At 34.4% G+C, this 72,089-nt stretch overlaps 3 protein-coding genes and 3 long non-coding RNA genes across 6 annotated transcripts; 3 read left to right on the forward strand and 3 right to left on the reverse strand.

Annotated features, from left to right (window-relative positions):
* Positions 1-1,914: 1,914 nt before the first annotated feature.
* LOC121431931 lies at positions 1,915-6,526 on the forward strand. Its single transcript, XR_005972172.1, has 2 exons — positions 1,915-4,585; positions 5,549-6,526. It is a non-coding gene; the product is annotated as an uncharacterized LOC121431931 (long non-coding RNA).
* A 1,502-nt stretch (positions 6,527-8,028) lies between these two features.
* LOC121431929 (E3 ubiquitin-protein ligase TRIM71-like) lies at positions 8,029-12,563 on the reverse strand. The gene is made up of 2 exons (XM_041629706.1): positions 11,767-12,563; positions 8,029-9,536 (listed from the first exon to the last, which is right to left on the reverse strand). The coding sequence occupies exons 1-2, from the start codon at positions 12,394-12,396 to the stop codon at positions 8,172-8,174; spliced, it is 1,995 nt and encodes a 664-aa protein (XP_041485640.1). The 5' UTR covers positions 12,397-12,563; the 3' UTR covers positions 8,029-8,171.
* Positions 12,564-21,097: 8,534 nt separating this feature from the next.
* On the reverse strand, positions 21,098-25,350 carry LOC121432270 (E3 ubiquitin-protein ligase TRIM71-like). The gene is made up of 2 exons (XM_041630131.1): positions 24,554-25,350; positions 21,098-22,847 (listed from the first exon to the last, which is right to left on the reverse strand). The coding sequence occupies exons 1-2, from the start codon at positions 25,181-25,183 to the stop codon at positions 21,489-21,491; spliced, it is 1,989 nt and encodes a 662-aa protein (XP_041486065.1). The 5' UTR covers positions 25,184-25,350; the 3' UTR covers positions 21,098-21,488.
* Positions 25,351-32,776: 7,426 nt separating this feature from the next.
* LOC121405591 lies at positions 32,777-37,141 on the forward strand. The gene is made up of 4 exons (XR_005968655.1): positions 32,777-33,240; positions 34,360-34,426; positions 34,732-34,822; positions 35,358-37,141. It is a non-coding gene; the product is annotated as an uncharacterized LOC121405591 (long non-coding RNA).
* An 11,442-nt stretch (positions 37,142-48,583) lies between these two features.
* Positions 48,584-52,841, reverse strand: LOC121405558 (E3 ubiquitin-protein ligase TRIM71-like). The gene is made up of 2 exons (XM_041596485.1): positions 52,045-52,841; positions 48,584-50,333 (listed from the first exon to the last, which is right to left on the reverse strand). Exons 1-2 carry the CDS (start codon positions 52,672-52,674, stop codon positions 48,975-48,977), a joined length of 1,989 nt encoding a protein of 662 aa, XP_041452419.1. The 5' UTR covers positions 52,675-52,841; the 3' UTR covers positions 48,584-48,974.
* Positions 52,842-63,766: 10,925 nt separating this feature from the next.
* On the forward strand, positions 63,767-67,078 carry LOC121431901. The gene is made up of 3 exons (XR_005972167.1): positions 63,767-63,807; positions 66,408-66,527; positions 67,064-67,078. It is a non-coding gene; the product is annotated as an uncharacterized LOC121431901 (long non-coding RNA).
* The last annotated feature ends 5,011 nt before the right edge of the window (positions 67,079-72,089 follow it).

Raw genomic sequence — 72,089 nt, forward strand, 5'->3', positions numbered from 1 at the left:
GATCAACCTAAACTGTATTGTAATCCATATTATGTCATTTTCTACAGTTAAGTTTCACAATGTCCTTTTGTAAAGAAAGAGAAGGCACTGAATTTTTAAGAAAACGAAGAATGTATATGAATCATATCTACCATTCAAACTCAAAAAGTTCATCTATACTAGTGATTACTCAGTTACCTCAATCAATCGCTTTTAGGATTCTCAAAAAAAAAACACCTTTTCCCTCCTGAAAAAAAAAAATCCTCGTTGAAAATTTGTGTCTGCCCTCCCCCCCCAAAAAAAACAATGACAACACCCCCCATCCAGACTTCCATTTCGCCCGTTTGTATCATTCCTTTCAGTCATTTTCTAGGTCTTTCTTTGTATTTCATTCCTATATCTCTATTTCTCGAAATGATGATAACATTTCTCTTCCTTTCTTCATGTCATGTGCCTTCGAATACAAAAAGATATTTCGGTATTCCTTGCACAAGGCTGAACAATGCTGGGCGTTGTGGCGTTGTGGCGTGCGCCTGTAATCCAAGCTGTGGGGAAGTTACAAATTGATGCAGAGGTTCGAGGTTCGAGCCCTGGTCACGTCTTTCGGATGGTGACGTTAAAGGTCGGTCCCAGACGTAAATAATCATATCTGATTGATACACGTCTGACAAAACTCAAACACACACACACACACAGGTTACTAAAATATTTTGAACAATAAGTGCTTATTACATTTTTCACGCCATCTCATCAGTTCCCATGGATATGGTCTTCATCCTTTTTCATTGATCTTCTCATTCTTCCCCGTCCCTAAGTCCCTAATTTCAGGCGTCAGTTCTTGAAGACCCCATTTCATGTTAAATTCCCCTTACCAAGCACCCCCATTTGCAGAGTGCATTATTTAGCACCTCATTTCATAAGCATGATAAGAAACTTCAGAGACCCGTCTTACAAAGAGTTACGATTGATCCGATCAACCTAAACTGTATTGTAATCCATATTATGTCATTTTCTACAGTTAAGTTTCACATTGTCCTTTTGTAAAGAAAGAGAAGGCACTGAATTTTTAAGAAAACGAAGAATGTATATGAATCTTATCTAGAAAACATTTTGAAGAAACGTTTCTGGGTTTCTAGAGTTTTGTTAATCGGATCAGTCACGCGATTCTTTGTAAGAAGGGTCAACATCGAATCCAGATACCTCTGTACGTTATTTTTTAATGATATTATCATCAGTCGGTTTGGGATTTGTTTCGTTGGTGAGACTGGAGCATTGATTTTGTAATTTTGTCATGCTACAGTCACATCGATGAAACCGACCTAAAACCGATCAGGGCTATCACGGTTTGTATTTGATTTTCAATTGGCATATCAGTCGGTTTGGAGCGCTTCGTAGGCGTGACTGGATAGCGCAACAAAGAAAACCGATCAAGGCTACCACGAAACCGACATCAAACCGATCAGGGCTATTTTTTTTTTTTTGGGGGGGGGGTTGAGTGGCATACCAGTCGGTTTTGTTGGTGACATTACAACTGATATCAAACCAATCAGGGCTATGACGTTTTTTTTTTCGAATAGCATTAGTCGGTCGATTAGGCCTTTATCCGGAATAATAAAATTGTTATCTTTTGTCTTGTAATTCTTTCAAACAGCATGAGTTTCCTGTGATTCCCCCTTTCTCTCTCGCTCTCTCTCTTCCTCTCTCTCTCTCTCTTCTTCCTCGCTCTCACATTTTCTATCTCACACTTTCCCTCTCTAGATTTACCTATTCATTATTATACTTCCATTTTACATCTTGCCCTTTTTCGCATCTCTTTTAGTTCCCATTCTCTACCCCTTCTGCCCCCTCCCTTTTTCAATCTTCATTTTTCTTACCCTTCCTGCAACAAATGGTATGAACATTTTGCCTATATTTATCGAGAAAATGGTAGGGGCTACCACTCCCTATACGATTTTGTACGTAGTGACAAAGGAGGAGAAAAATAAGGAAGGAAAGGAGAGAATTCAAGAAAAAGAATTAAAATGGAGAGGTCTGGACCATGAACCTATAAAACATCCCTATAATTCAATCTTTCGGTGCCCCCCATCAAAATAATATGGCGCCGCCCTTGATTATTATTATCATTAAAATTGAAATCCATTAAAAAATAATTAATGGAAATAATCAGTTGGTTTAGAAATCTTATCATGATAATAAAATTATTCGCTTCTATTATGATTTGAATATTTGCAGCGTTAGTTTTTATTGGCTCCACCGTAATAGGCTATAACAATGGTTGAAATAATTCTATCTATTTCATAGAATGAAAATCAGTCAGCGTATTATGGAGAGATTACATAAACTCGATAGATATGTCGTTAAAAACATAAAATGATAAACTATATTATGTTATTTGTAGGGCCAACACTCCATCTGTCAATTCCCCCCCCCCCTCACTCAGTATATTCGCTTCTATTATGATTTGAATATTTACAGCGTTAGTTTTTATTGGCTACACCATAAATAATTCTGTGTATTTCATAGAATGAAAATCAGTCAGCGTATTATGAAGAGATTATATAAACTCGATGGATATGTCGTTAAAAACATGAAATGATTATGTAATGTGAAACATGTAAAATAATTATGATTGTGCAAAATAATCTATACTCTCAGAGTAAAGCCATTTTTGTTGACGCAAAAAATATCCGATTTCTCAAACTGAATTGATAACATTCATTAAGTCAAAATTAAAACAAACACTTAATTGGCGCAAAATGTTGGTATTATATTCATCTCAAATTAAAGAACGTTGGGTAAAAAAAGCAATCTGGTTTGATAGAACGTTCTCTCTTTCTTTAAATAGACGGGTTTACTAGAAATGAAATTCGTCTGTGAGAAGGTATTTTAGTGAGATTTGAGATATTTTATGTTTATTGATTCTTATAGTTCTAAATATGCAATGAAGAACATTCATATTAAAAATACATTGTAAAAAATTCCACAACGAGTTCGATGCCAATAATATACATACTATAAAAAACTCGGATGAAAGGATATTAAGGTGAATAAAAGTGACTTTGTGTAAAAACAAATGAAATAGAGCAGACGGGCTTGCCAAGAAAAAGCCCATGCTTGTATGATAAACAAACCCCCGTGTCTTACTTTCGATAATTATATGTATTTTACAAAATCAGTAATACAATAACGGATAGAGACGGAAGAAGATACCACCAAAAAATAACAATATATGATATATCAAAAGTTAAAACGAATGAAGTACAAACATTCATTATAAAAATATAATATACGCTTGAGAGAAACATTATGCCAGTGCAGGCAGCAAATAGTTTAACCAACCTATTTAGAAACCAAATGATAAAGCTATACAATTTTTATTCATTCACTTAAAATCCCCCTTCGTCATCATACCAATATGGTATAAGCAATAAATGTCAAACTAAAATATTTCGCGTGACACAGAACAAAATATCGAATATAACTTATAGACTAACTTGCCAGAAATCCATTTCCAAACGACAAAAACCTTAGTATTCACGAAGAGAACAAATTACTTTATTTACCAAACAGAAGACTTCAATGACATTTATATGGGGACAGTTATCATGGTTATTGTTTTTCTATCAATGAAATATTTACAAAGTATCCTTTTCAGTCTCAATAGTTCTACAAGGTTGAACTTCAAAATTCATGTGTACGAAGTTTTCTTTTAGTGCTATAAATACACTGTAATTGTTACTTTATTCAGCATTTCGACAAAAAAGCAATTTACTTGAGAAAAAATGTACATACACAAAAAGGACAAGGATGTTTACTATATCTCAAGGGGCCCGTGACACAGAGCTTAGCAATGATCGTAGAACGTTTTTTACGACTGATTCCAGTGACTTTACAATGTACAATCAATCGTAAAAATCAAGTATACGATTGATCGCTAACCTGTGTGTTACTTTGAATTAATATTCTCAGCCCACAGGCTTTCCGCCCCAACCTGGACTTGTAAGGCAACATCCACAAGAATAAAACACATTCATATACATTTTGTTATACATTAATAATTCAGATATAGAAATCGCATTTTAAAATTGAATTAATATGTATGAGATCAAGAAAATGTAATGGAATTAGAAACAAAACATGGGTCAACTTTAAGCTTATCAAAAAGGTTTGAAATTTATATTTCATGGTAAAATTTTTATTTTTTCAGGTAAATAAATTATTCAATTCATGTATTTGAAGATGTCTTAGCATTAAAATGAAGAATTAAAAAAAAAAAATCTTGCAATTCAAATGGTTTCGAATAAGTAACCAAAGTGTTTCGCCGGCGAAAAGTTTGTTTGAATTTATATAATATCAATATTGAAAGCGTTTAATTATTTGAATTTATTTCCCTTCATTTATTTAGGACACCGTATAGAATGACATGCGATATTTTGTTATGCAAATTAAGTCCGCTTAGTGGAGTTTGGTGCATAGGTGCGTTGACGTGTCACTCCATTTTTGAAAGGTTCAGGAGTCAGACGCCAGTATCGGCCTCCGCAGTTTGGGGGAAACTTTCTGTTGTTTAATGTGATTTAAACGTGGTTTTATGTCCCGCCAGAAAAGAGTAAGTGTTTTTGAATTCATTAGATCCTTTATGTTTTCCATATATGTCAGATAAATTAAATAAAGTCAATCTGTAGTGCCTCGATTTGCCCTGTTTAGGAATGAGAGCAGGGCGTGTAGGTTTTTGACCCGGTTTTCGGCCCGGTTCCCGGTTCTGGTTTCGGATTTCCGGTTTTCAGTTTTTTTGTCTAGATTCATTATAAATTATGCTAATTGAAAGAGTTGATCCACGAAAGTAAAAATTGTATGTTTATATTAAGAACTTATTTGGGAAATTAATGAAAAGGAAAATAATGATATTATGATTTTGGTATAACAGAGAAGAATATTATTCACATAAACAGATAAACATAATGGATACTAAATCAAAACAAGCTTTGATCTGAAATCAAATCATTTCAGAATCAAGTGAATGTTTAACTTCATTGATGTATACTAAAAAAAGTATTTGGCTATTGCTCTAAAAGTACGTGTCGTATTTTAATTGCTGGCAAAAGAATTATTTAATGTAGTAGCCACTTGTTACTGTTTGTGAAAAGAATTAGAAACAAATGCATATAAGCCTTGACGAGTTATGATTTAAGTTGAATTATGTACTAGTATATGCAAGATAAGCAAAGTTATTTTAAATCAACGTGTGCATAGCTAAAAGAAATTGACAAAGTTAAAGAAAGTTGTGATTATTCAAAGCTACAAGAATTTTACAGATATTGCTTCTGTTCTTTCGACATGTTTGATCAAACAGACAGTAAATAATTTCGATAACAATTCGGTTTGATAATCATGATTATACTGTTTTAAAAGACAACAGACAATGAGTGTTCGTGTATAAAAACAATGAAATAATTACACGTGAAACAAGATGCAGTGTGATAAAACAATCTTATTTATTAACATGCTATTAACTGAACATCAGTTATGTAAACAAAGACTTATTATTGTTTCATACATTTTGTTCAAACAGATCGAATAAAATATACGTTTAACGACGTTATATATCGGTACGGCGGGATGTGACTGTTTGTGTTCCTTCTTTCGACTATCCACAAAGAAATTAAAAGGTCATTATGGAATTGTGCATGTGCGCGCGCATCTAAAATCAGAGTTTATCAGGTTTATATACATACAGTGTTCAAATTACGCAACATAGAGAGAATATAATTATGTACATTCCAATATATTCATATACATGCAAGACATGTCAATAACAACATTTAGAAAGTAATCAATTTAGAAAAGCGAATATCAAATTAGTGCATTGATTCATTTTAACTACTATTCAATGCTTCATTATCAGAGTACATCATGCTATCATTATACCTTTGAACAGAGAAAGACCTTATAGTATGTCAGATACATCATCTTATATTACATAATTTACAATATAATATATTTATATTAAGTCAATATATTTCAATAACCATTCAATGTTTCATAATCGGAGTATTATGTTACCCTTACACTATATTTAAATGAAGACCTTCTAGTATATCACAACACATCATCTTCTATTACAAAACATACAGTACTTATCATCATCATTCTATTGCGTCTTAAGTAAATATAACAAAGAGAGAAATCGCTCTCTCATTTTATTTTCTTATTATTTATTCTTCGTTTTGTTTGCTGGACAACTATGTGCTTTTGTGTTTGTTTTCTTTTCATAATCTATTCTAAAGCAAAAAAAAAATATGATTAGTTTTCTCCAGAAAAATATCTTATGTATAATGTTTGGATAGAATCAGTTTTCAAGAGATACATTCTCATCAGGGAGGTGGGAAAAAACTTATTTTTATCCATCTCTATGATTCTAATGTTGTTCGTAGAGCATGTCCGGATTCTCTCGAAAGAGGGCGTTATGAAACAAACGGCAATTTAGGGACGTTTTAGGATAATAACCTTCCTCTAATTAACGTCTAAAATAATTTTTTTGTACAATTAATATGTGCAAAAGAAATCAATTATATTCTATTCAGGGAAAAAAAGTCATCTTTTACAAAGTATTTTTTTTATTTTGTCGATTGATATGGGTTTTCCCCTCTGCTTTCACATTGTTATAGAAGAGACATTTGGCAGTTTAACTTCAATTGTAATCATTCTAAAAATATTTGTAATCTCATTGATATTGATATATTTATTTGTTGTTTATATATTGCATACATGCAAAGAATCTTTATTTATATAAATTGTGACTGTAAACTTATTGATTAGAAATAGGAAGAAAATTAAATATTATTCAAAACAAAATATACACACTACCGATATTCATTTTGATAAATTTTAATAAGATACACCGTGACATATTGGCATGATGTAACCCATTCACATTTCTTATGTTTTTTAAGAAAATCTTTATTCAAACTATCTTGATTTATATTGATTTCAATAGTGGCCAAAATATTCTTTTTTTATGATTCGTTGATTAAATTATTTGATTTTATGAAAATTATAATCTTCTTCTTCTGGAAACAGTACATCTAACATATAAAAAAAAGAAATATCATAATGTGCAATGTGTGAAAATATTAAGTTCTTAAGTACTTATACCTTGTTATATTATAATGTATTGAATTCTGAATAAAGGCAAAACAACAACAAATATAGGTTATTTGATAAAAATATTGATGCCCTCGTAAAATTGGAATATGTTAATATCGTAGAATTTGTTGCTGCTGTTTATATCACACATTCATTCAGTAAGGCGTTTTATTATAAAATAAATATAATAATGTTCCTGTAAGTCATATTTCATAAAAACAAAATAATTATGTAGGAATCGGTTTGTGAGGACTATACATCCCACACAAATAGCAATATAGGCCTATTCATATTAATGGGTTTATGGTCGAATAGGACAGAATTCGCTGATATCCGTAATTATTATGCCTTTTCTTCACCGGCATCATAACACTGGACAGAAAAAATCTAAGATTTCGAGATCATTTACGTACATCCACAACGAATATAGACTGGCTTGCAACAAAACAGCATATCGATTGTACACGATTTCCAAAAGACATATCTTGACGTTCACAAAATATAAAGTTTGGTTAATATATCAGTCTTTCATCGAATTCTCTATAACAGAGACCCCAAGATATTAAATGTCAATTACACGAGTTGAATGACAACATCACTGTAAAAACACTGTTTAAAATTTCAACCACGTTGTTTAAGCCAGTCACTCTAAAACTACAGTTTAAGCTCATCAAGCATCTGTTTATTTTTAAAACAACTTAAAAACTAGTTGTTTAAAATGTTTAAACAATTACAAAGAAAGAGACACAATTTGTTATTAGAGTAACAGGCTTAAACAACGCATTTTTTACCGTGTGGTTAATTCAGATTCACGAAATAGTTAAAAATGATGGTCTTTTGATACTTAAGTTTCATTGATGGGATTGTTTTATGTGTATGAACTTTTTTTTCGAGTCGTTTTTCAAAGTTTTGTGTATATACACACCACAAAAGGTAAACAAATTAAGAAAGGTGTTTACAAACATATTTGATTCTCATTTCAGATACACTATAAATAATCGCATAAAAAACAATAGTTCATGTTATACACACTAGTGAGATACTCTTCATTACAGCGATACCTTGATGAAATATAACTTCTTGTTACAAGCAAAGGCGAGTAGGTCCGGAGAGAGGGAAACCAAGTAACACCAATCCCAACCCAATGTCATATCAAGTGCTTTGAACTCAACTCTCTCCTTCAGGTTCAGACCATCAAGATCATAGAGCCTGATCACCACCTTCCTATTCTTACAATCAACACTCGCTACATACACCCTGTCCTGCTCATCCACGGTAGCATACAGGTAGACATCCTTTGGAGCTTGTAGAGACTCACCAGCATTCCCATCCCTGTCATAGACCGTCACCACGCTTGGATTGATGTAATCACATGAACTGGTGACGATCAAACCCGACCTGGTGGATGATACCTGCCACGTCATGTGCTTTGTTGGAACAGTGTGTTTGAGAGTGGATCCTGGCGAGTCATAGATGGAGACTTTGTTGGCACCGTTAGCTATGAGGATCTCATTTGATGGACTTGTGTTCAGTGTGAGAATATAATAACCAGTCCAACCCACGTTGATTGTTGCTTTCCTGGAGCCATTGGGAGAATACACGTGTGCTTCTGTAGAACCAGTTGAGACACATAATGCACTGTCTCGTTGAAACACAATATCTTTATAACCCACGTCATGTGGTATGTTTGTATACCGCTTCGTTCCACCAGCTGTATCAATGATATCAATACCTGGTGTATAAATCCCATATACGATGGCCACACTGGTATGAGAGTAAGATGCCATTCCAGCCATTCCTCCCCGTAGATCTATACACTTCATGATTTCTAACTTGGGATCCGATCCAGAGATGCTCCCAAGGTCAAGAAAAGATTTATCTGCAGGATTCAATCTCTTCTGTGTTTTCTCCGTGGTGGCAACAGTAGAAGTGTGATCGATAGGTTCTGAGATTTTTCCAAGGTCAAGACAAGTAGCATCTGCAGGATTGAACCTCTTCTCCTGTGCTTTCTTTGTAATAACTTCCGCAGTAGTGCGATCGGTAACCTCTTTCAGCATGGTATCTAGCTCATCACAGAGCAAATTATGAGCAGACAGACTATCTGTCTCAAGATGACCCAGTCTGTCATTATCTACCAATGTAATCGAACTACAAATGCTCTTGATCCTCTGTCGATCCTTGGACTTTAAGATGTTGAGATCATCCTCGAAACTTCGCTTCAATTCATTTATTTGCTCGATGAGATCTTGGAGATTTCCTTCCAGCTCTTTGACCTTGATGCTGTAAGCCTGCCTGACATCATCTAGTAGTTTCTGCATGGCAGCGTGTACCTCATGACGTTGTTCTTCTATATTCTGAATGTTCTTTTCCAGCTCAGCTTTCTTAGCTGCACATTGCTGGCCAAGGGCTGTCACCTAACAGAGAGAGAGAGAAAATAGTTACCGTTTGCTGTAAAATAAGCATTCAGGTAAACATGGTAAATGTAGTTTCTATATTTAGAAAAAAAATCAATTAATATGCCTATTATAACGTCTGACTTGTATAAACAACCGGAAAGTTTTCATAACAATATTTCTGATCTCTATTCTAGACGAGGGGGGATAGGGGAGGCAACACAGGATATGATTGACAGTTATTATCATATGAGTGGTCGTATTGCTATTGGTAAATTATCTTTACACTGTGAAAAAATTGGGCAATATTTTACCCAATATTTTGCCCAACGTTGGGCCGATAGTCAACCCTACCAACTACTGGGCAATATTTTACCCAACGTTGTTGGGGCATTAATGTGCCCAACTGTTGGGTAATATTTTGAACTACATTTTGGGGACATTAATTTGCCCAACTTTTTAATAAAGTTATTAACCCAACATCTGGGCAAGGCCTACACTCACTTCGTGTACCTGGTCCGTGTCGATCCGGAGACCTTATCCGAAAGTGCTTTGCATGCACAATAACGCTGCATACAAGTGCAAGTGCATATCTCAAGTGAGTGAAGCAAAAACAAAACAGCGTCAGATATATGTCATGTATGTAGGCCTATTCTGACAAATTCCTTACAAATTATGCTTAACGTAAAGTCCAAAATAAAAAAATTAAAAAAACGTTTAAGCAACTCATCTATGAAAAATTCAGCGAGGCTCCCCAGCCCCCAGTCATCTAGAAGCTCCTCCATATCTTATCGACCGTGTGTAGCATGCTGCAAGCGCAACTCGTGATCGTAAAGTTTCGCAACATTTACCACTCAGCAGGGCAATTACTAGCCCAACAATTGGACATCTGTATTTTGGCAGCGGCAGAGTAAAAATTTGCCTAAGTATTGGGCACATAATGCCCAACAAAACAATAACCAACGTATATATTACCCAACAAAAAAATGACCAACGTAAATTTACTCTTTTTTTTCACAGTGTAGTAATCATAGTTTCAATTATGATTATTATAATTACACTTAGAGATTTTGCTAACATTGATAAAGTATCATTATTACTATAATTATCATCATTATTATTATTTCGAATTATCATTTTTTTTTTCATTGCCATTTTTAACATTAACACCATTAGAAGTATACCGTGTGAATAAAATCTTGACACCTCATAAGTCCCCGAAATATGTGTCTTGAAGGATTTGGAAAGAGTATCTTCTTCAACAAAAATTTAATTCCATATTTATGTGGCATGTCTTCACGCTTACATAATCAGTTGGTATTATTTTTTAACGAAAATATATGCCATTTACATAATCATATATATGGCATGAAAGAATATTTTCTCCCAAATAACTTACATTATTTATATGGAATGTGTTCATGCTTGGATGATCAGGAGGTAATCTTTTATTCCTATTTGTATTGATGTAAATCTTGATTTGCGCGAAAGTTTGGCATTACTGCAATGAGTGAATCCGTATGCCAATGACGTCATGATCCATCATGAATTAGTAAACATATTAATATGCAAATCCCTTCAATGGAATCAACTTGAGAATTAATACTTAAAAGTCGTTATCAAACAATTTATGTGAATTATTGATAACGTATTCTGAAATTAATTTTGATGGAACTCTTGTATATATTATGACATCACTGACATATGGAGTAATTTATTGCAGCCATGTCTTACTTTAGCGCAAATCAAAATTTACATCAATACAAATAGGAATAAAAGAATTCCTCCTGATCATCGAAGCATGAACACAGTCCACATAAATAACGTAAGTTATTTGGGAAAATATATTCTTTCAGGCCATATATGATTATGTATTAAATGGCATATATTTTCGTTAAAATAGGGATTTATGAGGTGTCATTTTTTTTAACTCACACGGTAGTTATAACAACGGGACATTGTTTTGAGAGCGGGGATGATCCGAGAGAGGGGGGCATGTAACATTTCACAATAAGATTGTCATTTTATTTTTTGTACACATTTACTGAAAGAAAAATCAGAGGCATATAAGTATCATACCCCAACTGTTTTCGCGTCCCCTAGATGAGAAGAGGGGGGGGGGGGTCAGGGGTATTAGTTAAAGAATACCCAGTAGTATCATCTTTTCTTCTCCTTCAACGGCACAATCTACATCAGTATCTTCTTTACGATATTTTTTCACTTAATATCCCAATTGCTAAATGACCATTACCTTTCGCCTCAACTCGTGCTCAAAGTCAGACTGGTTCTTGATGTTATGGACCTTATGACCAACGACCACGCACCTAAGACAGACACGGACCTTACAATCATCACAAAACATATCTTTGTTCTCTTGTTTGTGGATGGAGCATTTCTCGAATTGATGACCAATGCTGACCTTCCCTTCGATGACATCTTCCACGGAGATAATCTCATGATCTTCAAACATGGTCATGTACTGGTGAGGTTGTAAACATTTGTCACATATGTAGTTATTACATGTTCTGCAGAAGGAGACAGCGTCTTGCTGAAGTTTGCAAGCCGTACATTTTTGACGCAACTCAAGGACTGCATTCATCCCTCCACACTTGGCGTGGTAATCGTCTACACATCCGTTGATGGAGGCATTGAGGCGGAGATCGTCGACACGGTTGGCAGACAACTTGGTGATCTCCCTGCAGAGAGGACAGACCATGTGGTCAATGTCCTGGTGGGTCAGATCATATTTCTTGAGACACTTTCTACAGAAAGTGTGTCCGCACGTCAGGATCGTAGGTTCGTCAAAAATATCAAGACATAGTGGACATATCAGGTCCTGTGAAGAACTAGAGGCTTTCTCTATTTCAATCTTTTCAGCCATTGCTATATAAACTCTAGAGACAAACTGAGGACTACTTAGTTGTTAGAGATACCTACGAGTAATACCTTGGTATAATTATGTGCACGGTCGTGAACTGACTGTGTGCGCGGAACTCCTATTACAATATGACTTTGGGCACATTAATAAAGAATGAGGAAGCTGCGATATAATACAATAGCATAATAGTATAATTATAAATAGAACTGGTTTTTCCCAGCTACCTTTGAACTTCATGGAAGCATTTGCCATCTTTCTTGTCGATAGAGGACGTACTATATTTATCATTTTTTTTTATCATTGAGAGATACACGTACTGTTATCTCTTTGTAGTATAAACACTGTATTAGTACGTGAACCTTATTGTTCAAACAGGAAAAACAGGTGTTTTAAAACTTAATCAAAAGTATTTTTTTGTATATTGATTTCTCAATAATTTAAGCATAATTGTTAATGTTCACTGTACACAGCAAACAGCATTGTGTCAGTTTAAGTCAGCGTTTTTACTGTAAGGGGATCCTCAAATTGGCAAACCTGCTTTGAAGTTGCTGATTTTGTCTTCAACAGCCCATTTGTTTGAATACTTAGTATCTTATTTTTTCCTTTAATTTCTCAGATCTCTGGTTACCTCTCTTTGTTTAAGATTTCAAACTCTTTTTCATTATGTTTAAGCTGTTTATACAACTTCTGTGAAGTTTATATAGTACAGCGTATTGTATTTTTTTATCCTAATTTCCATAATCTATACTGTGAATAATTTATCGATCTCAGTTGGGGTCATGATGTAGCTCGCTTTAATATCAGACATTTTTTTACTTAAATGCTTTCTTATTACACTTCCAATATCTTATCAAAGCGTCTTGAAATTAATTCGCAAAACAACTTTTTAAAAGGCTCATGATAAACACACGTGTATACAAAATAATATCTGTAGCTTTTGATTTACTCTGTTTGGAAGGATGAGGAATTTCAAATTCCTTCTACGTTATTTTTCGACAATGATCCTTTAAAAGGGGAGAAAAATAAGGAAATAGATAGATCAACATGTAAAGGTAACGAATTGATAAACCTTAATATGGATTGCATGGATTGTTATGAAGCAGGGTCATTAAAAAATGTATAAAAAGTCATTAGACCTTATTTTTTATAAACGTGGGCCACCTCAGTGGCTGTAATTCAGTTTTATATGAGAAATGGGTAATTTCCCTTACCCTTTAAAGTGGAAAATTGTGAAAACTTTCTGAAAATCTGATCCAAATTTACCAAAATAATAATCCACTTATTAATAATTCTTTTTTACCATTCAAACTCAAAAAGTTCTTCTATACTAGTAATTACTCAGTTACTTCAATCCATCGCTTTCAAGATTCTAAAAAAAAAAATCACCTGTTCCTTCCTGAAAAAACAACACTGTGTAGGATGAACTAAGATCCTCGTTGAAAATTTGTGACTTGTCCCCCCCCCCTCCCCCATCCAGACCTGCTTCCATTTCGCCCGTTTGTATTATTCCTTTCAGTCATTATCTAGGTCTTTCTTTGTATTTCATTCCTATATCTCTATATCTCGAAATGATGGTAACATTTTTCATACTTTCTTGATGTCATGTGCCTTCGAATACAATAAGATATTTCAGTATTCCTTGCACAAAGCTGAACAATGCTGAATTGGTCACTAAATTTGAACAACAAGTGTTTATTACATTTTTCACGCCCAGTCGTATAGTCGGATCCAGGGGGCCGAGGGGCCCGTGCTCCCCCTATTGGCGGTGCAAAAAATGAAAAAAGGGGGAAAGAAATGAGGAAAAAAAGAAGAGGAAGACGAGTGAATAAAATAAGGTCAGGGGAAGACTTGGAAAATTATTTTTAAAAATATTTAATGTCAATAGATTAAATTTTCGCTCGGGCTTCGCGCTCGCATTGCCTGTTCGATGAGGTACTTATGGTTCCCAACGTACCCCCATTTGCAGAGTGCAATCTCGTCCTTAAACCCCTCATTATCTTTTTCCATAAGCAACTTCACTTCTATAGTGGTTTGAATTCAGATTCGGGATTTTGGGGCCTTTTGAATACCCCGGGTCTACGTTTCTATGACATTATTTTTAAAGTACAAAACGAAGCATGATAAAAGTAAAAATCAAGATTTCTCTCTTCCTTTTTAACGAAGGGACCAGTAGATTGTTTTAGACCCCAGAGTACCGAGGTAACTTCGTCGAAAAACCCAAGACACATGAACATGGCTTTGGAAACAATTTTATTTTGCTGGGGGTGCTGATGTAATTTGAATTGAATTGGTGTAAATTTGACAAGCAAAAGAATAAAAATAGACCCAACAGCAGGAGTTTCACTTCAAAATGACGATTTTTCTGGTCCAGAGCACAGATATAATTATGCTAAGCCAAATAATAATGATAATAATAATAATAATGATAATAACAATAATAATGATGATGATGATAATAATAATAATGATGATGATAATAATAAAGGATTACAATACAAAATATCGATGCTTTTGGTTACATTTCGACATTCTTTAACACCAATCAGATTTCCAGGGGTGCTACATAAAATTATGGAGAATAATACGCGCTATATCCCCATGGAAAATCCTGGGGGTGCTTTAGACACCCAGCACCAGGCGCGCTTCTAGACTAACAGTTTTTTGGGGAGGGGCTTCTGGGGGCTTGACAAATTTTTCGACGTTGGTTTTTTTTTCAATACAATTAAAATGACCTATTGTGAATAGCCTTATACACACCAAACAGCTTTTCTCTTTCCTATGAAAGATATTTCTAATATCGTGCTAGGTAAAAAATTACATTTTCATAACGCTTGAGAATTGTTCATCTAATATTATGAATCAGGGTCTGATTAGTGTTACAGATGTAGATGAATGCATTTAACGATAATGGGGGGGGGGTCTAGCCAAATAATTTTGACAGATTGAAAATATTAAGAATCCATCTATTGCAAAAATGTATTTGACGAACATCTAAAACCGCTATAAAACCATCAGACTTGCCATGAAAATACTATTAAACATATAAACTAAACTTTTCGGTGAGCATCACGTGCAAAATTCTGCATCATGATTTGGCGCGCAGAGCTCGCCGAAATATTTTGGACATTGTCTTTACCCCCTCTCGCCATCCAAAACATGGGTCAGCACTACTGTCTCTGAACTATATGTTTTCATTAAGTTACGCCTCTATCAGGGAGTATATAACGACGGAGACATTTTCAAAAGAAAAGTATCGTAACGAATGACAAAAATTCGGAGCGCTTTTAACAAAACACGACAGGTCAAGGGTTTAAATTTAAATTTTATGGCATTTCGTGGTAAGGTATCAATTCAAATCATTTTACTTTCAGCATGGAGTGGGCCCCTTTAAACCGACTTAGTGAGAAGCTGGAGCATAGTTGTTTTTTCGAAATCTCGTTGGGTACACTGTTACTTTTGTTCAAATCCTGAGCTTAAAGGGATGCTCCGGGCTGAAAATTATATGATTTAAACAGATAAAGAAAAATCAGACAAACAAAACACTGAAAATTTGATGAAAATCGGAACGAATAACAAAGTTATGTCATTTTAAAGATTTGCATTATTCCAGTGAAACAATTCATGACATGTATTCGTGAATATTCAATGAGCAAATTGATTTCATATCCCCACTTGTTCTTTTGTAGTTTATGAAATTAGGTTTATTCACGTTTTTTTCTACCAAGACCTAAACAATTTGGATTGACAACTGATTTAGTGCATTGGATATTCATTGGAGACACACTATTCAAACATGTATGAAAAAATGAAACAAATATGATTTCATGTAATAACATAAGAAATAGGAATATGGGGATGTGACATCATCAACCCACCTAATGAATATTCATGATGACGTGCATTTGTCTATTTTCACAAAATAATGCTAAACTTCAAAATTCAATAACTTCGCTATTTATTATCATTCAGTCTAGTGATCAGTGTTATACAGTCTTAGCATCGGTCATATCGACTCCAGATCTACTGAATCTATACGCTATTTCCCATGACATTCTATCGATCGGTTTGTGGTTTGTTTCGATTGTGTGCCTGGAGCATTGATTTTTTTCATGCTATATACAGTCACATCGATGAAACCGACCTAAAACCGATCAGGGGCCGATTGCACGAAAGGGTCTTTCCAAGGACCGTCTTTCGTGTCGCCCATCTTTTATGATGCGCTGTATGCGGGAAATTTCTGAAATGTATGATAAACAAATAAGCTTTGTTAACTAGCATTTAAATCAATGTGTATACGATATCTTGATTTATCACATCATTTTATAAACAAAGATTTTCTTTACTCTAACGGATGAATAAAATATGTTTGCAGGTAATTTATTTAAAATGTGTTTCACATGGCGCATCATAATGAATGGGCGACACGAAAGACAATTCTTGCAAGGACCCTTTCGTGCAATCGGCCCCAAGGCTATTACGGTTTGTTTTTGTTTTTCAAATGGCATATCAGTCGGTTTGGAGTCGGTTTCGTTGGTATGACTGGAGAATGAAAAAGAAAACCGACCTCAGGGCTGTCTGACCGGTTTTTTTTTTCGAATGGTATACATTGTATCAGGAGTCGGTTCCGTTGATGCTGCAGCATGATCTTATCCAGGCCTTATATAGATTTTAGCCGGAATAACAATAAAATTGTTATCTTATGTCTTGTAATGTGATATTCTAAGTACTTTCAAACGGCATGAGTTTCCTTTCCCCTATATCTCTTTCTATTCCCCCTCCCATCTTTTCCATTTCGCTCTTCCCCTCTCTAAATTTACTATTCATTATTATACTTCCATTTTACATCTTGCCCTCGTTCGCATCTCTTTTAGTTCCAAACTTCTACCTCTTCTACCCCCTCCCTTCTTTCTTTCAATCTCCATTTCTCTTACCCTTCCTGGAACAAATGGTATTAAAATTTTGTCTATATTTATTCATCGAGAAAAGGGAAGTACCGCTCCCTACGATTTTCTGAGTTTGTACGTAGTGACAAAGGAGGAAAATAAGGAAGGAAAGGAGAGAATTGAGGAAAAAGAATTAAAATGGAGAGGTCTGGACCATGCATGAACCTATAAAACATCCCTCTAATTCAATCTTTCGGTGTCCCCCCCCCCATCAAAATATCATGGCGCCGCCATTGATTATTATTATCATTAAAATTGAAATCCATGAAAATGATTAATGGAAAAAATCAGTTGGTTTAGAAATCTTAATTGTCGGATTTGATTATGTCATTCTATAGTAAGGCCAACACTTTGTCAATTTCTCCCCTCACTCACATGATAATAAAATTATTCGCTTCTATTATGATTTGAATATTTACAGCGTTAGTTTTATTGGCTCCACCATAATAGGCTATAACAATGGTTGAAGTAATTCTGTGTATTTCACAGAATGGTAATCAGACAGCGTATTATGAAGAGATTTTATAAACTCGATAGATATGTCGTTAAAAACATGAAATGATATACTATATATGTTATGTGAAACATGTAAAATATGATTGTGCAAAATAATCTATACTGTCTCTCAGAGTAAAGCCAATATCGTTGACGCAAACAATTTCCGTTCGATTTGTCAAACTGAATTGATAACATTCATTAAGTCCAAATTATAACAAAAATAAATTGGTGCAAAATGTTGGTATTATAATTCATCTCAGAGAACAGTGGGTATAACGAATTGCATCCTGGTTTGATACACCGTTCTCTCTTTCTTTAAATCGATGGATTTACTAGAAATGAAATTCGTCTGTGAGAAGGTATTTGATCATCTTAGTGAGATTTAAAACATTTTAGATTTATCAATTCTTCGTTCTTAAAATCCAATAAAGTACATTAATATCAAAAATACATCGTAAACAAATATCACAACGAGTTAAATTCCAATTATAATATACATCATATATAAAAAAACTCGGATGAAAGGACATTGAATGAATAAAAGTTACTTTGGGTAAAAAATAAATGGAATGGAACGGATGAGCTTGCTAAGAAAAATCCCATGCTTGTACATGTTGTATGAAAACTTGTGACATAGTTTGGATATACAAGTATGCATTTTACAAATTTCAGTTTACAATAACGGATAGAGACGGAAGACGACACCCACCAAAAGAATACCACTTTAAATATCCAAAGTTGAAAATGAAGTACAAAAATAAAATATGAAAATATATTCGCGGGAGGGAAATATTATGCCAATGCAGGCAGCGAACATACTATAGTCTATCTTGCCAGAAATCCATGTGTATACCAAACGACAAAAACCTTAATATTCACTAAGAGACCAAATTACTTTATTTACCAAACCGAAGACATCAATGATATTTGTTTGGGACGGTTATTGTTTTTCTATCAACGAAACATTTAAAGTGCCCCCTTTTTCAGGTTCCCTTTTTTTAGTGTCAATAGTCATACAAGTTTGAACTTCAAAATCCATGCATGTACTCCGCGCGAGGAGTCCTCTACATGTATATACATTGTTATTATTATTTTTGTTCAGTATATCAACAAAATGAAATTTTCAAAGAGAACACTTATACAAAAACAAAAGAGACGAGGATGATTACCAATTAATCTCCAGGAGCCCGTAACACAGAGCATAGCAATTATTGTAGAACATTTTTCTACGATTGATTGCATTGGCTACAATATACAATTGATCGTAAAAATCAAATATGCAATTAATCACTAATCTTTGTGTTACGGGACCCATGGGTTGCCTGGGAAAGGAAAACGTAAAATAAATTACTACCGCCCAAAGGCCTTCCTCCCAGATCAGAGCTCCGTAACACAAGGTTTGCGATGAATAGCAAATATGAAAGAATACTTCTGATTGGTTCCCAGTCAGTATTTTGCGACACATGCTCGTGTAATGTTGATCTTGATTGGTCAATTCATTTAGCGATTGATCGCTAATCTTTGTGTTCCGGAGCCCCGGGACTTGTAAGGTGACATCCACAATAATAAAAACACATTCATACAATTTATATTATACAATAATAATTCATATAAAAATCGCATTTTAAAATTGATTGGATATGTACAGGTATTAGAAACAAAATATGGGTCAAATTAAAACTTAAAAAAGTGTAAAATTTATATTTTGTGGTAAACATTTCCATACATACATTATGCACACTATAATATAGAGAATGTAATAACAATATAAATTTCAATATATTTATGTACACATTATGAATATGCAATTTCACGCAAGTAATTCAATTAGAAAATATAATATATAGATACTGAATCAATATCTTTCAATAACCTTTCAATGCTTCATTATTAGTGTGCATATGCTATTCTTTTACTTAAAGGAAGACCTGATAGGATGTCACAATTATCAGTATTATCTTATATTACATAATTTACAGTACTAATCGTCATTCTGTCCCTTCCAAGAGATTAATGTCAAATCTAAGAAGAAAAAAAGAGACCAATCACTTCCTTTTTTATTTTTTTTATTATCCTTTTGGGGGTTGGACAACCGTATGTATTTGTGTTGTTTCTTTCCATCAATATTTTCTAAAGCGGTGAATATGATAATAGATTTTCTCCAGAAAATAATTCATTGTATAATCTTCGGATAGAATCAGTCTCCAATAGATACCTTTCCATGTTGTTCGAAGATAGAGCATGTCCTGATTTTCTCGAAAGAGGGCGGTATAAACAAACGGCAATTTATAAACACGTAGTCCGATATTCATAATCATTTTTATATTGAGAAATTTAATTAAATACACCGTGTTATATTGGCTTAATGTACACCATTCATCTTTCCTCATAAGAAATTCCTTGTTCAAATTATCATGATTGATTGTGATTTCAATAATGTTCAAAGTATTATTTCTTTATATGATTCATTGTTTTGATTAATGTATTTCATGGAAATAATCATTTATTAGGCTAACATGAATTTTGTAAAAAAAAATAACGTATGACAATGTGCAATACAAGAAAATATAAGTTCTAATCTACTTATACCTCTGTTATATTATGATGTATTATATTCTGAATAAGGGCAAAACAATTGAAAAAAAAGAATAACAAGTTCTTTGATATAAAAACATGTCTTTGGATGTCCCCTTGAAATTGGAATATGTAAATATCGTAGAATTCGTAGTGGCTGTTTATATCATACAATCATTCAGTAAGGCGTTTTATTATAAAATAAATATAATAATGTTCCTGTAAGTCAAAAACAAAATAATTATGTAGGAATCGGTTTGTGGGGACTATACATTCCACACAAATAGCTATATATGCCTATTCAGATTAATGGGTTTATGGTCGAATAGAACAGAATTCGCTGATATCCCTAATTATTAGGCCTTTTCTTCAAATCATACCACTGGACAGAAAAAAATCCAAGATTTCGAGATCATATTTACGTATATCCACAACTAATAAAGACTGGCTTGCGACAAAACAGCAAATCGATTGTACACAATTTTCAAAAGAAAATCTTGACACTCACAAAATATAAATTTCATTTAATATATTAGTCTTCCATCGATTTCACTATAACAGAGACCCCAAAATACGCTGGCTTAATCATGTTAATTACACGAGTTGAATGACAACAACATCAATACACTGTAAAAACGCTATTTAAGATTTCACCACGTTGTTTAAGCCCGTCACACTAACAACTACTGTTTAAACTCTTTAAGCATCTGTTTATTTTTAAAACAACTTAAAAACTAGCTGTTTAAAATGTTTAAACAATTACAAAGAAAGAGACACAATTTGTTATTAGGGTGACAGGCTTAAACAACGTGCTATTTTTTTTTACTGTGTGGTTAATTCAGATTCACGAAATAATTAAAATAATGGTCTTTTGATACTCAAGTTACATTCATGAAATTATTTTATGTGTATGAACGTTCTTCGATTCGTGTTAAAATTTATGTGTATATACACACCACAAAAGGTAAACAAATTAAAAAAGGTATTTACAAACATATTTGATTCTCATTTCAGATACACTATAAATAATCGCATAAAAGTCAATAGTTCATGTTATACACACTAGTAAGGTACTCTTTGTTACAGCGATACCTTGATGAAATATAACTTCTTGTCACAAGCAAAGGCGAGTAGGTCCGGAGAGAGGGAAACCAAGTAACACCAAATAGAACCCAATGTCATATCAAGTGCTTTGAACTCAGCTCTCTCCTTCAGGTTCAGACCATCAAGATCATAGAGCCTGATCACCACCTTCCTATTCTTCCAATCAACACTCGCTACATACACCCTGTCCTGCTCATCCACGGTAGCATACAGGTAGACACGCCCTGGAGCTTGTAGAGACTCACCAGCATTCCCATCCCTGTCATAGACCGTCACCACGCTTGGATTGGTGAGATTACATGAACTGGTGACGATCAAACCCGACCTGGTGGATGATACCTGACACGTCCTGTGCTTTGTTAGAACAGTGTGTTTGAGAGTGGATCCTGACGGGTCATAGATGTAGACTTGGTTTGCACCGTTAGCAATGAGGATCTCATTTGATGGACTTCTGTTCAGTCTGAGATAATAACCAGTCCCACTCACGTTGATTGTTGCTTTCCTGTAGCCATTGAGATAATACACGTGTGCTTCTGTAGAACTAGTTGAGACACATGCACTGTCTCCTTGAATCACAATATCGCCATAACCCACGTCATGTGGTATGTTTGTATACCGCTTCGTTCCACCAGCTGAATCAATGATATCAACACCTCGTGTTATAAACCCATATACAATGGCAACACTGGTATGAGTGTAAGCTGTCATTCCAAACATCCGCCTTCGTAGATCTATACACTTAATGATTTCTAACTTGGGATCCGATCCAGAGATGCTCCCAAGGTCAAGAAAAGATTTATCTACAGGATTCAATCTTTTCTGTGTTTTCTCCGTGATAGCAACAGTTGAAGTGTGATCGATAGGTTCTGAGATTTTTCCAAGGTCAAGACAAGTAGCATCTGCAGGATTGAATCTCTTCTCCTGTGCTTTCTTTGTAATAACTTCCGCAGTAGTGTGATCGGTAACCTCTTTCAGCATGGCACCTAGCTCATCACAGAGCAAATTATGAGCAGACAGACTATCTGTCTCAAGATGACCCAGTCTGTCATTATCTACCAATGTAATCGAACTACAAATGCTCTTGATCCTCTGTCGATCCTTGGACTTTAAGATGTTGAGATCATCCTCGAAACTTCGCTTCAATTCATTTATTTGCTCGATGAGATCTTGAAGATTTCCTTCCAGCTCTTTGACCTTGATGCTGTAAGCCTGCCTGACATCATCTAGTAGTTTCTGCATGGCAATGTGTACCTCATGACGTTGTTCTTCTATATTCTGAATATTCTTTTCCAGCTCAGCTTTCTTAGCTGCACATTGCTGGGCAAGGGCTGTCACCTAACAGAGAGAGAGAGAATAGTTACCGTTTGCTGTAAAATAATCATTCACGTAAACATGGTAAATGTAGTTTCTATATTTAGAAAATAAATCAATTAATATCCCTATTATAACGTCTGACTTGTATACACCCAGGAAGTTGTCATATCAATATTTCCGATCTTTATTCTAGACTATATAAGGGAGGGGGAGGGATAGGGGAGGCAACAAGAATATGATTGACAGTTATTATCATTATATGAGTGGTCGTATTACTATTGTTATGTTATCTTTACTAATTATAGTTTCAATTATTATTATCATCATCATTATTATTATTATAATTAGAGATTTTGCTAACATTGATAGAAGTATCATTATTACTATAACCATGATAACTACCACTTATGTTATTATTTCTTTCATCATCATTATTGTCATTGTTATTATAAACACTAATTAACATCATCAGCAGTATATAGGCTTATACGGTGTGAATAAAAAACCCTGACACCCTAATTTAAGGGGGAAATATGTCATGAAAGCGTAATCATTATTTGGAAAAAGTATCTTCTTCCAAATATTTTGATACCATTATTACGTCTTCACGCTTATATAATCAGTAGGTATCCTTTGCAGTGTAAATTTTAAGTTAGGCATGACTGCAATGAATGAATCCATATGCCAATGATTTCATAATCCTACATGAGTAAGTAAAAATATTTGCAAATCCCTTTTCAATGAAATCTATTAATGAGAGTTAATAGCAAAAAGTGTTTGTTAAACAATTATGATGTAAATTATTCAAAACGTTTTCTGAAATGGATTTTGATGGAGTCCTTGTAAGATTCTGCCATTATTGACATCTGAATTTAGTTGTTGCAGCCATGTCTTAATTTGGGTCAAATCAAAATTTACATCACTGCACAGAATAGCTCCTTATCATCCAAGCGTTAACTCATACCACACAGATATGGTATCAAATTATTTTCAGGCCAAATATAATTATGTTAATGACATATTTTTCCCCCTTGAATTAGGAATTCGTGAGGTGTCTTTTTTTTACTCACACAATAGTTACAACATGGGGGCCTTGGAATAGTTTTGACAGCGGGGGCTCATCCAAGGGTTAATTGCAAATCCGTCCACTGCCAACTCGTCCACTCACCACATTGTCTACAGTCATTTAGTCTAATGCCATTCCGTCCATCAACATTTCGTCTAACAACCATTTGGTCCAATAACCATTTTGTCCAATCATCACTTCGTCTAATCACAATTTGTTCTAATCGTTGTTGGTCTAATGCCCATTTCTTTTCATTCATTTTGCACAATTAATATTTTAGTTTAATTAGACCAAAATGGTATATGTACTAAATGGCTATTGATCCAACTGGTTATTAGACGGAATGGCATTAGACTAAATGAAAGTAGACCATGTGGTGAGTAGACGAGTTGGCTTTAGACAAATTGGAAATATACCGATCTAAGGGGGGGGGACAACCATATAACATTTCACAATAAGATTGTCATTTTAGTAAGGCATATATACCCCAACTGGTTCCGTGTCCTCTAGATGAGGGGGGGGGGGGGAGCTCAGGAGTATTAGTAAAAGAATAGCTAGTAGTATCATCTTTTTCTTCTTCTTCAGCGGCACAATCTAATCACCATTTTTCTTTAAAATATTTTTTATTTACTTAATATCCCTATTGTTGACTGACCATTACCTTCCGCCTCAACTCCTGCTCGAAGTCAGACTGGTTCTTGATGTTATGGACCTTATGACCAACGACCACACACCTGAGACAGACACGGACCTTACAATCATCACAAAACATATCTTTGTTCTCTTGTTTGTGGATGGAGCATTTCTCGAATTGATGACCAATGCTGACCTTCCCTTCGATGACATCCTCCACGGAGACAATCTCGTGATCTTCAAAAAGTGCCATGTAGTGATGGCATTGTAAACATTTATCACATATGTAGTTATTACATGTTCTGCAGAAGGAGAGAGCGTCTTGCTGAAACTTGCAACCAGTACATTTTTGACGCATCTCAAGGACTGCATTCATCCCTCCACACTTGGCGTGGTAGTCGTCTACGCATCCGTTGATGGAGACATTGAGGCGGAGATCGTCGACACGGTTGGCAGACAACTTGGTGATCTCCCTGCAGAGAGGACAGACCATGTGGTCAATGTCCTGGTGGGTCAGATCATATTTCTTGAGACACTTTCGACAGAAAGTGTGTCCGCACGTCAGGATCGTTGGTTCATCAAAAATATCAAGACATAGCGGACATATCAGGTTCTGTGAAGAACTAGAGGCTTTCTCTATTTCAATATTTTCAGCCATTGCTATATAAACTCCAGAGACAAACTGAGGACTACTTAGTTGTTAGAGATACCTACGAGTAATACCTTGGTATAATTATGTGCACGGTCGTGAACTGACTGTGTGCGCGGAACTCCTATTACAATATGACTTTGGGCACATTAATAAAGAATGAGGAAGCTGCGATATAATACAATAGCATAATAGTACAATTATAAATAGAACTGGTTTTTCCCAGCTACCTTTGAACTTCATGGAAGCATTTGCCATCTTTCTTGTCGATAGAGGACGTACTACATTTATCAATTTTTTTATCATTGAGAGATACACGTACTGGTATCTCTTTGTAGTATAAACACTGTACAGCGATGTTTAGTACGTGAACCTTATTGTTCAAACAGTTAAAACAGGTGTTTAAAAACTTAATCAAGAAGTATTTTTTGCTATATTGATTTCTCAATAAATTAAGTATAATTGTTAATGTTCACTGTACACACCCAACAGCACTGTGTCAGTTTAAGTCAGCGTTTTTACTGTAAGGGGATCGTCAAATTGGCAAACCTGCTTTGAATTTGCTGATTTTGTCTTCAACTCTCCATTTGTTTGAATACTTAGTATCTTATTTTTTCCTTTAATTTCACAGATCTCTGGTTACCTCTCTTTGTTTAAGATTTCAAACTCTTTTTCATTATGTTTAAGCTGTTTATACAACTAGTTCAGTAGACGGTCTCATAGGCCATGTACAAGACCTGGAAAAGTTGTTAAGTACAAGGTTTTTTGTTGACTCGTGTTCTAGATGGGTATTGAAGTAAATTCAGCTTGGTTGCCACCTTGGCAACCTTGAGCAATTTTTTTAATTAGCCTAATTAGCATAATCATCTAATTAGCATATGTACGATATGTAATATACTACTTCCCTTAAACCAGAAAGACTAAAAACATAAATAATATCATTTTTCTAAGAGGTCCTGTGACGTTGAATCCATGCATAACAATATTTTAAATATCTAAGTTATGCAATTATCGTAATCAGCCTAATTAGCATAATGAGCTAATTAGCATAACGTGTAATACACTGTATATTTATTGGATGTCTACCCAAAAAATTCACAATACGTAAATAATGCAACCTTTTTATGGTTTTCTATAGCGAGGAATTCATTTATGACAATATTTTTCCATTTTAACCAATGTAATCACTGCAATTAGCGTAATTAGCATAATGCACTAATTAACATATATGTAATATATATAAAATACATATTTCATTGTCATTTCATATCGAGAATGCCCGAAAAATGAATAATACAGCTATCCTACGGTTTTCTATGGCGAGGAATTCATTTATGACATTATTTTTCCATTTTAACCAATGCAGTCGCTGTAATTAGCATAATTAGCATAATCAACCTAATGCACTAATTAACATATACATATAGATTTATTTGTCCATAAGTACCGTACTACAACAGCCTGAAAACATAAACAATACAGCTATTCTATGGTATTATTCTATGAGGAATTCTTTTGTGAAATTATTTTTCCCGTTTAACAAATGTTATTGTTTTAATTAGCGTAATTAGCATAATGCGCTAATTATCTTATGAGCAATATTTTACATATGAATATATATTCCTTTGTCATTTTATATCAAGAATGCCCGAAAACATGAATAGTACAGCTATCCGATGATTTCCTGTGACTAGGAATTCACTTATGACATCATTTTTAAATTTTTACCAATATGATTTTTGTAATTACCATAATGCACTAATTAACATATATGTGCAATATGTATATGTATATAAATATATATAGATATATATTCCTTTGTCATTTTATATTGAGAAAGCCTGAAAACAAACAATTACAGTTATCCAATGGTTTTCTATGATGAAGAATTCCTTTTGTGACATTATTTTCCCCGTTTAACAAATGTTATTGTGTAATTAGTGCAATCAGTATACTGCCCTAATTAACATAATTAACGATTTAATTGCATATATATATATATATATATATATATATATATATATATATATAATCCTTTGTCATTTCATATCAAAAAAATGCCCGAAAACATGAATAATACAGCTATTTCATAGTTTTCTATGTCGAGAAATTCATTTATGATATCGTATTTCACTTCAAACAATGTTAATGGTGTAATTAGCTTAATTGACAACGAAATATATGTATTGCACCTGTATTTTAATTACCACTAACCATAGGATAGCTGTATTTTTCATGTTTTCAGGCACACTCGATATAAACTAACATAGAAAAATGAAAAAAATGAAAATCCATAATTTATTGTTCGAAATACATGAAATGAATATTACTCCTTAATTTGCTTTGCCAAATTGATCGTGGGCCCGGCAGCCGCTGAGCAGGGTCCAGATCGACGAGGCTCTTTCCCTTTAATCGTTGAACGTCAAACAGGGTAGCAGCAACTCCCATCTTTTAACGTCTTTTGGTCTGACGCGGCCGGGGTTTGAACCCCCGACCTCCCGGTTGTGAGACGGACGCTCTACCAAATGAGCCAACACACTGGTCATATGAAAGTATACTTTTTTTTTTTTTTATTTAAGTTTTTATTGAAATAAATCATAACAATCACAATATATACAAATGATTAGCATGATAAATAAGCATAAGATCATGAAACATTACAATAAGAAAAAGGCAGATATAAGATTATAATTATCTAAAAGTTTTCAAGAGGGAAGCGCCGAGATAGAAAAAAAGACCGCCCTGAAGAAAAGGAGAACAGAAGCCAAAAAAGGGAATCGGACTAGAATGAGGACAGGCAGCTGAAGGATCCCCGCCCCAATTCTCTCTCTCTCTCTCTCTGCCCCCTTTCACTCTTCCTTCACTCGTACACACACACACACATTAGAACATTATCCCCGTACAAACACAAATATCTTTGCCCTCCATCCTGCATACGACACACACACAAACACACCCTTGTTATAAAGAAAAAGGGGAGGAAACCCTCAGCCACGTGGCTCCATCCAATCCAAGATCCTGCCAAATATGGACCATCAACGTCATAAATTTGGAAACACTTTGCAAGTTCGAGAAAAAGGTCAGGAGGTCAAACATTCTCCAGAATACGCTTGCATAAATTAAGTCTCGGAGGTCGCCCTTGAAAGTACATACACGTGTAAATAGTATACGGACGAATTAAGCGGTACATTGTACTATGCAAAAGATAACAGCTCAAAGATAAACATGATTTCCTTCATATAAAAATAATGTACAAACAATAATCACTATATCATCATACAGTGGCAGTATGAATTTTAACTTAGAGATTATTAGGTAAGGGGAACAATATGGGTATCAATAATCTATAAACAAAAAAAGAGAAAAATAGAATTTAGATATCAGAATCGTGGGTCACAGGAATAAATACAGAGGTTGGCATGGACAGTTCTCCAAGAAACTTCTGTAATGTAGAGTAATACCATGGTCACATTTGTTCTACGGCGGCCGTACGGCGAGTCGAAAACAGTCGTTTATTAATTTTAATTCAAACCACCTATATGTAGCTGTTACAAAAAAGTGTTAAAACGGCTGTTTTCGACTCGCCGTACGGCCGCCGTAGAACAAATGTGACCATGGTATTAACAATGCAGCTTGATCAAGTATACACGCAAGAATGATACACACCCTTAAAGGTCGAAACGCCATTTCTTAAAATGACTATGCAGTCTATTTTTCTTTTTAGCTAAAAGATATTCAATTTCTTTTTGTTTTTTAACAACAGATTTAAATGAAATAAAATTTGGATGAATATTTCTAAACTTGCAGGAATAAATATGATATTTCAAAAGTAAAAATAAATATGAAATAAATCTGTCAGTGCTGATGCCAAAAAGCATTTCAAAGTTAGTTACAGACAAGTTCGATTTCAATTTATGTGAGATAACAGTGATAAGGTTATGCCAAATAGGAGTAATCTTTTCACATTCACAGAATATATGGATTAAGGTTTCTTCCTTCTTTCCACAGAAATAGCAGTCAGGAGAATCTTTCCTCTTGATCTTAAATAGGAAACTGTTGACTGCAATAGTTTTATGAAAAATTTTAAAATAAAAAGACCTTAATTTAGTGTCAATAGTACAAAAGAAATTGGTGTAATGAATCTTTTCCCAGCTAATATCAACAGGTAACAGTAAATTATCATTCCAGTATGCATATTTCTTAATTGGAACATGGGGGCTAAGTAGGATGTTGTAAACACTCTTAGGAACCTTTTTGTACTGTAACAAATTAAACACAATAGTATCATGAACACCAATAATGTCAACATCAAATTCCACCAACCAGCTCTCTGGGATATTTTTCATCAAAAAATTAAACTTTCTTCTATCTCTCAAGGATATACCAAAATCAAGTACCAATTCTTCGAAAAGTTTATGTCCAGGTAAAGGAGGATTAAACAAATCTGAAATTGTAAGGATGTTTTTATTAAACCACTCTTCATAATAAAAATAAGGATTTGATTTTGAACGAATTAATTTGTTATACCATAATGACTGACATGCACTTAGTTCTGAAAATTTGTGACCATAAAATTCCTTAGTGGCTTCTTCTCTGTAAAAATACCATGAACGTAAAGAATCAGCCAATTGAGTATTGCCAAGAGAGTTCAAAACACACTCTGGTGCATTACATTTCCACAAAAGAGAAACATCTTGATTAAACTTTTCCAAAAAGGTTAACTCAATTTTCTTCCAGGGAGCATCAAAATTTTCATCAAGAAGGTTTCTAACCCAAGTCAATTTCTGGGAAATGGCGAATAATAAAGGATCAATCATTTTAAGACCAGCATTTCTATACTCATTACACATAACTTTTCTCTGCACTCTATCCCTACCTCCACTCCAAATAAACTTGTAAAAAATCTTGTTCAACTCTAAGAAAAAGGAGCGAGGTATTTTTATACAAAGAACTGAGAAAAGATAAATCAATTGTGGCAATACAAGAGTTTTGATTACACAAATTTTGCCTATTAAAGAGAGATTTCTCATCCGCCAACAATTTACAGTATTTTCTATTTTTTTCAATCTTTCTTTGTAATTCAAACAATACAAGAGACTTAAGTTTAATGAAAAGTGTACACCTAGACATTTGAATTGAGTAGTTTTCCATGAAACACCCTGGTTAGAATAAGGAAAATTTTGGCATCCTTTTTTAGATCCAATCCAGACCGCCTCTGTTTTACTAAAGTTTATTTTACAACCAGAGTATTTACCAAAATTTGACAAGACATCAAAGAGCTTGGAAAATGAATTATTTGAGCCATCTAAAAAACAAACTGAATCATCTGCAAATAAAGAGATTTTAACTTCAGAATTATTCTGCAAGGGGATACCTTTAATTTGATCATTTTGACGAATAGAAAGAGCCATTATCTCAATAACCAATAAAAACAAATATGGGGAAATTGGGCAACCCTGAAAAATTCCTCTCCTCATAGAAATACGATTAGTTAAGAAACCATTATTCAAAACATAACTTTGACGAGAAGAATACAAGGTTTTTATTGAATCAATAAAATTTGTGCCAAAATTAAATTGTTTCAAAGTTTGAAATAGAAAATTATGAAAAACACTATCAAATGCTTTCTCGATATCGAGTAACAAAATAGTTCCAGGGATATCATTAAAATCAGTATATTCAATAATGTCCAAAATAAAACGAATATTATGCCCAATATTTCTTCCCTTCATAAAACCAGATTGGGCATTGTGTATAAGGGAGTGTAAAGAACGCTTCAAACGAGTTGCTATACATTTGGCTAAAATTTTGTAATCTGTGGTTAATAATGTGATAGGTCGATAATTCTTTATGAACAAAGGATCTTTATCTTTTTTAGGGAGAAGGGTTATAACTCCATTTCGTTGAGAAGACGACATAACACCATTCTTTAATGAGAATTGGAAGGAATCAATTAACATATCGCATATATCATTCCAAAATACAATGTAGAATTCAACTGGCAGGCCATCTAACCCTGGGGTTTTGTTCATTTTCATTGCTTTAACTGCATTATACAATTCACTTTTGGTAAGAGGTGTTTCCATCAACTTCTTATCTTCCTCAGAGAGTTTTGGAACTGAAATATTAGCAAAAATTGCCTCATTAAAATCATCATCATCTACACCTGAATTATTATCTGGTAATGAATATAAGTTGGCATAAAAATCATGTATACATTCTAAGATCTTTGTGGAATTAGTAATCAAGTTTTCCTCATTATCATTAAGCCTATTTATATTTTTCCTCTGCCAGGATCTGTTTTCCAAATTACAAAAATATTTGCTACTTTTCTCACCTTCTTCTAACCATCTAACTTTAGATCTGATAATCAAACCTTTAGTTTCAAACTCATATACCTTATCCAATTTATCTTCAAGTTCCTCCAATTGTGAAAACAAGGGGTCACCAGCTACATATACATTATTTGATAATTGTATCTTAATTTTATCAATATCAGCCAATAATTTATTTTTTTCCGAATTTCTTTGTTTTTTCATACGTGTTGAGTATTCTATACAGACTCCTGTAATGAAACATTTAAAGGTATCCCAGATAATGTTGTTGTTACATTGAGTGTCTTGATGAATAATTTTAAATTCCTTAATTTTATCCTTAACTAAATTAATAAATTCAGTATCAAAGTGTAAATAATGGGTATTGAGTTTCCAACACTGAAAACCTAAACTAGTCCAGCGGAGGCTCGACTAGGCTTTTACTAGTCTGGCATGTTAGTCGAGGCTGCTGGACTAGGAAAACCCCGAATTTGAAACTAGTCCAGCCTCTAAGACAAGCTTTCGGCCTGCTGGACTAGCTTGAAATTAGTCGAAATTGCTCGACTAATGTCCTTTTCGGTGCTGGACTAGTTTAGAGACGGACTAACTCTTGGCTTGTCAAGCAGGACGGACTAGTTTATCGCTTGTCAATCGAGACAGACTAGCTTTTAGCTTGTCAGACAAGACGAACTAGTGTGTAACTTGTCAAGCCAGATTGACTAGCTTCTGGCTTGTCAAGCAGGACTGACGAGTTTAAGGCTTGTCATTCGAGACAGACTAGCATTTAGCTTGTCAGACAGGACGGACTAGCTTGTAGCTTGTCAAGCCAGACTGACTAGCTTCGGGCTTGTCAAGCAGGGCGGACTAGTTTATGACTTGTCAATCTAGACAGACTAGCTTTGAGTTTGTCAAGCAGTACACTAGTTTCAGTCTTGTAAATCGAGATAATAGGTTTCCTGCTTGTCTTAATAGCGAAAAAGTTTTTCCAGCCTGGCTTGTCGAATTTGAGGCAATTCATGTCAGATGCTGATAAAGATAGCTTTTACAATTCTTTTTTTAAACTAAAGTATGTTTGGCTTCACCACGAAAATGAAGAAAGCTCTTGGATATACCATTGTCCTCTATTGTTATTCCTGCATTAAGATTAGTACGCCTAAATCGTATAGTTATTAGAAAAGATTAGGTATTTTTAGCACTTTCACAGAATAAATAATTATCGCGGTTATATTGAAAAATCTGCAGCGCAAAGTACGACACGGAGCTTGATTCAAGACATCTGTTGAATAATGCAAAAAGTTCTAAAATATCAATGATTATCATGAAAGCCAAAAAAAAAAAAGATTGGATGAAAGATGAGCAACATGCAATTAATGTTCTGATTCTTTCAAGATGTTGCCTATAGGCATATTTAACCCATGTCCCACAATCAGTGTTTACAGGTAGGCCTAACTGGAATCTGAGCCTGTGCATTGAATTACCCGAAAAGCAAACACATGCATTATTGTCAACATGCAGTAGCACTGAGCACTACAAAGAAGTTGCTTATTTGGATACAAAGACCAATCCTAAGCCAGCTTTTGCTTCAGTTGGAAATTGCCCGCTCAAATTAACGCTTTCACAAACAATGCATCATTTGGGTCATCATTTCGCTGTGTGATACGATCAGGGAAGCAAGTCTGAAGTTATTCTACTGAAAGCCTGTATCTTTTGCCTGTTTTCAAGAATCAGTCGAACCATATCGAAAAATTCAAAGTAAGTACGATTTTCCTCCTTTTTAAAGATTAAAATCGATATCATGCATGATCCTAAAGAGACAAATCTGGGAGAGGACGAAGAGCATATTAGGCACAGAAAGTCACTGCCCAGTTTCCAATATAAGTGAAGTGTGTTAGTGGAGTGAGAATTTTCGTATTCTTAGGAGAGTACATCATAGTGCAGATAACTTCGGCTGGGTGTTTTCGGTTATATTTTTTGACTCTGCACTATTAAATAGGCGTTAAATCGATTTGTGGAACCTTTGAAATTAACTTTAGTATCAGGAATGCATCTTTTTTGAAGGAAATTCAAAATTATGTCATACATACTTAGCCCAAGTTATTTGAGATTGTTGTGTTTTCTACATGTAGGAAAGGAAATTCTTTGTGTGTCCTTAATTTTGTAAGATTAGATATGTAATTGTGAGAATAATTATAACTATTCAGTAGTATAAATGTTTTTATATTTTATTTGTGATTTCTGGAATATTAAGTAGGCTTATATAATTTGCATAATAATTTTCCATTATAGGTGGATCTTTGTATTTGTAAAGCAGTCTTTAAATGGAATGTTTTACACGTTGAATTCCCCCATTGTCAGTTCGATTGTATTGATTTTGATACTTTTATACTTGTACCACCATAAGTTTGGAAAGAAATCTTAACAAGAAAAATTCTTTATTCAGAATCTCACTAAAAACAATTGAAATTGGAGCCTACTGTAGGCAGTGTTGAGAATTAACTATGTCCATTATTAGGCTAATGTTCAAGAAGAATTGGCTTTTATAAATGAACTGATGCAAGTAGATGAAAATCGACAGGTTTATCCCTTCTTTACATAACCCACGAATTTAAAAGATCCCAAGCAAAAAAATTAATGTTTATATGTTGCTAATGAAGATGGCGAACTGCAGGAGCTAATTAATCATATTGTTTATCACATAAAAAAAACAACCCAATAAGACGCACTGATTCTATGATAAAACGATGATGATGATATTTTTTTTACACAACTATCTACAGATATGGGTCGTCTACAGAATAAAGAAATATGGCATATGCCGATCATTGAAAATGGGTCCGCTGAAATCTTCTATAACTCATCGATTAAATTTAGGAATGGCAAGAAGAAGCATACCAATCATCTGTGACTATAGACGATAGAGGTCAGGAAGAAAGAGAAGGTGAGGAAGTGCTTCTATGCTTATCTGCTGCTTTCAAACGATTTACATTTTAAAAGAATATAGGCAGAATAAAAAAAACATTATAAACGATTAATTACTGACAAGTTGACCATTATCATTATACCATTGATGATACTGTACAAAACAATGTTTCACTGTTGGTCTTAATTGTGTAAAGGAGCTGCATGTCATGAGCTGTTTTTATTGTTTATTGTACCTGACATATTCTGCATCGATTGATAAAGACAGATGAAGTGAATATAATAATTGAACATCTGTTCTCCTTTTTCATTTAAACATTCTAGAAGCAATGACGAAAGCAGTAGGCCCATCCTTGGTAACAACATGACTTCTTCAGGGAAAGTTTAATGATCTCTTTGTGTCACCAGAACTGAGGTTAGTTAAATTTCAATGAGTAATGTTTTGCTTTCCTTTACATTTGCTTAATATTGATATGATTTAACAAACATGAAATATTGTGAAATTTCTGATAAAGTCCCTTCCTCATTTAACATCGAACTCCCATGCTCTCTTCCATTTTAAATAAATACACTCTTATGTAAACATTAGTCACATTAGTCTTTAGGATTTGGTATGTTTATAATGAAATAGCTATGAGGCAATTGTTTTAAGGGGATTTCTCCACAAGTATCAGATTGTATGAAAAACTATTCATGGTCCATGTAATTATGACGTAAGATACAGGGGCCATCATTTAAAGGCAATTCTATGACAATTATGATTTTTTTTTTATAACAAAAAATACATTTATATACCATTACTATGATTTTCGTATAGTGGTGGCTTCCTCGCCAGCACTTGCTGCTAACTTTGAATAATATTCATTTCATCCTCCTGATTCTCCAATTGTTTCTATCACTCTAATTGTCATTTCTATCTTCTGTTTTATTATTTATCTGGAATGTCACAGAATCCCGTACACATCCAGACGGACACGGAACACAATCCTCACCATCACCACATCACTCGACCTTCTGTCAGAGGACACGATGTCGATCTCTTCGTTTTATATCTTCTATTTTCAATATCCCACTTGCCTAGTAAGACTCTCATATTTATTCAAAAGATCTTATTAGATATTCAGGATGGAGACAACATTCCATACACGGCCATATTTGAATTTTAAAAAATCAAACATGCAGTGAGTTAAGATAATTAAGCTTCTTTATCTATCTGTGTTAATTCTTTATTGCTGAAATCTAGTATAATCAACACTCCAGTGTCCTAATAACTTTGGTTAAGGTTTGTTCCATAACAATATCAGAATTATCTTAAATCTGTATATTATAAAATGTTGGTTTTCACAATTTCAAATCTAAATAGTGCTTTCTTAATCAGATGCCAAGTATATTATTGGATGTTCTGGGTATACATATGACTAAGTTTGAAAAAGTTTCTTTTTGTATAATCAACAAATGCAAATGTTTGTGTTATGACATTACAGAGCAAAATATTTAGTTCTTTCATAATGCATTAGGATTTATTTGGACAGAAACAGTTCGTACATACAAAATTCTCTAATTTGTATTATCTACATATCACCCTTTTCACAAAGGAATTTATCTGACTATTTGTATTATGGATTTTTTCATCATTCTGTCACTCGAGTACAAACCAAAATTTTTCCCTATATACCTTGAATTTGTATCAAAATTATTGTTTTGATATTTTCATGAGGATCATAATAACATATACTGATACTGCAATGTACAAAACTCTACATCGAACAAAAGTAAGCCAAATATACTTCCAGAAATAATGAAGTTGTCAAATGTATATTTTTATATTTGAAGTCCTTCAATTGAATATCAACCTACATTCACCTATTGCCATATTGTTTTCAACAAAATATACATGTATTCCCTGTATCGAGAAGGAAATCTAATTAATGATTATAATTACAATTTTGATAATTTTCTTTGATTTTTTATGCGAATTCATTTTGATTTACTTTTTTCTGCCATGATTGTATTTAGTGTATATAAATATGCAATATTTTTAACGCTTTTCTAATGTTTTCAAGTTCAGGCCTGTCTCGAGTGGGGTTTCCTCTGGAATGTACATGCAAACTATGCTAAGTGTATTGATTTTGAATATTTAGTATATAATGCTTTATTCGTTTCTTTCCTCTGTTACTTGTTTTACCGGTTTTTTTTAATCTACGATTTATTCTAAAATATGTACATTTTCTATTACTTTCTTTTGTAATATATTTTGAAAAGATTTTTTTATCTCATTACATAAATTGAAAGAAAGAATTTGAATATGATGGTTTACATAACCTTGTTAAAAGAAAAACAAATCGTCAAATAATCGTAGTATGAAGTGCGCATTAAACTGCACTTCCTAAATAATGTTATGTTTAAATCTAGAAGGAACATCTTCATTTGGAAAAGTAAATAGGTTATAGATTTTGCATATATGTTTGGAAGTTTAATTTCATTAGCAGTCAGATGAAATAAGGTTGATATTATTTTCTTGTGAACAAATAACAAATTCAAAACATTTTATTGTAAAGAATGCATTTATTAATGAATACTGTCAAGGAGGTATTTTTTCTATTTTAATAGTGAGGAATAATTTGTCTAAAATTTGGTATATGCTCTAGCCCATCTGGATGCCATTACTTTGATGATGTGATATTACTTTTCATGTCTTGGAAATATATGATATTTGGATAATAAAACTGTATTGTTACTGCAAATGAATTTACAAATTTTCTTGATTTCATATTTTGTTCCTCGAAAATATTTTCATTTGTAATTTAGCGATGTCTAGCAACGTGGTGGGAACGTCTGAAGGCGCGGCTAGGTTTTCTGGATCATTTCATGGCCATGATGGCTAGTCCGTCAAGTTAGTCCTTCATGTTAGTAATGCAACCTAGTCCAGCTTGACGTACCAAAACATGCTAGTTCAGCAAACTAGTCCAGCTTGATGGACTAACATCAGGTTAGTCCAGCAGCAAGACTAACTTGAAGTTAGTCCAAGTGGGCACCATTTGGACCAACTTAAAACTAGTCAATAACTAGTCGAGCGACTAGCTATATGTTAGTCCAGCTCGCTGGACTAACCAATAACTAGTCGCTGGACTAGCATCAAACTAGTCGGGCTTGCATGACTAACGTTAAACTGGTCACTTGACTAGGAACATGCTAGTCAGCCGACTGATGAAAGGCTAGTCATGCAAGAAGGACTAAGCAAAACTAGTCCATCATGCTAGTCCAGCAAAGCAGACTAACTTAAAGTTAGTCCAGGTGGGCACCATTTGGACTAACTTTAAGCTAGTCTGGCGACCAATTTTGGTTTTCAGTGAATAACCTTCAAATTACCTTTCACTGGTTGATTATCATTAAAATCAACAGAAACAATTGAGTGATCTGACTGGATCCCTGGTAAAATCTGCGATTTCTTGCAATTATCCAAAAAGTTATTTGACACTAAAATGAAATCTAATCTGGATAATACTCTAGGGGACTTTTGATGTCTAGTGTATTTTTTCAAGCCTGGATGGAAAGATCTCCACACATCACATAAGCCATATTCCTCTATTAATACAGAAAGCATTTCACTAGTTTTAATATTTGAATGGTGATCTCTAGAACCCTGATAATCAATGTCATCAATAACTGTGTTAAAATCACCGCCTACTATTATGAATTCATTATCAAATTTTTCAAGTTCTGCAAACACTTTTAATAAAAAGTCTGGGTCATCATTATTTGGTCCATAAACATTTACTAATGTGATAGGGAGTTCATTTATTATGGCATTTATAATCAAAAACCTCCCCTGAGGATCCTTAAAAATAGATTTAATATTTGTATTTAATGAGTTTCTTATAAGAATGGCCACACCTCTACTATTCGATGCAAAACTAGCAAAAAAAGCTATTTCACCCCACTGGGTTTTCCACAAGTATTCATCATTAAAATCACAATGGGTTTCCTGGAGAAATACAATATCAGCTTTAAGAGAACGCAAGAAATGAAAAACTTTTTTCCTTTTAACATAATCTTGTAGCCCCCTACAATTAAAAGAACTGAGCTTAATAAACATTATTTTTTAAGATACACCCTATTCCAAAACCATAGCCACCATAAGGAATACAAAATAGCACAAAAAAGAAAAGGTACATAAATGTTATGCAATCTGCCATTACCAAGGACGTTAAAAAATAAAAATAAATAAATATATACATATCATTAAACATGAAAAAAATAAAGCAAGGCAAGCACAAGATCAAACAAAGGGCTTCAAATAAAAAACACAGCCCTGTGTATGAGTGCTAAATAACCTATACCAACTGAGATCAAAACAGTAGTACACGTACATAAAGGCACCAAAAGACTGACTAGAGAGTAGACTCAGATGAAGTGATGTCTATCAAATACTAACCGTAAAGATCACCTGAGTGCAGTAACAATGGATGAAAGTAAAACAAAATCAAAGTAAACAGCCGGGGGGGGGGGTGATATTACACTCATGACAGCGTAAAGATACAAAATAAAAATCAACACCAGTTTACATCTCTTTCAAAGTTTCTGATGAAAAAGTAAAAAAAAAAAACAGAAATACACTATAACTTTTAAAGTCAACCAACGATGTGCAACTTTCCATCTCGAGCTCTGAAGCCCACCCTGTCCGGGTAGAGGAAGAAAGGCCTCTTCCCCTCATCTCTCAAACGCTTGATGAGATCCAACTTGTTTCTTCGCTTTTGCAGAACACATTTAGAAAAATCTTCAGATACAAAGATTTTCTTTCCCTTATTCTCCTTTAATTTAGCGATGCATGCCTTACGAACTCGCTCCTTTATGGTATATGATGTGAAGGCCACATGTATGACCCTTGGATCTGGCTTCTGATCTGCTGGGTATGAGCGCTTTGATGTTGGAGTACGGTGACATCTCTCAAATGTAGACTCTTCTGGAGATAATCCCACAAATCCATGGAGGAAATCCTGCAGTACTTCCATACAGCTTTCTCTAGGGCTTTCCGGTACACCATGAAAAACAAGGTTATTACGACGAGATCTGTTCTCTAAATCGTCTATCTTGGCAATCATGTCTTCTCTCTCTGATTTGAGCTTTTTCACTTCTGCCACAACATCATCAAGTTGAATGGCACATGCAGAGATTTTCTCCTCATTCTCAGACACTTTCAGGTTCACTTCATCTAATCTCTCCAAAAGAAGTAACTCCATGCGCTGTTCCAAACGAGTGAAGCGAGACTCAAATCGGTCGACAAAACTACTAAACCAATGCGGAGGTGTGTCAGATTTCATCTCACCAACACTTTGCTTAGCCGTACCGACCAGCATCTCCCCGCCGAAACCTCCCCCGGGGCGTTGGCCTGAGTCGCGTCTGAATCTTGCACGATAACTTTCCTTGGGGCCGTCAGTTTGGGGTTATTCTTTTCAGGAGTATCTAACTGTCTTTTAGGTCCCATTACTATTCAATCACTGCCACAGATCATCAATCCACAGAAAAATACTTTGCTTACCGCCAGAATCTTCTCTCTGTCAGAATTTTGGTGAAAATTTAGATCAGCATTGTCACATGGCTACTGTCTCTTCCCATGGACAAAGGCGCCCCAAGTCATATGAAAGTATACTTGATATATTGCACATATAGATGTTAATTAGTGCATTGGGCCAGTAATTCTAATTAAGTCATTGACATTGGCTAAAATGGAAAATTACTGTCATAAATGAATTCATCAACATAGAAAACATTAGAAGAGTTGAATTATATTATGTTTTCAGGCCGATGTAGACAGTACTTTTGACACATAAATCTATTTATTGCAAATATATATTAATTAGCGAATTATGATAATTAAGCTAATTATAACAATAACATTGTTTAAAGGAAAAAGATAATGTCACAAAAGAATTCCTCATCATCGAAAAACTATAGGATAGCTGTATGCCTGTATTATTTATGTTTTCGGGAATTCTCACTCAGTATAAACTGACAAAGGAATATATATATTGCACATATATGATAATTAGCGCATTATGCTAATTATACTAATTACGACAATTACATTGGTAAAAAGGGGAAAAAATAATGTAAGAAATCATCTCCTCGTAATAGAAGACCATGGGATAGCTGTATTATTCATGTATTCGGGCATTTTCGATAACAAATGAATATATGTATTGCACATGTATGTTAATTAGCGCATTATGCTAATTATACTAATTACGACAATTACGTTGCCAAAAAGGGGAAAAAATAATATCAGACATTTTTTTTACTTAAATGCTTTCTTAAATATACTTCCAATATCTTATCAAAACGTCTTGAAATTAATTCGCAAAACAACTTTTTAAAAGGCTCATGATAAACATACTTCTATACAAAATAATATATGTAGCTTTTGATTTACTCTGTTTGGAAGGATGAGGAATTTTAAATTCCTTCTACGTTATTTTTTGACAATGGTCCCTTTAAAAGGGGGAGAAAATAGGGAAATAGCTAGGTTAACATGTAAATGAAACGAATAGATAAACCTTATTATGGATTACATTGATTGTTAGGAAAGCAGGGTCATTTTAAAAAAATTTGGATAAAAAATAATGATTAGACCTTATTTTTCCAAACGTGGGCCACCTAATGTATGCTGCAATTCATTTTTATGTGAAAAAGGGGCAGCTGCCCTCCGCCTTAATTTAAAGGAGGGAATTGTGAAAACTTACACTTCTCTGAAAATCTTATCAAAATTTACCAAAATAGTAATTCACTTATAATCTTTTTTACCATTCAAACTCAAAAGGTTCCTCTAGTGATTACTCGGTCACTTCAATCCTTTGCTTTCAGGATTAAAAAAAAAACATAATCACATGTTCCCTCCTTAAAAAAATGAGCTAGGATCCTAAAATTTGTGACTTGCCTCCCCCTCCCTTCCCTCCAAAAATGATAACACCCCCCCATCCAGGCTTCCTTCATTGCGCCTGTTTGTATCATTCTCAATGTCTTTCTTGGTATTTCATTCCTATATCTCTATATCTCGAAATGATGGTAACATTTCTCATACTTTCTTGATGTCATGTGCCTTCGAATACAATAAGATATTTCAGTATTCCTTGCACAATGCTGAATTGGTTACTAAATTTGAACAACAAGTGTTTATTACATTTTCACGCCCAGTCATATAGTCGGATACAGGGGGCCGAGGGGCCCTTGCTCCCCCTATTGGCGGTGCAAAATATGAAAACAGGGGGAAAGAAATGAGGAAAAAAAGAGGAAGAATAAGAGGAGGAAGACGAGTGAATATAATAAGGTCAGGGGGGGGGGCTTGGAAAATTATTTTTACAAATATTTAATGTCACTATATTAAATTTTCGCTCGGGCTTCGCGCTCGCATTGCCTGTTCGATGAGGTACTTATCGTTCCCAACGTACCCCCCATTTGCAGAGTGCAATCTCGTCCTTATACCCCTCTTTATCCTTTTCCATGAGCAACTTCAGTTCTATAGTGGTTTGAATTCAGATTTGGGATTTTAGGGCCTTTTGAATACCCCGGATTCACGTTTCTATTACATTTTTTTTAAGTACAAAACGAAGCATGATAACAGTAAAAATCAAGATTTCTCTCTTCCTTTTTAACGAAGGGACCAGTAGATATGTTTTAGACACCAGAGTACCGAGGTAACTTCGTCGAAAAACCCAAGACACATGAACATGGCTTTGGAAACAATTTTATTTTGCTGGGGGTGCTGATGTAATTTGAATTGAATTGGTGTAAATTTGACAAGCAAAAGAATAAAAATAGACCCAACAGCAGGAGTTTCACTTCAAAATGACGATTTTTCTGGTCCAGAGCACAGATATAATTATGCTAAGCCAAATAATAATGATAATAATAATAATAATGATAACAATAATAATGATGATGATGATAATAATAATAACAAAGGATTACAATACAAAATATCGATGCTTTTGGTTACAATTCGACATTCTTTAACACCAATCAGATTTCCAGGGGTGCTACATAAAATTATGGAGAATAATACGCGCTATATCCCCATGGAAAATCCTGGGGGTGCTTTAGACACCCAGCACCAGGCGCGCTTCTAGACTAACAGTTTTTTTGGGGAGGGGCTTCTGGGGGCTTGACAAATTTTTCGACGTTGGTTTTTTTTTCAATACAATTAAAATGACCTATTGTGAATAGCCTTATACACACCAAACAGCTTTTCTCTTTCCTATGAAAGATATTTCTAATATCGTGCTAGGTAAAAAATTACATTTTCATAACGCTTGAGAATTGTTCATCTAATATTATGAATCAGGGTCTGATTAGTGTTACAGATGTAGATGAATGCATTTAACGATAATGGGGGGGGGGGGGGGGGTCTAGCCAAATAATTTTGACAGATTGAAAATATTAAGAATCCATCTATTGCAAAAATGTATTTGACGAACATCTAAAACCGCTATAAAACCATCAGACTTGCCATGAAAATACTATTAAACATATAAACTAAACTTTTCGGTGAGCATCACGTGCAAAATTCTGCATCATGATTTGGCGCGCAGAGCTCGCCGAAATATTTTGGACATTGTCTTTACCCCCTCTCGCCATCCAAAACATGGGTCAGCACTACTGTCTCTGAACTATATGTTTTCATTAAGTTACGCCTCTATCAGGGAGTATATAACGACGGAGACATTTTCAAAAGAAAAGTATCGTAACGAATGACAAAAATTCGGAGCGCTTTTAACAAAACACGACAGGTCAAGGGTTTAAATTTAAATTTTATGGCATTTCGTGGTAAGGAACAGTTCAAATCATTTTACTTTCAGCATGGAGTGGGCCCCTTTAAACCGACTTAGTGAGAAGCTGGAGCATAATTGTTTTTTCGAAATCTCGTTGGGTACACTGTTACTTTTGTTCAAATCCTGAGCTTAAAGGGATGCTCCGGGCTGAAAATTATATGATTTAAACAGATAAAGAAAAATCAGACAAACAAAACACTGAAAATTTGATGAAAATCGGAACGAATAACAAAGTTATGTCATTTTAAAGATTTGCATTATTCCAGTGAAACAATTCAAGACATGTATTCGTGAATATTCAATGAGCAAATTGATTTCATATCCCCACTTGTTCTTTTGTAGTTTATGAAATTAGGTTTATTCACGTTTTTTTCTACCAAGACCTAAACAATTTGGATTGACAACTGATTTAGTGCATTGGATATTCATTGGAGACACACTATTCAAACATGTATGAAAAAATGAAACAAATATGATTTCATGTAATAACATAAGAAATAGGAATATGGGGATGTGACATCATCAACCCACCTAATGAATATTCATGATGACGTGCATTTGTCTATTTTCACAAAATAATGCTAAACTTCAAAATTCAATAACTTCGCTATTTATTATCATTCAGTCTAGTGATCAGTGTTATACAGTCTTAGCATCGGTCATATCGACTCCAGATCTACTGAATCTATACGCTATTTCCCATGACATTCTATCGATCGGTTTGTGGTTTGTTTCGATTGTGTGCCTGGAGCATTGATTTTTTTCATGCTATATACAGTCACATCGATGAAACCGACCTAAAACCGATCAGGGGCCGATTGCACGAAAGGGTCTTTCCAAGGACCGTCTTTCGTGTCGCCCATCTTTTATGATGCGCTGTATGCGGGAAATTTCTGAAATGTATGATAAACAAATAAGCTTTGTTAACTAGCATTTAAATCAATGTGTATACGATATCTTGATTTATCACATCATTTTATAAACAAAGATTTTCTTTACTCTAACGGATGAATAAAATATGTTTGCAGGTAATTTATTTAAAATGTGTTTCACATGGCGCATCATAATGAATGGGCGACACGAAAGACAATTCTTGCAAGGACCCTTTCGTGCAATCGGCCCCAAGGCTATTACGGTTTGTTTTTGTTTTTCAAATGGCATATCAGTCGGTTTGGAGTCGGTTTCGTTGGTATGACTGGAGAATGAAAAAGAAAACCGACCTCAGGGCTGTCTGACCATTTTTTTTCTCGAATGGTATACATTGTATCAGGAGTCGGTTCCGTTGATGCTGCAGCATGATCTTATCCAGGCCTTATATAGATTTTAGCCGGAATAACAATAAAATTGTTATCTTATGTCTTGTAATGTGATATTCTAAGTACTTTCAAACGGCATGAGTTTCCTTTCCCTATATCTCTTTCTATTCCCCCTCCCATCTTTTCCATTTCGCTCTTCCCCTCTCTAAATTTACTATTCATTATTATACTTCCATTTTACATCTTGCCCTCGTTCGCATCTCTTTTAGTTCCAAACTTCTACCTCTTCTACCCCCTCCCTTCTTTCTTTCAATCTCCATTTCTCTTACCCTTCCTGGAACAAATGGTATTAAAATTTTGTCTATATTTATTCATCGAGAAAAGGGAAGTACCGCTCCCTACGATTTTCTGAGTTTGTACGTAGTGACAAAGGAGAAAAATAAGGAAGGAAAGGAGAGAATTGAGGAAAAAGAATTAAAATGGAGAGGTCTGGACCATGCATGAACCTATAAAACATCCCTCTAATTCAATCTTTCGGTGCCCCCCCCCCATCAAAATATCATGGCGCCGCCATTGATTATTATTATCATTAAGATTGAAATCCATGAAAATGATTAATGGAAAAAATCAGTTGGTTTAGAAATCTTAATTGTCGGATTTGATTATGTCATTCTATAGTAAGGCCAACACTTTGTCAATTTCTCCCCTCACTCACATGATAATAAAATTATTCGCTTCTATTATGATTTGAATATTTACAGCGTTAGTTTTATTGGCTACATCATAATAGGCTATAACAATGGTTGAAGTAATTCTGTGTATTTCATAGAATGAAAATCAGACAGCGTATTATGAAGAGATTTTATAAACTCGATAGATATGTCGTTAAAAACATGAAATGATATACTATATATGTTATGTGAAACATGTAAAATATGATTGTGCAAAATAATCTATACTGTCTCTCAGAGTAAAGCCAATATCGTTGACGCAAACAATTTCCGTTCGATTTGTCAAACTGAATTGATAACATTCATTAAGTCCAAATTATAACAAAAATAAATTGGTGCAAAATGTTGGTATTATAATTCATCTCAGAGAACAGTGGGTATAACGAATTGCATCCTGGTTTGATACACCGTTCTCTCTTTCTTTAAATCGATGGATTTACTAGAAATGAAATTCGTCTGTGAGAAGGTATTTGATCATCTTAGTGAGATTTAAAACATTTTAGATTTATCAATTCTTCGTTCTTAAAATCCAATAAAGTACATTAATATCAAAAATACATCGTAAACAAATATCACAACGAGTTAAATCCAATTATAATATACATCATATATAAAAAAACTCGGATGAAAGGACATTGAATGAATAAAAGTTACTTTGGGTAAAAAATAAATGGAATGGAACGGATGAGCTTGCTAAGAAAAATTCCATGCTTGTACATGTTGTATGAAAACTTGTGACATAGTTTGGATATACAAGTATGCATTTTACAAATTTCAGTTTACAATAACGGATAGAGACGGAAGACGACACCCACCAAAAGAATACCACTTTAAATATCCAAAGTTGAAAATGAAGTACAAAAATAAAATATGAAAATATATTCGCGGGAGGGAAATATTATGCCAATGCAGGCAGCGAACATACTATAGTCTATCTTGCCAGAAATCCATGTGTATACCAAACGACAAAAACCTTAATATTCACTAAGAGACCAAATTACTTTATTTACCAAACCGAAGACATCAATGATATTTGTTTGGGGACGGTTATTGTTTTTCTATCAACGAAACATTTAAAGTGCCCCCTTTTTTAGGTCCTTTTTTTAGTGTCAATAGTCATACAAGTTTGAACTTCAAAATCCATGCATTTACTCCGCGCGAGGAGTCCTCTACATGTATATACATTGTTATTATTATTTTTGTTCAGTATATCAACAAAATGAAATTTTCAAAGAGAACACTTATACAAAAACAAAAAAGACGAGGATGTTTAAAAATTAATCTCCAGGAGCCCGTAACACAGAGCATAGCAATTATTGTAGAACATTTTTCTACGATTGATTGCATTGGCTACAATATACAATTGATCGTAAAAATCAAATATGCAATTAATCACTAATCTTTGTGTTACGGGACTCAGGTTGCCTGGGAAAGGAAAACGTAAAATAAATTACTACCGCCCAAAGGCCTTCCTCCCAGATCAGAGCTCCGTAACACAAGGTTTGCGATGAATAGCAAATATGAAAGAATACTTCTGATTGGTTCCCAGTCAGTATTTTGCGACACATGCTCGTGTAATGTTGATCTTGATTGGCCAATTCATTTAGCAAGTGATCGCTAACTTTGTGTTCCGGAGACCCGGGACTTGCAAGGTGACATCCACAAGAATAAAAACACATTCATACAATTTATATTATACAATAATAATTCATATAAAAATCGCATTTTAAAATTGATTGGATATGTACAGGTATAAGAAACAAAATATAGGTCAAATCAAAACTTAAAAAAGTGTAAAATTTATATTTTGTGGTAAACATTTCCATACATACATTATGCACACTATAATATAGAGAATGTAATAACAATATAAATTTCAATATATTTATGTACACATTATGAATATGCAATTTCACGCAAGTAATTCAATTAGAAAATATAATATATAGATACTGAATCAATATCTTTCAATAACCTTTCAATGCTTCGTTATTAGAGTGCATATGCTATTCTTTTACTTAAAGGAAGACCTGATAGGATGTCACAATTATCAGTATTATCTTATATTACATAATTTACAGTACTAATCGTCATTCTGTCACTTCCAAGAGATTAATGTCAAATCTAAGAAGAAAAAAAAGGAGACCAATCACTTCCTTTTTATTTTTTTTATTATCCTTTTGGGGGTTGGACAACCGTATGTATTTGTGTTGTTTCTTTCCATCAATATTTTCTAAAGCGGTGAATATGATAATAGATTTTCTCCAGAAAATAATTCATTGTATAATCTTCGGATAGAATCAGTCTCCAATAGATACCTTTCCATGTTGTTCGAAGATAGAGCATGTCCTGATTTTCTCGAAAGAGGGCGGTATAAACAAACGGCAATTTATAAACACGTAGTCCGATATTCATAATCATTTTTATATTGAGAAATTTAATTAAATACACCGTGTTATATTGGCTTAATGTACACCATTCATCTTTCCTCATAAGAAATTCCTTGTTCAAATTATCATGATTGATTGTGATTTCAATAATGTTCAAAGTATTATTTCTTTATATGATTCATTGTTTTGATTAATGTATTTCATGGAAATAATCATTTATTAGGCTAACATGAATTTTGTAAAAAAAAATAACGTATGACAATGTGCAATACAAGAAAATATAAGTTCTAATCTACTTATACCTCTGTTATATTATGATGTATTATATTCTGAATAAGGGCAAAACAATTGAAAAAAAAATAACAATTTCTTTGATATAAAAACATGTCTTTGGATGTCCCCTTGAAATTGGAATATGTAAATATCGTAGAATTCGTAGTGGCTGTTTATATCATACAATCATTCAGTAAGGCGTTTTATTATAAAATAAATATAATAATGTTCCTGTAAGTCAAAAACAAAATAATTATGTAGGAATCGGTTTGTGGGGACTATACATTCCACACAAATAGCTATATATGCCTATTCAGATTAATGGGTTTATGGTCGAATAGAACAGAATTCGCTGATATCCCTAATTATTAGGCCTTTTCTTCAAATCATACCACTGGACAGAAAAAAATCCAAGATTTCGAGATCATATTTACGTATATCCACAACTAATAAAGACTGGCTTGCGACAAAACAGCAAATCGATTGTACACAATTTTCAAAAGAAAATCTTGACACTCACAAAATATAAATTTCATTTAATATATTAGTCTTCCATCGATTTCACTATAACAGAGACCCCAAAATACGCTGGCTTAATCATGTTAATTACACGAGTTGAATGACAACAACATCAATACACTGTAAAAACGCTATTTAAGATTTCACCACGTTGTTTAAGCCCGTCACACTAACAACTACTGTTTAAACTCTTTAAGCATCTGTTTATTTTTAAAACAACTTAAAAACTAGCTGTTTAAAATGTTTAAACAATTACAAAGAAAGAGACACAATTTGTTATTAGGGTGACAGGCTTAAACAACGTGCTATTTTTTTTTACTGTGTGGTTAATTCAGATTCACGAAATAATTAAAATAATGGTCTTTTGATACTCAAGTTACATTCATGAAATTATTTTATGTGTATGAACGTTCTTCGATTCGTGTTAAAATTTATGTGTATATACACACCACAAAAGGTAAACAAATTAAAAAAGGTATTTACAAACATATTTGATTCTCATTTCAGATACACTATAAATAATCGCATAAAAGTCAATAGTTCATGTTATACACACTAGTAAGGTACTCTTTGTTACAGCGATACCTTGATGAAATATAACTTCTTGTCACAAGCAAAGGCGAGTAGGTCCGGAGAGAGGGAAACCAAGTAACACCAAATAGAACCCAATGTCATATCAAGTGCTTTGAACTCAGCTCTCTCCTTCAGGTTCAGACCATCAAGATCATAGAGCCTGATCACCACCTTCCTATTCTTCCAATCAACACTCGCTACATACACCCTGTCCTGCTCATCCACGGTAGCATACAGGTAGACACGCCCTGGAGCTTGTAGAGACTCACCAGCATTCCCATCCCTGTCATAGACCGTCACCACGCTTGGATTGGTGAGATTACATGAACTGGTGACGATCAAACCCGACCTGGTGGATGATACCTGCCACGTCCTGTGCTTTGTTAGAACAGTGTGTTTGAGAGTGGATCCTGACGGGTCATAGATGTAGACTTGGTTTGCACCGTTAGCAATGAGGATCTCATTTGATGGACTTCTGTTCAGTCTGAGATAATAACCAGTCCCACTCACGTTGATTGTTGCTTTCCTGTAGCCATTGAGATAATACACGTGTGCTTCTGTAGAACTAGTTGAGACACATGCACTGTCTCCTTGAATCACAATATCGCCATAACCCACGTCATGTGGTATGTTTGTATACCGCTTCGTTCCACCAGCTGAATCAATGATATCAACACCTCGTGTACTAAACCCATATACGATGGCCACACTGGTATGAGTGTAAGCTGTCATTCCAACCATCCGCCCTCGTAGATCTATACACTTAATGATATCTAACTTGGGATCCGATCCAGAGATGCTCCCAAGGTCAAGAAAAGATTTATCTGCAGGATTCAATCTCTTCTGTGTTTTCTCCGTGATAGCAACAGTAGAAGTGTGATCGACAGGTTCTGAGATTTTTCCAAGGTCAAGACAAGTAGCATCTGCAAGATTGAATCTCTTCTCCTGTGCTTTCTTTGTGATAACTTCCGCAGTAGTGCGATCGGTAACCTCTTTCAGCATGGCACCTAGCTCATCACAGAGCAAATTATGAGCAGACAGACTATCTGTCTCAAGATGACCCAGTCTGTCATTATCTACCAATGTAATCGAACTACAAATGCTCTTGATCCTCTGTCGATCCTTGGACTTTAAGATGTTGAGATCATCCTCGAAACTTCGCTTCAATTCATTTATTTGCTCGATGAGATCTTGAAGATTTCCTTCCAGCTCCTTGACCTTGATGCTGTAAGCCTGCCTGACATCATCTAGTAGTTTCTGCATGGCAGTGTGTACCTCATGACGTTGTTCTTCTATATTCTGAATATTCTTTTCCAGCTCAGCTTTCTTAGCTGCACATTGCTGGGCAAGGGCTGTCACCTAACAGAGAGAGAGAGAGAGAATAGTTACCGTTTGCTGTAAAATAATCATTCACGTAAACATGGTAAATGTAGTTTCTATATTTAGAAAAAAAATCAATTAATATCCCTATTATAACGTCTGACTTGTATACACCCAGGAAGTTGTCATATCAATATTTCCGATCTTTATTCTAGACTATATAAGGGAGGGGGAGGATAGGGGAGGCAACACGAATATGATTGACAGTTATTATCATTACATGAGTGGTCGTATTACTATTGTTATGTTATCTTTACTAATTATAGTTTCAATTATTATTATCATCATCATTATTATTATTATAATTAGAGATTTTGCTAACATTGATAGAAGTATCATTATTACTATAACCATGATAACTACCACTTATGTTATTATTTCTATCATCATCATTATTGTCATTGTTATTATAAACACTAATTAACATCATCAGCAGTATATAGGCTTATACGGTGTGAATAAAAAACCCTGACACCCTAATTTAAGGGGGAAATATGTCATGAAAGCGTAATCATTATTTGGAAAAAGTATCTTCTTCCAAATATTTTGATACCATTATTACGTCTTCACGCTTATATAATCAGTAGGTATCCTTTGCAGTGTAAATTTTAAGTTAGGCATGACTGCAATGAATGAATCCATATGCCAATGATTTCATAATCCTACATGAGTAAGTAAAAATATTTGCAAATCCCTTTTCAATGAAATCTATTAATGAGAGTTAATAGCAAAAAGTGTTTGTTAAACAATTATGATGTAAATTATTCAAAACGTTTTCTGAAATGGATTTTGATGGAGTCCTTGTAAGATTCTGCCATTATTGACATCTGAATTTAGTTGTTGCAGCCATGTCTTAATTTGGGTCAAATCAAAATTTACATCACTGCACAGAATAGCTCCTTATCATCCAAGCGTTAACTCATACCACACAGATATGGTATCAAATTATTTTCAGGCCAAATATAATTATGTTAATGACATATTTTTCCCCCTTGAATTAGGAATTCGTGAGGTGTCTTTTTTTTACTCACACAATAGTTACAACATGGGGGCCTTGGAATAGTTTTGACAGCGGGGGCTCATCCAAGGGTTAATTGCAAATCCGTCCACTGCCAACTCGTCCACTCACCACATTGTCTACAGTCATTTAGTCTAATGCCATTCCGTCCATCAACATTTCGTCTAACAACCATTTGGTCCAATAACCATTTTGTCCAATCATCACTTCGTCTAATCACAATTTGTTCTAATCGTTGTTGGTCTAATGCCCATTTCTTTTCATTCATTTTGCACAATTAATATTTTAGTTTAATTAGACCAAAATGGTATATGTACTAAATGGCTATTGATCCAACTGGTTATTAGACGGAATGGCATTAGACTAAATGAAAGTAGACCATGTGGTGAGTAGACGAGTTGGCTTTAGACAAATTGGAAATATACCGATCTAAGGGGGGGGGGACAACCATATAACATTTCACAATAAGATTGTCATTTTAGTAAGGCATATATACCCCAACTGGTTCCGTGTCCTCTAGATGAGGGGGGGGGGGGGAGCTCAGGAGTATTAGTAAAAGAATAGCTAGTAGTATCATCTTTTTCTTCTTCTTCAGCGGCACAATCTAATCACCCATTTTTCTTTAAAATATTTTTTATTTACTTAATATCCCTATTGTTGACTGACCATTACCTTTCGCCTCAACTCCTGCTCGAAGTCAGACTGGTTCTTGATGTTATGGACCTTATGACCAACGACCACGCACCTAAGACAGACACGGACCTTACAATCATCACAAAACATATCTTTGTTCTCTTGTTTGTGGATGGAGCATTTCTCGAATTGATGACCAATGCTGACCTTCCCTTCGATGACATCCTCCACGGAGACAATCTCGTGATCTTCAAAAAGTGCCATGTAGTGATGGCATTGTAAACATTTATCACATATGTAGTTATTACATGTTCTGCAGAAGGAGAGAGCGTCTTGCTGAAACTTGCAACCAGTACATTTTTGACGCATCTCAAGGACTGCATTCATCCCTCCACACTTGGCGTGGTAGTCGTCTACGCATCCGTTGATGGAGACATTGAGGCGGAGATCGTCGACACGGTTGGCAGACAACTTGGTGATCTCCCTGCAGAGAGGACAGACCATGTGGTCAATGTCCTGGTGGGTCAGATCATATTTCTTGAGACACTTTCGACAGAAAGTGTGTCCGCACGTCAGGATCGTTGGTTCATCAAAAATATCAAGACATAGCGGACATATCAGGTTCTGTGAAGAACTAGAGGCTTTCTCTATTTCAATATTTTCAGCCATTGCTATATAAACTCCAGAGACAAACTGAGGACTACTTAGTTGTTAGAGATACCTACGAGTAATACCTTGGTATAATTATGTGCACGGTCGTGAACTGACTGTGTGCGCGGAACTCCTATTACAATATGACTTTGGGCACATTAATAAAGAATGAGGAAGCTGCGATATAATACAATAGCATAATAGTACAATTATAAATAGAACTGGTTTTTCCCAGCTACCTTTGAACTTCATGGAAGCATTTGCCATCTTTCTTGTCGATAGAGGACGTACTACATTTATCAATTTTTTTATCATTGAGAGATACACGTACTGGTATCTCTTTGTAGTATAAACACTGTCTCCTAACAGCGATGTCTAGTACGTGAACCTTATTGTTCAAACAGTTAAAACAGGTGTTTAAAAACTTAATCAAGAAGTATTTTTTGCTATATTGATTTCTCAATAAATTAAGTATAATTGTTAATGTTCACTGTACACACCCAACAGCACTGTGTCAGTTTAAGTCAGCGTTTTTACTGTAAGGGGATCGTCAAATTGGCAAACCTGCTTTGAATTTGCTGATTTTGTCTTCAACTCTCCATTTGTTTGAATACTTAGTATCTTATTTTTTCCTTTAATTTCACAGATCTCTGGTTACCTCTCTTTGTTTAAGATTTCAAACTCTTTTTCATTATGTTTAAGCTGTTTATACAACTAGTCCAGTAGACGGTCTCATAGGCCATGTACAAGACCTGGAAAAGTTGTTAAGTACAAGGTTTTTTGTTGACTCGTGTTCTAGATGGGTATTGAAGTAAATTCAGCTTGGTTGCCACCTTGGCAACCTTGAGCAATTTTTTTAATTAGCCTAATTAGCATAATCATCTAATTAGCATATGTACGATATGTAATATACTACTTCCCTTAAACCAGAAATACTAAAAACATAAATAATATCATTTTTCTAAGAGGTCCTGTGACGTTGAATCCATGCATAACAATATTTTAAATATCTAAGTTATGCAATTATCGTAATCAGTCTAATTAGCATAATGAGCTAATTAGCATAACGTGTAATACACTGTATATTTATTGGATGTCTACCCAAAAAATTCACAATACGTAAATAATGCAACCTTTTTATGGTTTTCTATAGCGAGGAATTCATTTATGACATTATTTTTCCATTTTAACCAATGTAATCACTGCAATTAGCGTAATTAGCATAATGCACTAATTAACATATATGTAATATATATAAAATACATATTTCATTGTCATTTCATATCGAGAATGCCCGAAAAATGAATAATACAGCTATCCTACGGTTTTCTATGGCGAGGAATTCATTTATGACATTATTTTTCCATTTTAACCAATGCAGTCGCTGTAATTAGCATAATTAGCATAATCAACCTAATGCACTAATTAACATATACATATAGATTTATTTGTCCATAAGTACCGTACTACAACAGCCTGAAAACATAAACAATACAGCTATCCTATGGTATTATTCTATGAGGAATTCTTTTGTGAAATTATTTTTCCCGTTTAACAAATGTTATGGTTTTAATTAGCGTAATTAGCATAATGCGCTAATTATCTTATGAGCAATATTTTACATATGAATATATATTCCTTTGTCATTTTATATCAAGAATGCCCGAAAACATGAATAGTACAGCTATCCGATGATTTCCTGTGACTAGGAATTCACTTATGACATCATTTTTAAATTTTTACCAATATGATTTTTGTAATTACCATAATGCACTAATTAACATATATGTGCAATATGTATATGTATATAAATATATATAGATATATATTCCTTTGTCATTTTATATTGAGAAAGCCTGAAAACAAACAATTACAGTTATCCAATGGTTTTCTATGATGAAGAATTCCTTTTGTGACATTATTTTCCCCGTTTAACAAATGTTATTGTGTAATTAGTGCAATCAGTATACTGCCCTAATTAACATAATTAACGATTTAATTGCATATATATATATATATATATATATATATATATATAATCCTTTGTCATTTCATATAAAAAAAATGCCCGAAAACATGAATAATACAGCTATTTCATAGTTTTCTATGTCGAGTAATTCATTTATGATATCGTATTTCACTTCAAACAATGTTAATGGTGTAATTAGCTTAATTGACAACGAAATATATGTATTGCAACTGTATTTTAATTACCACTAACCATAGGATAGCTGTATTTTTCATGTTTTCAGGCATACTCGATATAAACTAACATAGAAAAATGAAAAAAATGAAAATCCATAATTTATTGTTCGAAATACATGAAATGAATATTACTCCTTAAATTTGCTTTGCCAAATTGATCGTGGGCCCGGCAGCCGCTGAGCAGGGTCCAGATCGACGAGGCTCTTTCCCTTTAATCGTTGAACGTCAAACAGGGTAGCAGCAACTCCCATCTTTTAACATCTTTTGATCTGACGCGGCCGTGGTTTGAACCCCCGACCTCCCGGTTGTGAGACGGACGCTCTACCAAATGAGCCAACACACTGGTCATATGAAAGTATACTTTTTTTTTTTTTTATTTAAGTTTTTATTGAAATAAATCATAACAATCACAATATATACAAATGATTAGCATGATAAATAAGCATAAGATCATGAAACATTACAATAAGAAAAAGGCAGATATAAGATTATAATTATCTAAAAGTTTTCAAGAGGGAAGCGCCGAGATAGAAAAAAAGACCGCCCTGAAGAAAAGGAGAACAGAAGCCAAAAAAGGGGAATCGGACTAGAATGAGGACAGGCAGCTGAAGGATCCCCGCCCCAATTCTCTCTCTCTCTCTCTCTGCCCCCTTTCACTCTTCCTCCACTCGTACACACACACACACATTAGAACATTATCCCCGTACAAACACAAATATCTTTGCCCTCCATCCTGCATACGACACACAAACAAACACACCCTTGTTATAAAGAAAAAGGGGAGGAAACCCTCAGCCACGTGGCTCCATCCAATCCAAGATCCTGCCAAATATGGACCATCAACGTCATAAATTTGGAAACACTTTGCAAGTTCGAGAAAAAGGTCAGGAGGTCAAACATTCTCCAGAATACGCTTGCATAAATTAAGTCTCGGAGGTCGCCCTTGAAAGTACATACACGTGTAAATAGTATACGGACGAATTAAGCGGTACATTGTACTATGCAAAAGATAACAGCTCAAAGATAAACATGATTTCCTTCATATAAAAATAATGTACAAACAATAATCACTATATCATCATACAGTGGCAGTATGAATTTTAACTTAGAGATTATTAGGTAAGGGGAACAATATGGGTATCAATAATCTATAAACAAAAAAAGAGAAAAATAGAATTTAGATATCAAAATCGTGGGTCACAGGAATAAATACAGAGGTTGGCATGGACAGTTCTCCAAGAAACTTCTGTAATGTAGAGTAAATAATGCAGCATGATCAAGTATACACGCAAGAATGATACACACCCTTAAAGGTCGAAACGCCATTTCTTAAAATGACTATGCAGTCTATTTTTCTTTTTAGCTAAAAAATATTCAATTTCTTTTTGTTTTTTAACAACAGATTTAAATGAAATAAAATTTGGATGAATATTTCTAAACTTGCAGGAATAAATATGATATTTCAAAAGTAAAAATAAATATGAAATAAATCTGTCAGTGCTGATGCCAAAAAGCATTTCAAAGTTAGTTACAGACAAGTTCGATTTCAATTTATGTGAGATAACAGTGATAAGGTTATGCCAAATAGGAGTAATCTTTTCACATTCACAGAATTATGGATTAAGGTTTCTTCCTTCTTTCCACAGAAATAGCAGTCAGGAGAATCTTTCCTCTTGATCTTAAATAGGAAACTGTTGACTGCAATAGTTTTATGAAAAATTTTAAAATAAAAAGACCTTAATTTAGTGTCAATAGTACAAAAGAAATTGGTGTAATGAATCTTTTCCCAGCTAATATCAACAGGTAACAGTAAATTATCATTCCAGTATGCATATTTCTTAATTGGAACATGGGGGCTAAGTAGGATGTTGTAAACACTCTTAGGAACCTTTTTGTACTGTAACAAATTAAACACAATAGTATCATGAACACCAATAATGTCAACATCAAATTCCACCAACCAGCTCTCTGGGATATTTTTCATCAAAAAATTAAACTTTCTTCTATCTCTCAAGGATATACCAAAATCAAGTACCAATTCTTCGAAAAGTTTATGTCCAGGTAAAGGAGGATTAAACAAATCTGAAATTGTAAGGATGTTTTTATTAAACCACTCTTCATAATAAAAATAAGGATTTGATTTTGAACGAATTAATTTGTTATACCATAATGACTGACATGCACTTAGTTCTGAAAATTTGTGACCATAAAATTCCTTAGTGGCTTCTTCTCTGTAAAAATACCATGAACGTAAAGAATCAGCCAATTGAGTATTGCCAAGAGAGTTCAAAACACACTCTGGTGCATTACATTTCCACAAAAGAGAAACATCTTGATTAAACTTTTCCAAAAAGGTTAACTCAATTTTCTTCCAGGGAGCATCAAAATTTTCATCAAGAAGGTTTCTAACCCAAGTCAATTTCTGGGAAATGGCGAATAATAAAGGATCAATCATTTTAAGACCAGCATTTCTATACTCATTACACATAACTTTTCTCTGCACTCTATCCCTACCTCCACTCCAAATAAACTTGTAAAAAATCTTGTTCAACTCTAAGAAAAAGGAGCGAGGTATTTTTATACAAAGAACTGAGAAAAGATAAATCAATTGTGGCAATACAAGAGTTTTGATTACACAAATTTTGCCTATTAAAGAGAGATTTCTCATCCGCCAACAATTTACAGTATTTTCTATTTTTTTCAATCTTTCTTTGTAATTCAAACAATACAAGAGACTTAAGTTTAATGAAAAGTGTACACCTAGACATTTGAATTGAGTAGTTTTCCATGAAACACCCTGGTTAGAATAAGGAAAATTTTGGCATCCTTTTTAGATCCAATCCAGACCGCCTCTGTTTTACTAAAGTTTATTTTACAACCAGAGTATTTACCAAAATTTGACAAGACATCAAAGAGCTTGGAAAATGAATTATTTGAGCCATCTAAAAAACAAACTGAATCATCTGCAAATAAAGAGATTTTAACTTCAGAATTATTCTGCAAGGGGATACCTTTAATTTGATCATTTTGACGAATAGAAAGAGCCATTATCTCAATAACCAATAAAAACAAATATGGGGAAATTGGGCAACCCTGAAAAATTCCTCTCCTCATAGAAATACGATTAGTTAAGAAACCATTATTCAAAACATAACTTTGACGAGAAGAATACAAGGTTTTTATTGAATCAATAAAATTTGTGCCAAAATTAAATTGTTTCAAAGTTTGAAATAGAAAATTATGAAAAACACTATCAAATGCTTTCTCGATATCGAGTAACAAAATAGTTCCAGGGATATCATTAAAATCAGTATATTCAATAATGTCCAAAATAAAACGAATATTATGCCCAATATTTCTTCCCTTCATAAAACCAGATTGGGCATTGTGTATAAGGGAGTGTAAAGAACGCTTCAAACGAGTTGCTATACATTTGGCTAAAATTTTGTAATCTGTGGTTAATAATGTGATAGGTCGATAATTCTTTATGAACAAAGGATCTTTATCTTTTTTAGGGAGAAGGGTTATAACTCCATTTCGTTGAGAAGACGACATAACACCATTCTTTAATGAGAATTGGAAGGAATCAATTAACATATCGCATATATCATTCCAAAATACAATGTAGAATTCAACTGGCAGGCCATCTAACCCTGGGGTTTTGTTCATTTTCATTGCTTTAACTGCATTATACAATTCACTTTTGGTAAGAGGTGTTTCCATCAACTTCTTATCTTCCTCAGAGAGTTTTGGAACTGAAATATTAGCAAAAATTGCCTCATTAAAATCATCATCATCTACACCTGAATTATTATCTGGTAATGAATATAAGTTGGCATAAAAATCATGTATACATTCTAAGATCTTTGTGGAATTAGTAATCAAGTTTTCCTCATTATCATTAAGCCTATTTATATTTTTCCTCTGCCAGGATCTGTTTTCCAAATTACAAAAATATTTGCTACTTTTCTCACCTTCTTCTAACCATCTAACTTTAGATCTGATAATCAAACCTTTAGTTTCAAACTCATATACCTTATCCAATTTATCTTCAAGTTCCTCCAATTGTGAAAACAAGGGGTCACCAGCTACATATACATTATTTGATAATTGTATCTTAATTTTATCAATATCAGCCAATAATTTATTTTTTTCCGAATTTCTTTGTTTTTTCATACGTGTTGAGTATTCTATACAGACTCCTGTAATGAAACATTTAAAGGTATCCCAGATAATGTTGTTGTTACATTGAGTGTCTTGATGAATAATTTTAAATTCCTTAATTTTATCCTTAACTAAATTAATAAATTCAGTATCAAAGTGTAAATAATGGGTATTGAGTTTCCAATAACCTTTACCTTTCACTGGTTGATTATCATTAAAATCAACAGAAACAATTGAGTGATCTGACTGGATCCCTGGTAAAATCTGCGATTTCTTGCAATTATCCAAAAAGTTATTTGACACTAAAATGAAATCTAATCTGGATAATACTCTAGGGGACTTTTGATGTCTAGTGTATTTTTTCAAGCCTGGATGGAAAGATCTCCACACATCACATAAGCCATATTCCTCTATTAATACAGAAAGCATTTCACTAGTTTTAATATTTGAATGGTGATCTCTAGAACCCTGATAATCAATGTCATCAATAACTGTGTTAAAATCACCGCCTACTATTATGAATTCATTATCAAATTTTTCAAGTTCTGCAAACACTTTTAATAAAAAGTCTGGGTCATCATTATTTGGTCCATAAACATTTACTAATGTGATAGGGAGTTCATTTATTATGGCATTTATAATCAAAAACCTCCCCTGAGGATCCTTAAAAATAGATTTAATATTTGTATTTAATGAGTTTCTTATAAGAATGGCCACACCTCTACTATTCGATGCAAAACTAGCAAAAAAAGCTATTTCACCCCACTGGGTTTTCCACAAGTATTCATCATTAAAATCACAATGGGTTTCCTGGAGAAATACAATATCAGCTTTAAGAGAACGCAAGAAATGAAAAACTTTTTTCCTTTTAACATAATCTTGTAGCCCCCTACAATTAAAAGAACTGAGCTTAATAAACATTATTTTTTAAGATACACCCTATTCCAAAACCATAGCCACCATAAGGAATACAAAATAGCACAAAAAAGAAAAGGTACATGAATGTTATGCAATCTGCCATTACCAAGGACGTTAAAAAATAAAAATAAAAAATAAATATATACATATCATTAAACATGAAAAAAATAAAGCAAGGCAAGCACAAGATCAAACAAAGGGCTTCAAATCAAAAACACAGCCCTGTGTATGAGTGCTAAATAACCTATACCAACTGAGATCAAAACAGTAGTACACGTACATAAAGGCACCAAAAGACTGACTAGAGAGTAGACTCAGATGAAGTGATGTCTATCAAATACTAACCGTAAAGATCACCTGAGTGCAGTAACAATGGATGAAAGTAAAACAAAATCAAAGTAAACAGCCGGGGGGGGGGTGATATTACACTCATGACAGCGTAAAGATACAAAATAAAAATCAACACCAGTTTACATCTCTTTCAAAGTTTCTGATGAAAAAGTAAAAAAAAAAAAACAGAAATACACTAAAACTTTTAAAGTCAACCAACGATGTGCAACTTTCCATCTCGAGCTCTGAAGCCCACCCTGTCCGGGTAGAGGAAGAAAGGCCTCTTCCCCTCATCTCTCAAACGCTTGATGAGATCCAACTTGTTTCTTCGCTTTTGCAGAACACATTTAGAAAAATCTTCAGATACAAAGATTTTCTTTCCCTTATTCTCCTTTAATTTAGCGATGCATGCCTTACGAACTCGCTCCTTTATGGTATATGATGTGAAGGCCACATGTATGACCCTTGGATCTGGCTTCTGATCTGCTGGGTATGAGCGCTTTGATGTTGGAGTACGGTGACATCTCTCAAATGTAGACTCTTCTGGAGATAATCCCACAAATCCATGGAGGAAATCCTGCAGTACTTCCATACAGCTTTCTCTAGGGCTTTCCGGTACCCCTTATAAAAATCGCCAATGGTATTTGAATGGTGCCGAATGGTAGTTGAATGGTAATCTGAATGGTAAATGGTACGCGAATGGTATTTAAGTGGTGTTTCAATGGTAAGTTCTTAATGGTAATTGGTAGTTTATTTAATGGTAAATGGTATACCATATACCGAATGGTGTTTCAGTGGTATGTGACTAATGATATGATTGGTATGATGAATGGTATACCATTTACCCAATGGTGTCTCAGTGGTATTCAATGGTGCTCAGTGGTATGTGCTTGTAATGGTATGATTGGTATGATGAATAGTATACCATACATCCAATGGTGTCTCAGTGGTATACAATGGTGTCTCAGTGGTATTCAATGGTGTCTCAGTAGTATGTGCCTGTAATGGTATGATTGGTATGATCAATGGTATACCATACACCAATGGTGTCTCAGTGGTATACAATGGTGTCTCAGTAGTATATGCCTCTAATGGTATGACTGGTATAATGGATGGTATACCATGCACCAATGGTGTCTCAGTGGTATACAATGGTGTCTCAGTGGTATTCAATGGTGTCTCAGTAGTATGTGTCTTTGATGGTATGACTGCATGGTATACCATGATATACCCAATGGTGTCTCAGTGGTATACAATGGTGTCTTAGTGGTATTCAATGGTGTCTCAGTGGTATGTGCTTGTAATGGTATGATTGGTATCATGAATAGTATACCATACATCCAATGGTGTCTCAGTGGTATACAATGGTATCTCAGTGGTATTCAATAGTGTCTCAGTAGTATATGCCTCTAATGGTATGACCGGTAAATGAATGGTATACCATGCACCAATGGTGTCTTAGTGGTATACAATGGTGTCTCAGTGGTATTCAATGGTGTCTCAGTAGTATGTGTCTCTATAATGGTATGACTGGTATGATGAATTGTATACCATATACCCAATGGTGTCTCAGTGGTGTCAAATGGTGTCTGAGTAGTATGTGCCTTTAATGGTATGACTGCATGGTACACCATTATATACCCAATGGTGTGTCAGTGGTATACAATGGTGTCTCAGTGGTATTCAATGGTGTCTCAGTAGTATGTGCCTCTATAATGGTATGATTGGTATCAATATGGTGTCTTAGTAGTATGTGCCTAGTGGTATATAATAAAATCATGTTGGATAATTGTAAAGCTATAGTGGCTTAGTGGTGTTTGCCTAATGAATGCCATTTGTGTTAATGCTGAATGATATGCCCAATTGCATTACCCATTAACATAATTCCGAAGATTTAAAGAAAATATATCAAAGATTAAAAGGTATTTAGACTTAATTAAATATTTGACCTGTGACTTTTATGCGAGCAGCTTCCCCAAATCAAGTGTAATCGCTCATGATTGTAAACATGGTCTCTTGCATTCTTTTAAATTGTCTTTGTCCTTATTATGTAAAAGGTCTATATGTGTTTAAATATTATTGATCCAGTGGTTATGATACAATATTATAAATTTGTTATATTTTACTATTGTACATAAATTTAAATCTGATGCAATGGGTGCATGCAAAAATAAAATCAATCGGTCAATGAAATCTTTTTTGATAAAAAGGGTTTTAATTTTTAATTAATAAGTTTTATTCTATTTTTATAATCATTTTGCTTGTTTATGGCCGCTTTTTATAAAAAGAACTATATATTTAGTGTTCCAAGAAGATATTTGCAATCAATCCCAAAATTCGATCAGATGCAAATTTACAGGTGATGATACATTAAGTTTATCTAGAACATATCAATTTGGATTTTTTTATGGATCAGTTGATAGTTTGCAATGAAAAGTATGACTCTCATGATTTTGGAGTCTGAAATTGATTTGCGTTCGATTGCTTCGATTGCAAGTTTCTTGCAATGCCCCATATTTTGCTAAAAATGAATTCACTGTTGGTTGTCTTGGTCCCCCAACCTCTATCAAATTCCCATCCGCAAACCCTGATTTGGTCTGTCTGCAACGTCAAAAGCCCCATCTGACCCATTTGTACGCGATTATAGCTGCTTCCAATCATGAATTATTTCACCCTTTTTTTACAAATGATATTTCCAAAATTCTAATTCTATTTTAGGCTCTAAATATTCTTTCCCACTTGTGGACGGTGTTTATAAAGAGGAGTTATTCTATAGGCCGGCATTACTTAATTGAAATGATTTATCCACATGGTCTTGCTCCCTCACCCCTATCAAAATTCCCTGCCGCCATACAGGGTATAGTACAATGTAACAGAAAAGAAATCTACTGAATGAAATCTCAATTTCAATCATTACAAAAGCAAATTAAAAGGGAAGAGGAGTGAATAATATATATATAAAGGGGAAAAAACAAGAAAAGAAAAAAGGCAAAGAAGAAAAGAAAGATTAACAGAAAAGAAAAAAAGACAACGAAAATAAAAAAGAAAATAACATAGAGAACAGGAAAAAAAAGTGAAGGGATCGAAAACTTTTTTCATAGATTCCAAGATCCAAGGAAAACAGTGGCATGCACTCACGCCATCATGGTTTCCAACCCAGAACCAATCGAGAGGAAAAAGAAGACACCCCTGATTTGGTTTTAATTCACCCCCCCACCCATATCGGGATGTGTATTTATCTTGGCGAAGAAGTCCCCTCCCCCCATATTTTGTCATAATTTATCCCCCCCCCCCATATGCTTTGGCGAGAGGGGCCGCTTGGCTGCTTGCCAGGTAGCTCTATTATACGTGTTGTTCTCGCACTACGCACGCGCGAACGTCTAACCGCCAAGTGCAATATTTGAAAAAGAAAACTCGATCTACCGGTACTACTGTTTTGCTGTTGATAAGTCCGTCGATAATTCATCAAAAACTAAAGGAACACGGGTCAGTTTCGGACAGCGACTTCAAAGTCATTTGTAGAAGGCTATAACAGTAAGTTCTATAACAATTTTCTTTGATTTATTTCTCAAATTGTCTCAAAATGTTAGATGTCGTTGTACTGCCACGACATGCACGACCACTGCACTGCCACCGTCACTGCCCCGTTGGCGCTGGCCGCTGCTCTACGGGCCGGGACGTGGCTTTGACGATAGGGAGTGCTTATGGTTTATGCTTTGTATTGGCAGAGTTAAGATCGGCGAGCATTGAATAGTAATTCGCTCATATTGCCTGATGTTTATTGTCAATGTTTTACAAAAACCATCTCTGAATACATTGAATTCGTGAATGAATGATTTGTTAATGCTAATGTCAAGACTGTCAAAGTTTTAATTGTGAATAAATAGACTGTTACTGCACACGTTAATTTACTGAAATTGAAAACTTGCCGACAAATATTGCTTTGAAATTAGGCCTATAATTTGCTGTTGTTGTTGTTGATAGATGTTGGTAAATGAGATAAAATGGAGGTGAAACATGGTAAGGGTCCTACAGTTTAAAAAATGATAAAGGCTACGCAGGTCTATAACTTTGCTACACTGTACACACCACTCATTGCACATACTATTTCAATGGTAAAATGTGCACTTTGTGTGTGGAACTGTGACTGGACGGAGTGACAAACGATTCCTATTCAATTTTTCTACAGAGGCTGCAATAAATATGCAGAGAAAACTGGCGCTAATGCAGTTTTGCACCGGCCGATTACCAGCATACCTCATCACCAAAACTTGTTCCCAAATGTCATGACAGGTCTCTCAGTCACATTTCGATGTTAATATACCCACCGTTTTTCAAAATATTGGGAATGGCCGTATTTAGTCTTCGATCTCGACGTCGTTGATCTAATCCGTAGACATCACTTCGCGGATCTCTCGGATTCGCCGTAATATTTATATGGACTGAAGTTAGCAACCAAATCATGCTAACATGTGGCAAACAAACTGCCAGCATGCCGCATGCGAATCTTTTGATCGCATAACTTCGGTCCATATCAACATGACGGCGAATCCAAGCGATCCGCAATATTTTGAAAAGTGGTGGGCATATTGTGTATTGATCTCAAAATGTGTGTAGACAATTCTGGTGGGGAGTTTTGCTTGAAGTTGCATGCACAACGAACAATTGTCCATAGACTGTGTACAACGGATAGATCGTCTCCGCACAGCGATTCGAAGACCGCTGATTGGTCAATAGCGCAGATCACGTCATGACCACGTGGTCCCAAAAATAATTCCTTTGGACTGCGTGCGGAAGTATCGATAACGATATCCGGTCATGTTGTGTACACGGTAAATGGTCTTGGTTCGTGATCGGATCGCTCTGGTATCGATCGAAAATTATCGAAACTGCAATTTCATGCATATTCACGCGACGCTCCAAAACCCGGAAGCCAATTGACTTTATGCACGTTGCGATAGACTCTACAAATTCCAAGGAACACGATGACATATAGACGCTAATTTGTAAGATTTTGACGGAAAAGCAAGAAGTATTCAAAATTCGCTTACCTGTGCGGTATCGGTGAGAAAATAGATCCTCCGAGAATACCTTTCATAATTCATATAAAATATAGGAAAATTGAAATTCTAGGTCGATTTTGGTACGAGGTGATAGGGAATTGCACACTTGTTTTGGTGGAATTCTGTGTGGGGAAACAAAAGGCTTGCACTGCGCATGCTTACTATATTTTCATTCATAAATTGGTTCTCGGCAGTGGCTGGATGACGTCATGTAATAAGCAAAAATGTACACGACCGCTACGTTCACGCTCCGCTATCCGTTGTACACAATTGTTCACTGTGAGTTGGCTGGTGTGAAACTGCATTAGTGCCGGAGGGTATTCTTAGATCCTTTCATGGGGCTAGGCATATCAATTTTTAAAGTAAATTTTATCCTCTTTTAAAGTTAAGTTTGTCCTGTGATCACATTTTATCTGTTTTTATTTATTTACTGATCAAAACTTGCCTAAAAAACGTCTGGAGTTCATCCACTGGCATATGATTGTCCATGAACGGATCCATGATTTCTCAAAGGGGGTAGTGGGGCACATTTTCCCAAGGAAACTTTAAATAACAAGCAAACCAAAAAGGAGATCCTCTTGTATGAGACAATATTTTTAATATAAATATTTGCTGTAACTTTCGAAGGGGGGGAGAACACTTGTGTAAGAAAGCCACATTTTTATCAAACACATCAACTATTGCTCTCAAGGTGGGGGCACAGGTCAAATGTGCCCACTTGGATCTGCTTCTGCGATTGTCAATACCAGAAAAATGGAATTTATGTCATCGATTACCCTCTTGAAAATTGCTGCTCTAGAAATTTGATTTCAGATGACATAGCTATTACTAGTATAAAGCATGCACAGTTATAATACAGCCTTGTCTGAACTACGCTGAAATACTATCACATTTCCTTATTTTTATCCTAAATTCTGGGCTGGTAATCAGAGGTCCATGAAAAATATCTTTAACATTAAAGTTCTAAGATCATTATTTTTCTATTACTATATTAGTATTCTATTTTTGTTTGTATCTGCACATACATGCAGATTTTACAACACTTAAATTGATTTTATTTCATTTTCAAAGTTTGGACGACGGATACACTGGATGATAAGGTAGATGATCCAGCCTTATCTTGGAATGACACGACGGGTGTTGAACACAGAAAACGTACCGTGTACAAGAAACAATTGGAGTTTATGAAAGGTAGGTGTGTAAGAATTTTCTTCAGTAGAAAAAATGCAAAGCTTCATGAGATAAAACAGATTGTATTCCTGCAGTGGCATAGCTGAAAAAAAAACCTTGTCAGGAATGGTAAAAAATCCTTAGAAAGGACAAATGTCATCCCTATTTAGAGGAGCACACGTCTTTTCTGACACCCCCCCCCAGAAAAAAATCAGTATGTTGGCTGAGGGGGGAAGGGTGGACACTTTTTCCCCAGGTATTCATTTGTTGTGGTATTTGTCATCATTGGGGCAACCTCCCATTATATAATAGGTTATTGTCTACCCATCTATGGTTAAACATAAATTTATTTATCATATTTTACAAAATGTTTTGTTGATATTTGTTAATTGGTATCATTCAATTGAATGGTAGAGTATACTGCAAATTTCTCAATATATAAAAAAAATATATGAACTTCTAAAGAAAGCTTACACACATGACAAGCATTCATATTTTGAACCCTTAGCTAATATACTGTCCTTTGCATTGTTTTCATCCAATATTTCTTATTACAGCTTCAAGGAATTAATCCTGCCGGTTACCCATTCACTTCATCTGGGTCTAGTGATGCACAGTGTGGATGAAATTCGGGCTGAAGGAAAACACACCATGGCTAGGACTCAAATTCACGACCCTCTGTTTGAAAGGTGAGAGTCAGAACCACTAGACCACGACGTTCCCAGCTGATGTCATATCCCCACTTGTTCTTTTGTATTTTATTACAAGAAGTCGCGCTAATTTACATTTTGTCCTCCGAGAACTATAAAAAATGGAGTGAAAATTTATTTCAAAGACATGTCCACCCTAACAAAAAAGTTGATTTGATTAAAAAGAGAAAAATCAAACATAAAAATCGGATGAAAAATAAGAAAGGTATGACATTTTTAAGTTTCGCTCAATTTCACTTAATAGTTACATGCACATCCAGGTCGGTATGCAAATGAGGGAACTGATGACATCACTCATTCACTTTTCTTTGTTTTTTAAATATGAAATATTATAATTTTCTCCTCATTGTCCTATGAAATAAAGTTTTATTTTTATTTTTTATTGTCAAATCCGTAAAAAATTGAAATATTGTACAATTCAAACAATGAAAACCAAAACAAAAAGTGAGGGTCTTATTTTGCATCCGATTTAGATGAAATATTTTGCATGATGCTTGCCTGATTTTCTCTGTTGATTCAAAACAATCTTTTCTGTGGTGGACTAGACCTTTAATGTGAAGATATGCATTGCTGGAAATAATGATATGATACTTGGGACATATCATACACACATGTATGAAAATATGAAATAATTATTTCATTTTATAGAATAAGCCTAACAAATATTCCTGACGATCGTGTGTACATTGGGTTAATTTTTTACCAAAATGTTGTTAAATTTCAAATTCAATAACTTTGTTATTATCAGATTTTAATGAAATTTTCAGCATGATCCTTTTCTGATTCATTCTCTCCCTACCAAAATCTCCCCTTTTCTCATGCTTTCTTTCTATGGTCCCCTTCATTCTCCTTATAACTATGTTATATGTAAAGTGTAACCGGTCGTCCAACCAATTTGATTGAAGGGCTAGAGGTACTCGAGACTGAAAGCTATGTGATATAATTCAAAGTGTACATCAGACAAACAAAAAACATTGAAAATCTCATCCAAATTTGTTTAGGATTAACAAAGTTTTGACGAATTAAAGTTGTTATTTTTTGCTAAAACTGTTCTCTGCAAGTCCTCATGAATATACAAGATCACAATTTATATATTTTTTGTATTATATGAATTTAAATTTTGTCCAAGCTCGGTTGTAAAAAATTACGATTGACTACTGATTTACTGTGTAAGACAATATAACACAACAAAAATAGACAGAAAAGAAATAAGTGGGTATCTTGTATATATTATTTTCTATATATTTTGCAAAAAAGGTCTCTATTTTTCTTCTGTTTTTTAGTTTTCCAAATTGAATAATTTTCTTTCCTTATATTTTTTTTCTATGTGTGATATATTATTTATTTATTAATGTATCATTATTGTATTTATGATAAACTTTTGGCGTGTTTCTACAGTAAATCATTAAAAACGGTTTATCTTTTCCGGACTCGAATTACGATTGACTACTAATTTACTGTGTAAGACAATAATCTTTCTCACACATATTTAACACAACAAAAATAGACAGAAAAGAAATAAGTTGGTATCTTGTATAGATTATTTTCTATATATTTTGCAAAAAAGGTCTCTATTTTTCTTCTGTTTTTTAGTGTTCCAAATTGAATAATTTTCTTTCCTTATTTTCATTATATTTTTTTTTCTATGTGTGATATATTATTTATTTCTTAATGTATCATTATTGTATTTATGATAAACTTTTGGCGTGTTTCTACAGTAAATCATTAAAAACAGTTTATCTTTTCCGAACTTGAATAACCTTATTGTTCTTAAACCAACCTGTTTCTACAGACTGAATAATCTGATTAACTTGCATTTCGCATCGCAAATACGGTGGAAATCGGAAAATTCAACCTATAACCTCACATTGCATTTTGGTATGTCAAAAATTGCATCTCGTTAGGAAAATTTTCAAAATTCATGGTAGATCTCACTCATTGTAGCAGGTAAACGTTTCCCGATCAGCTGGCGAGATAAAAAACGGCCAGAATATATGTTTACTGTGAGATCGCACTTCTTGGTTCAAGCACTTAAGCCAGACACGTATGCTATTTTGCCCCGTGTTTTTACAGAAAAGTTTAACGGATTACCATGGCAATAACCACCTCTCAGAGAGATGGTTATGAGAAACCGTATTTTGCACGATGCAATTTATCAATAAACCGCATCGCGTCTGTTTCTACAGGAAAGTTATCAGGGATTCTGGATACTTAGGCGGGTAATACCTTTTAACAATTCTATGTAGAAACATGCCATTGATATATCTTTTTAGGTGAAAAGAAAAAAGAGACCAATTTGGGAGTACTATTTTTCCCCCTTTTGGGGATATTTCATTTCTTCTAGGTGTGGTACCCTTTATTCATTTGGCCATGTGAAGGCTATCACACATTTTGAGTTTAATCTTCGAAATTTGGTGTTCATTAGTTTGTTGTCCAAACTCTGTCTTACATGTAAATTTGTTTATAGGAAGATTAACATAATATTTATGTGGAGTGCAATCATTGATCTCTTGTGGAGTCGCACAGTCACATGTATTCATAATATGGTGCTTTTATGCCATACCTGTCAATACTCTTTTGTACTTGAACTTATTAGTAAAAAAATGTTTATTAATGTCGTTGAAAGCAATTACACACAACAGATTTAACATCAAGTTTATTGTATTACAAGTATCAGGTTTGTATGCAGAACAGTGGTTTTGCCAAGTACTCAATCCATGTAAAAAGCAATATGAGAGAACAGGTTTATTCTTGGAAATGTTAGCCTTCATTTGTTGTGTTTTTCAATCAAACTCTGTCTTGATGCATGTTTACTTTTAGATAACAAGATTGACAGAGTATAGATATCAACGAGTAGCTAAGTCATATATATTAATAACTTATGTGCTTTAATTATAAAGTCTATACTTGTGAATACTCTGTGCCATTTATGCTGTACTTAAACTTCTTATAGTAAAAACATTTTATTGACGTTCTTGAAATAAGTAACTGTTTTCATTTTTTTTCTTGTGTATACTTATTCCATTATTAAGCCTACCACTAACCCCAGAGATATGCTGTTCACCAATGGTCTTCCATTCACTGTACTTTATTGGCCTACTATACATTGCACATCGTTGTTCTACTGTCTACCATTCAGTGTAAACCATTGGTCTACCATTGAACTTGTGGTCTATAGTGTATGACCAATGGTGTTATTTGAATGGTTGACTAATAGTATAGTGTGTATGACAGTGTTGTATGGTAAATGGTAGGTCAATGGTGTACGGTGTATGGTAAGCCAATGGTGTATGGTAAGCCTATGGTGTACGGTGAATAGTAGTTCAATGGTGTATGGTAGGCCAATGGTGTACTGTAAATGGTAGGTCAATGGTATACGGTGTATGGTAGAATGGTGTAAAGTGAATGGTCAATCAATGGTGAATGGTGTGTGGTGTACGACGAATGGTAGTTGAATGGTGTATGGTGAGGGGTGAATGGTACGTGAATGGTGTATGACGAATGGTAGTTGAATGGTGTATGGTGAGCAGTGAATGGTACACGAATGGTGTACGGCGAATGGTACGCGAATGGTGTACAGTGAATGGTGTACGATGAATGGTACGCGGATGGTGAATTGTACACGAATGGTGAATGGTACACGAATGGTGTATGTTGAATGGTAGGCGAATGGTGTATGGTGAATGGTGTAAGGTAATTGGTAGGCCAATGGTGTCCAGTGAATGGTGGCTGAATGGTAAATGGTAGGCCAGTGAATGGTGGCTGAATGGTGAATGGTGGTCAATGGTAAACCTGTCTATAGTGGCCATATGGTAGATCAATGGTGAATGGTGTTTGATCAATGGTATATGAATGGTAAATGGTGCTCATGAATATGGTAATAGTAAGGTCCGAATTATTTAAATTAGTTTGAATGGTATACCATTGAGGCTTGAATGGTATACCATTGGTGTATGGTGGGTGCTGTGCGAATGGTATTCCAATGGTATATCAATGGTGTATGATAAATGGTAGTCAATGGTATACCATTCAATTTTTTTTATAAGGGACACCATGAAAAACAAGGTTATTCCGAAGAGATCTGTTCTCTAAATCGTCTATCTTGGCAATCATGTCTTCTCTCTCTGATTTGAGCTTTTTCACTTCTGCCACAACATCATCAAGTTGAATGGCACATGCAGAGATTTTCTCCTCATTCTCAGACACTTTCAGGTTCACTTCATCTAATCTCTCCAAAAGAAGTAACTCCATGCGCTGTTCCAAACGAGTGAAGCGAGACTCAAATCGGTCGACAAAACTACTAAACCAATGCGGAGGTGTGTCAGATTTCATCTCACCAACACTTTGCTTAGCCGTACCGACCAGCATCTCCCCCGCCGAAACCTCCCCCGGGGCGTTGGCCTGAGTCGCGTCTGAATCTTGCACGATAACTTTCCTTGGGGCCGTCAGTTTGGGGTTATTCTTTTCAGGAGTATCTAACTGTCTTTTAGGTCCCATTACTATTCAATCACTGCCACAGATCATCAATCAACAGAAAAATACTTTGCTTACCGCCAGAATCTTCTCTCTGTCAGAATTTTGGTGAAAATTTAGATCAGCATTGTCACATGGCTACTGTCTCTTCCCATGGACAAAGGCGCCCCAAGTCATATGAAAGTATACTTGATATATTGCACATATATATGTTAATTAGTGCATTGGGCCAGTAATTCTAATTAAGTCATTGACATTGGCTAAAATGGAAAATTACTGTCATAAATGAATTCATCAACATAGAAAACATTAGAAGAGTTGAATTATATTATGTTTTCAGGCCGATGTAGACAGTACTTTTGACACATAAATCTATTTATTGCAAATATATATTAATTAG

This window comes from Lytechinus variegatus, chromosome 18 (assembly GCF_018143015.1).
Source record: "Lytechinus variegatus isolate NC3 chromosome 18, Lvar_3.0, whole genome shotgun sequence".
In the NCBI taxonomy this organism is placed as follows: Eukaryota; Metazoa; Echinodermata; class Echinoidea; order Temnopleuroida; family Toxopneustidae; genus Lytechinus; species Lytechinus variegatus.

What these genes read in the sequence shown, in the direction of transcription:
- LOC121431929 (XM_041629706.1), bottom strand. Translation starts at nt 12,396, where the DNA reads ATGGCTGAAAAGATTGAAATAGAGAAAGCCTCTAGTTCTTCACAGGAC. An exon ending in AGCACGAGTTGAGGCGAAAG is followed by an intron (nt 9,537 to 11,766) that starts GTAATGGTCATT and finishes TCTCTCTGTTAG; the next exon opens with GTGACAGCCCTTGGCCAGCA.
- LOC121432270 (XM_041630131.1), bottom strand. Translation starts at nt 25,183, where the DNA reads ATGGCTGAAAATATTGAAATAGAGAAAGCCTCTAGTTCTTCACAGAAC. An exon ending in AGCAGGAGTTGAGGCGGAAG is followed by an intron (nt 22,848 to 24,553) that starts GTAATGGTCAGT and finishes TCTCTCTGTTAG; the next exon opens with GTGACAGCCCTTGCCCAGCA.
- LOC121405558 (XM_041596485.1), bottom strand. Translation starts at nt 52,674, where the DNA reads ATGGCTGAAAATATTGAAATAGAGAAAGCCTCTAGTTCTTCACAGAAC. An exon ending in AGCAGGAGTTGAGGCGAAAG is followed by an intron (nt 50,334 to 52,044) that starts GTAATGGTCAGT and finishes TCTCTCTGTTAG; the next exon opens with GTGACAGCCCTTGCCCAGCA.